Source organism: Ammospiza nelsoni, chromosome 15, assembly GCF_027579445.1.
Source record: "Ammospiza nelsoni isolate bAmmNel1 chromosome 15, bAmmNel1.pri, whole genome shotgun sequence".
NCBI classification, from domain to species: domain Eukaryota; kingdom Metazoa; phylum Chordata; class Aves; order Passeriformes; family Passerellidae; genus Ammospiza; species Ammospiza nelsoni.
In genome coordinates this window covers 17,386,238-17,458,326 of record NC_080647.1, presented here as the reverse complement: position 1 = coordinate 17,458,326, position 72,089 = coordinate 17,386,238, and the positions used below count along the sequence as shown (strand labels likewise).

The 72,089-nt window shown below is 44.7% G+C and overlaps 2 protein-coding genes across 2 annotated transcripts in view; one reads left to right on the top strand and one right to left on the bottom strand.

Annotated features, from left to right (window-relative positions):
- Positions 1–27,058: 27,058 nt before the first annotated feature.
- Positions 27,059–64,152, bottom strand: ABCB7 (ATP binding cassette subfamily B member 7). Its single transcript, XM_059482753.1, has 16 exons — positions 63,971–64,152; positions 57,866–57,943; positions 56,365–56,451; positions 51,235–51,354; positions 43,979–44,111; positions 42,477–42,745; positions 41,226–41,314; positions 40,336–40,423; positions 39,538–39,712; positions 38,000–38,157; positions 37,315–37,478; positions 37,034–37,163; positions 35,900–36,071; positions 32,254–32,357; positions 30,614–30,721; positions 27,059–28,043 (listed from the first exon to the last, which is right to left on the bottom strand). Exons 1-16 carry the CDS (start codon positions 64,142–64,144, stop codon positions 27,825–27,827), a joined length of 2,268 nt encoding a protein of 755 aa, XP_059338736.1. The 5' UTR covers positions 64,145–64,152; the 3' UTR covers positions 27,059–27,824.
- A 6,655-nt stretch (positions 64,153–70,807) lies between these two features.
- The window catches only part of UPRT (uracil phosphoribosyltransferase homolog), a 13,311-nt gene continuing 12,029 nt past the window's right edge, over positions 70,808–72,089 (top strand). Inside the window, exon 1 of the mRNA XM_059482980.1 lies at positions 70,808–71,097. Coding sequence (XP_059338963.1) covers positions 70,808–71,097 — 290 coding nt within the window. The remainder of the gene's footprint in view (positions 71,098–72,089) is intronic.

Genomic DNA, 72,089 nt, shown 5'->3' with positions numbered 1-72,089 from the left:
CTGCCCTCCAATTTACACCTGAGCCTCTGCAATTTTGCCCTCGTGCCTCCTCCAACTGTAATTTAGGATTTATTTTGCATAATTTGTTATTTCCTGTAGTAGGTAATCCAGCAAGGGGGAGGGGCAAAGGGCAGAACAAAAGCAAAATAAAAACTAACCTAAATGTCTTGCCCTAGGCAAGAAACAAGTCAAAAACACTCTCAGGTTTCATTCTGTTTGTTTTTATAACTGTTCACCTGGGTTTTTTTTCAAGTTATTTTAGAAGAATCAGTTGAATTATGTTTATTCCACAACTTCAAAAAGATGCTCCATGACAGTGGGTGTCACATCTCCCTCTTCTCTCCTCTTTCCCCATTATCAATTTATCCCAGTTATCCGCACAGGCTCAAACAAGGGCTGGGAAGCCAAGATTCTGGGGTTCCCTTCCCAACTGCATTTCTAGCAGGTCATTAATTTCCCTGTGAGCTGCTTTGCTCCTCTGTAGAGCAGGGAGAGGTGGGTTGTGCAGCTTTATCCCTGTTTATAAAACAAATACTCTGAGAATCCAGGCACACTGTGCTGATCTGAAACACCAGGCATTCTGTTATTATACATAAATAAATATAAATACAGCATCTACCAGTTTCACTCTACTTATTTGCATTTCTACTATTTTAGAACTTCTTATGTTGTTAGAAATGCCAAAAAGAGATGATTTCATGTTCTCATGCCTATTCCACCCAGAAATGGTAGGCCTGAATGCATTTTTTTTCCTTCTGCTAAAACTGTACTCCTAACTGTATTTTCTCAGTCAAAGCTTCATAAGAAAGGAACTTTAAAGGTGCTGTTTGCAGCTGCAATGAAATAAACACACATTGAGCACTGCCCATGCTGAGAGAGGCATTTCATCTCCACATCCTTTAACTCTGAGCACCTCCAGTGATTATCTCATACAACTTAATTCTGGAGAGCATTTTATTAAATACGCATTTGGATTTGGTCTCGGTTCCATAAAACATTTAATCATGTGCCTAAAGATTACATACCCCACCAAGTTTGGGTTTTAGGCTGTCTGGTAACACACACACAACAAACCCCAGAAGATAAAACACCTTCATTCTTTATCTGAAGAGCTGCACTCCACGGATCAGCCTTTCAGAGATGTGCCAGCTCCAGCCCTAACTAGCTCTTCACACTTTTTTTCAGACTAATAGGCTCCACATATTCATCTCCAAAGGGTATAAATTCCCTTCCTCTCTTTCCCTTTTAAATATGTCAGGCAACATTACAAAAAAATAACATCTGTGCCACAGTTATGCAACAAGCAGCATGATAACCATTAAACTGCACTTTGGAGAGAGTGGGCTGAATTAAAAAACAAAACAACGAAAAGGAAACGGGGGAAAGAAGTTCACCTTTAAACCCAGGGATCAGGGAGGGTTTCAGCACCACCACCCTCCCCTGCTTGCCCCACACTCCTTGTTTTGCTGCCCTCCTTCACTGATGCCTCATGGCTGTTAATGGCAGCCTGAACACACAAGCCATGAACTGCAAAACTGGATTGAATCTGGCTGGAAAGGGCTTAAACATTCAGTAAGGAGATGAAGAATCCCAAAAGTGGTTTTAGTATGCGTGTACATTTTGTCAGAGTATACCAACAGCACTATATATTCTTTTCTTGCAATGCTTAGCAAGCCTTCTCTTTTCATAAATATAGGTCAACAGAGCTAAACTCTGTTTTTGCCTCAACTCCCACTTTAAATGCATAAAAAATTAGATTTTTAGGGAGCAGAATGAAAGGAATAGTGTATTTCATGCTATTATATACCCAGCCAAGGATCCCAAAGGGTTTGTTTGGGCTTTAAAAACAAAACAAAAACCCTTGGCATTTGTCAGACTAAAACCATTTTTCTTTGGTCTTTGCACAACCATCCTTTCCAGATTTGAATAAATAACATCAAACAAACTGTTTTGACTTGCATTTACCGTGCAATGCACAGAAGTTGTTCAAGGATGGACAGAGCAGGGTGTGAAGCATTTGGGGGCTCTGAGCAGGACCTGGAAATGCTCATTCCAACCCCTCTGCTCCCCCTCTTGTCATTTATGTTTAATCAGCTTTATATTGCCCCAAAGAGAAATTATTGAAGCAGCCACAGATAACAAGTTTAGCAGGCACCACCACAGGGTATGGCTGTACCCACAAATGCAGGCAGGGGGATGAAGGTATTAACAAAATAACAAAAATTCTGACTAAACTCTGAGCTACACATCAAGACTTCAACCTGAGCCTCACAAATGTAGGTGTGATTTAACACAGCCCCTTCAGCAAACGCCCAGGCCTGAACAACAGAATATAAGACAGGATAATAACCTTAAATATAATGATGTATTATATATAGATACAATATATTATATAGAAATTATGTAGATATTGTAATACCCTTAAACTGCCTTTTGTTTTAACATCAGCCCAGGAATGCAGGATAAGAACTCATCAATGTTATTGTCAACTGCAGATTTCAGATATTTTAAGTTTCCTTCACGTTGCAATGGGGAACATAACCCCTTCACATGAGGTTTAAGGCACAGGACATTCATTAAGCATTTCTGATACAATATTTGGACTCCATCACACACAAATTCACTGATCACGATGCAGATGAAGACTGTCCCATACCACACCAGGCCAAAAAGCTTCAAAACACAGTTTAGGCAGCATGTTCCTCTTTTCCCCATCACTTTCACTGAAATCCCTTCCTAGGAGCCACCTTCCTCCACTCCTGCTCCTGGCTCCTTGCTGGCATTGAGGTTGTTTTGTTTTTATCCCCAAGCCACTCATTTTACCCAACAACCCCTCCAGAGCACCTGCAGTGGGTGAAAAACTAATCCAAGATGCTTCCAAACTCCCCCTGAACCAACCTTCAGGAAATCTTGAACTCATCCTAGTGAGGAATCCAGCACAGAGATTGTGCATGGAGAGGTGAGCACCACAAACAAGGGGGGAAGGGAGGATGCAGTTTATAGGGAAAAAACCCAGAGAGAACCTGAGACACCAGGGTTTGCTGAACACACGAATTGGAAGCTGTAACTCCACACACCAGCAGTCAGGATCAGTAATTCACAGAACAGCCAACACATCAGGCACTGAGGAGCTCCAGCTCTGCAGCACAACCAGTGCCCATCCTTCTGCAGAGCCAGAAATGCTCCCAAAGGCTGGAACCAGCACCAGACCCTGTTGATGATTAAGCAGCAGCTCAAACACCCTTTGCAGAAGAAGAGAGAACTGTAAGGAGCACGTGGCTCTCAGCTCAACACTGCACAGAAGCTATAACCTGAATGGAAATCCTGAAACACAACTTTGTGCTGCTAAAACAGCCATAAATTGTGATGCTGAGTGATCAAGCCTTTCAAAAATTCACTCTTTCAAACAAGAAGCTCCTTGGGAACCCAGTGGCCAGCCCATCCATCCATCTCCCAAAAAGCTGCAGCTTTATGGTAACTGCTGAGTGCCCAAACCCAGCAAGCAGCAGGCAAGGAACCAAAGGAACAGCCAAATTAACCAAAAAACAGCCACAATACACAAAACTCCTCTCCCTGCACTACAAACCCTCTCCACCAAACTAACCAGACAAATAAGACAATCAAGTAAGTGCAGGTTCCAGGGTCAGGACAATTATTTGTTCTGAACTCCCCTGTACCCACGGCACAATTCAGCTGGAGCCAGAGCAGCTGAATTCCTGCAGAGCTGGCACTGGATGCTCCGTGGGCTCCAGAATGAATCTCTGGCTCTCTCTCACTGCATGGACAGGTGATTTTGATATAGGAGACTTCCTCAGAGGCAGGCACAAACAAACCATGGGAAATGATTGTGTGCTGCTTCCTACAGAGGCACTGCTGGCAGGGAGATTGGGGTTTGCTTGTTGGCTTTAATGTGAGCTGAAAAATTGTGGTCAGCAGCACTTTCCCTTCTGCTCTTCCCAAAAATTCCACCCACCTTGCCACAGCTGGCAGTGAATTAACCTGTCCATGTAATGTTGGCAGTAACATTAAACAGAAAAACCCACATCCCAACTTTTTGTAGCTAAAATCACCCCACTCCCCACCAGTTTTCTCATGCAAATGAGAACAGTGACCACCCTGAAAAAGGCAATTTTCATTTTCCCCCTCGAGGTTCAGAGAGAGCCAAGATTACTAATTGCTCCATTCCCTGGAGCAACATGAAATAAGATCCAGCATCCATCTGTATTACCACTGAAATACCAGCATGACCCTTAAATTCACATTCAGATTATTAAAACATGACCTTGCAAGGCTACTAGAAAAAAATAAAATAAAAAAATGCTGCTTGCTGGCCAAACAGACACCAGATTCCCCCTGTACTGGTTTAATTCCCAGCCATCCTCATTGCCATGAAACAATTCAGTATTTCTCTGAAGTTATTCAGCAGCTGTGAAGGTCAAGTATTGTCCAGTCACAAACAAATCCACCTTTCACACCCATCTGTGCTTCAAAACCCCAGCCAGAGGGGAAAAAGGACAGGGAACAGGAGCAAAGTGTCCCCACCTTCTCTGCAGAGCACAGCTGATGCTTGCACAGGGCTTAGCTGACCCAGCCAGGGACCTGAAAATTGGGGCCAATGCAGTGGATGGGAAAGAACTAATTTTTTTTTTCCATGTGTAAAACTCATAGTTTCAGCTAAAATACAAGAAATTAAAAAAAAAAAAAAGAGCTTCAGTGGCACTTCTGAAGAATAAAAAAAAAAAAAAAAAGGCTTTGGAAGCTTTAGATTTGAAGCTTCACAAGCTTCTTATGAAAAATGCAAGCTTTGAAAAACTTCTGAAGAATTAATATTCTTACTTTGGGCTCTTCTACTGCCAACGGACTACGGATGCTGTAACTAATAAAAAATAATTAATGCCAATAAACAGGCCCTTCATAAGGCTTCAGCTTCTCTCCTCCATCAAAGACTCATCTCATTCATTGGGACATTGTGCAGGAAACAAAATTCACCCACAGAACTTGTGTTTTCCACCTTTGGTTCCCCTGTGCTGTAACTGACAATTAAAATCCTCCCAAGTGAGAGGAAAGGAATCTGATTTTTTTTTTTTTTTTTTTTTTAATAAGGACACAGCTCCAGAGCATGGCAGAGAGCTCACCTGGAATGGAACTGGGAATTTGTGCCCAAGCCCTCCCCAGGACCCAGGTCTCATGCTGGCAATGAAGCAACCAAGGGGTTCTGAGCACCTCAAACACATCCTGGCACTCCAGAGGGTCCTGCAGGATCCACAGGAGCTCATTTTCCTGATAATCTCCATCTGAGTGTCCAAACACCCTCAAAAATCTAAGAGTCTCATTGTATCACCACCTTCTCAGCAGTTTCAGGAAAAGGACAGTGACAATGTTGGGTTTTAATGTGTGAGGAGCTCCCACCCCAGGGGAGAGCAGAGGCAGAAAATGCCCTGGCTGTTTGGGGTTATTTTAAAAATCCCGACTCTCCTCTCTCCAGGGTCCTCAGTGGAGCAGAGTGGAACAGCCCCACACAGAGGAAGGGACCCTCACACCAAACCCACCACCAGGAGCCCCTTCTGCACCACACAAACCCCCAGCAGCAAGAGGAGGAAGCTGATAAATTGGCAAAAACCCCAACCTGGTGTCAAGGCCAGGCCTGTGAGCTCTGCCAGCCCAGTGACACAGAGAATGGCACTGCAACACCTCTCAAGGGACACCACAATCAGACCCCAAACTCCCTGTTAACAGAGGCACCCTGGTCTGATGCCTGAGGAAAGCAAAGCTACTGGCAGAGACAGACCACAGTCCTGACAGGGACAGATCAGAAAGGTGTTAAACTGATGGGGTACATTAATTAGCTGGGGTCCAAGCAGGAGCAATGCTGTGGGGCCACCTTCCCAGCAGGGAGAAACACCAGTAAATGAACACAAGGAGACTGACCAGGAACTTCTAGTGACACATCCACCCCGATTCTGAAGATGCAGCACAAAACGAAGATGTGTATAAAATCAGTGAAAGGCAACAATTAGCCAGCAAAATTCTCCATCATGGGAGACCATCGAGACAAGAGCTTGGATAAATTAAGCAAATCAGTTATCTCGTAGTCAAAAGCTTTTTTAAAGGCAAACAAGACTGCAAATATAAATCACCTCGTGAATGCTTAAGGGTTAGAAGAAGATTCTGCCCAGGGACAAGAGCCCCAGATCCCAGTGCAGCTCCTCCAGCTGGGCTGGCACAGACCCTGCCTGGGACTGGAGGGCACTGGGCCAGTGCCTGGATTATTCACAGGGCTGACGTAGCCCTGCAGACACAGATCCACCTCATCCGTGTCACTCTTTGGAGGCTGCATAATCATAGCTCAGCCCATGCCAGAGCAACATGAGGAACACCTTCTGTACAGAAGAAATTCTCAAGATTTAAAGTTTTAACACAAGCTAACAAACGCCAGGGATGAAAGAAATCCTGGGATGAAAGATCTCCATGACACCTGCTTTGAATAAAAAGACATTGCTACAAAAATATCACAGACCCGCTGGTCTAGAGCCTTTGCTTCATGTCATTCCCCAGACATCAATTTGCAATAGAGGCACACAAAAGCAGCATTACACAGATTACATGCTACTCCCCTGAACTGCAAACAAAATCCACCCAGCACCACCACCGCAGTCCAGAGCACCAGAGCCATTCCCCTGGCTGCTCCCAGGACCATGTGCTGAGGATGAGGGTTCAGCACTCATTTGCAGAGCTGAGGGCTCCTCCTGCAAGCTTCCCTCTGGCTCAGCTTTCCCAAACACTCCCCATTTCTCCTCGTGTCAGCAGTGCTACCAACCCTCAGCACAACAGGTTTTACACTCAGTTCCTAAATCCTTCAGGCAAACCCCCACACCTGGATGCTCAAGGCAGTCCATCATCTTCAGCATCTGTAATTTCACTGCTTTCTACACGACACAACACACAGCAATTATTTAATGTTTGGTTGTAACAGCACCCAGGAGCCCTAAAATCAAACCCCAAAAGGCTGAGATCCCTCTCACAGCACACACAGGTAGGAAATCAGGTGGATCCTTGTGCTGGAACAGCTCAGACCCCTGCACAGGTGACAGGTGACACCAGGGGTGTGAACCACCAGCTCAGAGAAAAGAGGGAAGAGCAAGGTTCCAACAAAACATGGTTTGCTCAGTTTTATGCCACATGCCTCATTTAGTCACTGCTGGCAGCATCCACAAAATCAGGCTCGTCAAGCACCTGACTGTACACACAGGTAATGATTATAAAGCCAACTCAAGCGGGGCTAAAAGTACACAAAGATCCAGCAGAAAAATAAAAAAGTGCAATCCTCTCCCAGGTGGAAAACAGGACTTTGAACATAACAGGTGGATTACATAACAATTATTTTGCTCCCAATTCTCAAAATATATTTTTTTTAAAATACCCTCACAGACCAAAAGCTGTCATTACTGAGAAGCAATAGCAATTTTACTGTGGTAAACAGCCAGGCTACCCAACCTCTCTCAGGGCCAAACACAAACTCAGCAGTGGCAGCAACAAAGAGCCCCCACACAAGGACCTGGAGCATCCATGGCTCTCCTCCCTGGATTCTGCCCAAGGAGAAGATTATTTCCTAATGCTGCTTTTTGTTTGCAACGGGGCATAAACTTCAAGGGGATGGTTCACTGCTGTGCTGGGGGAAAGCAGCACGGTTGGCTTGCTGCTACAATGGAAAAGCCTTAATATCCAAAAAATGCACCTCGCATCCCACACCCAGCATCCAACCTGAGCCAGACCCTTTGTCTGGGAACACTTTCTCCCCAAGCCTGGGGCCTTCTTGGTCCTGCAAGCACATTTGAGCCTTTTCATACGTTTCTTTGCAGAGCCACGAAAAAGATCCACACGTGACCCACCACAAAACCATCCACGAGGCCTCAGCATCTCAAAAGAGAAGGGCACCACCGAGGCACTGCCCCACACAGGCGTACTCCCTGTCCCAGTTTGGAAGTTAAAACCCACTGGCCACAACCTCTTCTCTCTATTTTTCAATCTGAAAGAGCCTCCTCAGCATTCAGAACTCAACCTTTAAGTGGGCTGCCAGAGCCTCGCCTCCAAAAGGCAACAGCAAACACACAAAAAAAAGGAAAAACAAACCCACAAAAATCCCCCCTCCCCGCCCCCAAAGCTGAGCAGAGGAGCAGAGAGGGAAAGGGGGACGAGGCACACGGGGAAGGCGGCCGGGTGCTCCCCTTTTCTGCCTCCCTTTTATTCCCGCTGAGTGTAGTAACACTTGAACTGGCTCTCTTTATTTGCAGCCGGATACGCGCTTTCAAAGATACTGTACTACTGTGTAGGCCAAGCAGGGACTCTCTTTCTTCCCTTGGTTAGGGCTTTTGGGAAAATAATTATTCACCAGAACTGCCATCGTGAACAGAGCAAGCTAAATCAATGTAGCTTTGTATGGGCCATTGCCACTGCAAAGCAAATACTCCATCAAGACATGGATCAGTGAGAATTTTATCACTAGGAATCCTTATGCACATCTTTGTGTATTTTTAATATCCACCTTATCCCTCCCCACGCTCCTGCACCCCACCCTCCCCACGGATTTGTCTTGTGTCACTGGCAGCTATGGGGCTTGGCCACGAGATTCACATCACTAAAAACGCCTTAAATACACAGGTTTATTCTCCTTAAAAAATTTATAATAAGGCATTGGTGCAGAGCAGATTTATTCACTGAACAGGTTGATTTATTTAACAGACTTGACATACATCAAAACCTACTATAGGCTTACATAATTGTTATCCATTTAGCAGGTCTGGTTCTTTTGTCAAGTATTTGTTTTTCAAAAGTGATTCACTAAAGACTGCTGCCTTCTGCACAGCTCACATACCTTAACAAATGCAGTCTTGCATGGGGTATTAGCTGAAGTGACTTTAAATCGCATCCTACCTGCTTGAGCGCTGCCGCTATTTTTTTTTAACCTATGTATTATTCCTTTACTAAACCACACGCACACCACCTAAAAAAAAAAAAAATTTCAAACAGCAAAGCGAGAGGCAGGAGCGTGTGTAGAGCACACGGAGCCCCGCTGGCAGCAGCGTGCGCCGCGGGCTCGGTGTTACCGCAGTACCACGCCGCTCCAGCGATGCCAGCAGGTACCTCCGAGTACCAGGATGTTGATGGCTGCACAGAGGTTTCGGGGCAGGGGGGACGAGCGCAGCGCCGGGCGGAAACGGGGGGAAAACCTCCGCGAGGATGGAAGGAGCGCGGAGCCGTTTTGTTTTCCCGCAAGAGGCTCATTGAGGAGGCCTCGGCTCGCACAGGCGCACCGCTCCCTCCGGCCTCACGCATCCACCCCCGGCCGCCGGCCGCGGATCCCCCGCACACGCACCCACCGTGCGCGGCTTCCCCGCGGAACGCGCCGGGGCAGCACCCACGGCACACCGACGGCCCGGCGCTCACCGCCGGAACCCCGCGGCTTGTTTGGGTTCATCCATCGCACCGCGCATCGCTCGCTCGCCTCGGGGCCGAGGAAAGATCGCGTTCCCCCCCCCCCCGGCTCCGGCATCCTCCTCGCACACGCACACCGGGCACATCCCGGGGCTCGGGCACGGCAGCGCCCGGGTGCCGACCGCAGGACCCGGCGCTCCGCCGCCCGCCAGACAGATGGTTAATTACATTCACAGCCGCATTTTGCGCTGGGATAGAGTTTCAGACAATGAGCCAGTTTTATTTGATTAGCCAGTTCTCTAGTTTAATGCGCGCGGTGACAGCTACTCCCAGGGCTGGGGCTTTTTTTTTTCCCCCTTAAATAAAAATAAAAATCCCATCCCCCCTCCTTCATTATGTTTTTGTTCTGGCCGAGGCTGAAGTAAGCGCGGCCCCCGCGGCCGCCGGGGGGCCCGGCGGGGCGGCGCCCCCGCCCCGCGCTGCACCTGCCCGTGGGGGGGACACGGCGCCAAGTTGCCGCCCCCCCCCCCCGTCACCTCAGACCACCCTCGCACACACGCACACCCCGCAACTTCCCCGCAGGCCTCCGCGCAGGCCGGCGCTGCCATCAGCATCCCCTCCTCCTCCTCCTCCTCCTCCCCGCTGCCCCCGCGGTGTGCCGGCACGGGAGGGGGGCTGCGTGTGGCTGAAGCTCCGCCGCGGCGGGACTCACCTCGGCGCGGGGCCCGCGATGGAGCGGGGGTCCCCCGCCCGCCGGGCGCTGCCGGTGCTGCGGCTCAGCGCTGCTCCATGCGCCCGGGGCCCGGCGCGCGCAGGTGGACGCGCCCGCCCCCGGCCCCCGCCTCCCGCCGCCGGCCCCCGCCCCTTCCCCCGCCGCCGCCGCCGCCGCCGCCGCCGCCGCCGCCGCCGCCCCACGGACGGGCCCCCCGGCCCCGCGCTCCCTGCGCAGGGACGGGCGGAGGGCGGGAGGGAGGATGGGGGGCGGCGGCTCCCGCCTCGCCTCGCCCCGCCGCCGCTGCCTCCTCCTCCTCGCCGCCGCCGCCGCCCCCCCAGGCCTGCGCCCATTCAGGAGGTGCCGGGCAGCGCCGCCGCTGCCATTGTTCGTTCGCTGGGAGCGGGACCCGCTGCCCGCCCCGCGCACCCGGCCCGGCACGGCCCGGCCCGGCCCGCGGGAGCGCGCACGGCGCCCGCTCCGGCCATAAAGGGCGCGCGGCCGCCGCCGGGCCCGGGCAGGTGCCGAGAGCTCGGCCCGGGCTGAGGGAACGGGAAGGGCCGGGGGGATGGAAGGACGGACGGGCCGGGCCGGCGGGGAGGGGACAATGGGCCGGGCGGGTGTCACCCCCAGCTCACGGAGCCCGGGAGTGGAACTGGCTCCCAGCGCTGTCCATCTGGCTGAATGCTCCATAGTGGATATGGGAGTCACCTTAGGGCTTGCAGCACCTTTTCTGGTTTATTTTCATGATCACGTTATTAATAACAGCGTCTAAACCCGTGGTTTACCTTCAGATGCCCATTCCCGGGAGGAGGCTGCCTCATCTCAGGCCGGCTGAGGACTCGCCGAGATGCGGGGCACGCCGAGGGAAGGAAGGCAGGGACAAACCAGGCGCTGCCTTCTGCCGAGCAGGAGGGCGACAGTCAAGGCAGGAGCCAGCATCTCCAGAGCGTGTGAGCCGATAACATCCTCCCCTTATCGCAGAAACCCCCCCGTGTCTCTGACACCCTCACATGAGCACCGTGAACATCCTCCCCTCCTCGCAGAGTGAATAAATCCCCCTCGTGTCTCTGTGACACCCTCACATGCACCGTGGCCAGAGTTTCTGCACCGGGGACTGGAGGAAAACTTCTGTTATTTCATCTCCTGAGTCAATAGAATGGTTTAGCAAATAGAAGGCAAACCAGACACACCTATTAGCCTTTAGGTTTATTTAAGTTCACTGTGATATTTAAAAGAGGTTTCTAGTCTTAAGTTATTGCTTGAGTTGCTTTTTCATGTTAAACAACACATACAATTTAAAAATTGATTAGCTAAATCTGTGGCTAAAATATTCAAGTATCAAGCACTTTAGTCCTTGTTCCCACAGCATCAGAGACCCCCATCCATGCAGTAATAAAACAAGAACATATGACAACATATGGAATGCTCTCTGAATTCAGAGTATTTTACACATGAACCTTCAGCATTGCTAACTAAGAAATAATCTCATTTTTTCTTCATTATCAGCAATACCCAGAACCAGAACATGCTATGTGTCACATGTGAATAAATTATGCATTCCCACTGTGTCAGGGCACACTCTTGAAGGGGTGCAGAAACTGAGACCAGCAGTAAATGATTTGCCCAAGGCCACAGAGTGAGGTGGTGTCACAGTTTCTGGGAAGTAGCCATTCCCAGTCCTATCCCAAGTGTTGGTTTTCCTCTCCAGCCTCACCACATTGCTGTGGGACTCACACACTTCAGTCCCTGTGCCTTTGCACGTTTGCAATGCTGCATTTTGTTTCACTACCCCGTCATTTTTTTGGCAGAAAGATTCGAGTAATATAAATAAGTAATTAATCAGGGTCAGGTGAGATGGTGACAGCACACCTGGCAGTGCTCACTAAAATAAACACACAGGTGAATGGTGGTCATGAACTGCTTTCCAAATGAGCTGGGGGCAGGTTTTGCCCTCAGCAACCTCACACAGGGGCTGTGCCCTTGAAAAGTGCCACCAAAGGCACACAAGCAAATTTGGCAGCTCTTCTGCTGAGGCACCTCCCAGGGCAGAAATAACATGGCCAGGAGCACCTGGCAGAGCCACCCAGCTGCTGCCAATGCCTTTGGGAAGGTGCCACACTGGAGCTGTGTGCTGGAGGTGATGGCAATCACCCGAGTGTAATCACCAAGATAAGATTAGAAGTTAACCTGGGGGGGCCTTGGTGGAGATGAAAAGACACATTCAATTAAGCGAGCCTTGCACCTGGATCCAGTTTAGAAAGACAACACAAGTATTTATTTAAGTGCTGTATTTTAGGGGGAACACAAACATAAGGCTCAAAGATTATCCTTGGGCTGTATAACAATACAATGCCTTCAGTTCCACTTACCCACACCACTGACTGAAGGTCCTTCAGTTACAGAACCACCACAATAGTGATTGACAGGCAGCCTGAAGTTCTGCACAGCATCTCAGGCAATCTGAAAAATTAACACTGTGATCTTGCCATGTAGTGCCACAAACAGATGTGGAGGGGGCACTGACAGGGTACCCTTGGCAGGGTATTCATTTTCCCACCTTGGCAGGGTATTCATTTTCCAGGCTGTCGCATAGAGGCTCACAGGTGTGAGAACAAGGTGCTAAGAAAGCTCCTTTTGGCAGGAGGGGATGGGCAGCCCCTGAGCCAGGGGTGGTTGTGCTGCCAGCCCAGCCCTGCCCCACAGCCCTGCTGCTCTCCTGCCCCCCTGCAGCTGCACTGCTGCAGCCAGCTCTGTGAGCATTCACTGCAACCTGCACCACAGAGCAGATCAGACATGTACATCTGTCCCAGCCTTCCAGCTGTCTTCACACAGAATCCATGTGCCCAGACATGGATATATGCCAGGATCCTCTGCCTGCTGCTCTCTCTAGGAGCCAGGAGTCAGTCTAAGAGAAAAGAACCTGGGTTATGACAAGAGGCCAATGCCACGGCGGTTTCCAGGTCCCCAAGTGCCCATTTTCTGTCATTCTTTCTTTTCTTCATCATTCCTTCTTTTCCAGATTTATGGGAGCCACTGCAGCACACCTAATACAGGTCAAATCCTTATTTTTCTGTGGCCCAAATAATTTCTGCTATACACAGCCCCTCTGCTAAACCATACCAGAGGCAGAGGTCCACCACAGGATTCTGGTTTGCCCATGGCACAAGTAGAACACAAATGGGATTTTCAGAAGATCTCAAATCCTGCATTCTTGGGTGAGCCTGGTAAAGCAGATGTTATGAACCTTACAAACTCAGAGAGAAAAGGCAGCAGGGTGGCAGGAGACATCACCCTCCAATCCCACTCTAACACAAACAGCTGGAGAGAATTTCTCCCCCACTCTCTCAGACTTCCAGGACCAACTTCTGAAGAAGAACAGTCCAACAGAGACCACTGGCAGAATGAGAAGCACTCCAGGAGGTGGGGTGGGGTTTTGACTCATGAGGGTGAAGGATTCCCCCCCTCTCCTCCTCCTCCTCTTCCCAGATCATGGCATGCCATTCAAAAGCAACAGTGTGCTGTGGGAAATAACACTGAGCCTGCAAACAGTGAGTCCTTACTGAGCCCAAAGCCATTCCTGGAGAAGAAAACTGGAATCATGAGCTGCACACACTGAATTTCTCCTTTCCTCTCTGGCACACCTGTCAAGCCTCACTGCTTTGTCAGAAAACCTTCCCTGCCCACCCAAGCCAGCAGTGCAGGCTGAGCCCCTGCTGCAGACAGACTGCCCCTGCATTCCTGCCTGTTTGCATCCCCCTGAGTTCTGTCCCAGAGCAGCTGCAGGAGCAGAGCTGATGTTCAGCCTACACCTTCTCTTTGCCCCCAGGCTCCAGACACACCCAGCAGATGCTCAAGGCTGTCACTGACCTTGAGGAAAGACAAATTCCCAACGTGCCTGGCAGAGCTGCAGAGGGACTGAAGGTGAGGAGGGTCCCTGAGGAGTTTCCAGGCTTCTCCATTCCTTGACAGGCTCCTTGCTCTACCAAACACCCCAAAGACACCCAACCCTGCCTCACAAGGCTAAAAAGCTCCTTATTCAAGTCAGGCAGTTCCAGCAGGGTCACAGCCTCTGAGGCTCCCCTGGCTGTGCTGCTCATGGGCTCTGAGCCCCCAAATCTGTCCCTGCCTATTCCTTCCTTTCTCCCACCTTCCTTCCAACATCTCAACTTTAGATTGCAAATCTTCCTTTACATTGTGCATTTCTCTTACCAGTTCCCATGGCCAAAGCCCTCCTTGGTGGTGCCCTCTGAGCAGGAGGAAAGGAAAGCAAAGCTCCCATTTGTGCCTGGGCCAAGGCGAGCGCTCTGGGCACAGAGGGCTCTGTGTGCCCTCGTTCCCTTGGCAGCAATAACAACCTCGGCCACTTCAGGGGAGGTGACTGCATTAGCAGGGCACAAAGGGGAAAAGGGCAGAAGAAAAGCAGCCAGTGACAGCCAAAAAGTCTCAAGCATGGCCTGGTGGATTTGCAGTGAGCCAGAGCACAGGCTGGAACAAAACCTGGAGAAGAGAAAGGGATCAGGGCATCACAGAGCCACAAACTGCTGGGGATTCACTGCAGGTTTGATCTTCCCACAGGCAGGAAATCCATGACCTGGGCAAGCATGAACTGCAGAGGTGCAGGGCAGTTTCTGGTACCCCAGGGTTCAAGGCCAGTTGCTGGCTGGCACCTGGAAGTGCTGGGTCAGAATGGCAGAGCCCAGAGGGCTGCTCAGGACTCTTTGGTCACAGCTGGAAACTCAAATTCTGTTCTGCAATTCCATCCTTCCCATTGCACTGCGGCTCTTCTGGAGCTGCTCCACAGACCAGCAGAGCCAAGCCCTGTTTGTTGTGGATGGAGCTGTAACTTGTAGTTTCTATAAATTATTTCCTTTCTTTAGGAAACATGCAACTCTTCATGCCCAGAGGCACCTTGTGCTTTTCTCTCCCGTTCCAAGTGCAGAGGATGCTGCAGTGGTGTGCAGAGGTCCCATAGAGCAGGACTGGTGGAAGGGGTTGATTTTAATGCCAGCAGAGCTGCCACAAAACACAGAGCTCTTGGCATCTGCAGAGCTGCTTGGCCAGCCCTCAGAAATAAACCCATCTCACAGGAATCATAAAGGTGAATTCCTGTGTTCTCTGAAGGGAACATTCAGGAAATGCCCACTGCCTTTGAACCCAAACATCCTGGATCTGTTCTCCTGAAGCACCAACACCTCAGTGAGTTCCCTGAGTTGGTTTGCAACTCACCTGGGTAATTCCATGAGCTGGTCTCACCTCTGCCTCAGCCTGCACAATCACCGAGGTTCAGCTCTCCTTAAGCCCCATCTAATTATGCAATTGAACTGCAGCAAGAACAACAGCTTTGCTGAATATGCAACAGTCCCCTCATTGTGTTTTGATGGGGGGAGACAGAAGGAAAAGGCAATTTCGTTTCAAATTCAGGCATTTCTATGGGGCTTGTCCAATGTGAAGGAGACAGAGGCCTCTCTGTGTCAGGTGAATCTGGAGTCAGAGACATTTTCCTGGTGTGTCTGGGTGCAGCCACAGCTACCTGAACACAATGGCACAAACCCTGGCGTTTTTCCTGCTCATTTTTCTTCAGGACTGTAGTTCATTAACTCCAGTAACGCAGTTTCATTAATGTGCATTAACCAATGACTTTCCCATTACTGCTGCTGTCTCCAATCAAAGACTCATTTATGGAAAACAAGGGCAGAGGGAACAACATGCTTTGGCAGCTGTAAGATCATACGCCCAGAGCTTCATACCCTCTGTCTTATATTTTTACGTTAAAGTATCACGAGCTATTACCATATTTTTCATTATTATTTGTGGCACTAAATACTGCAGCTCCCAGTGCCAGATGGCAAATATTCAGAATAAAAATAATGCAAGGCCAATCTTAGAAAGACTCAATGTGAGTGTAACAGCATGTATTCATCCTCCTTTCCTAATGCACATGGTTAAAATATTAGCAGACTTAAAATCTGGTTTTCCAATTTAGAGGAGTCACATATTACAGAATGATATGCATGCATATATACATATATTTAAATACGTACATATAAAATTTTTAATTTCTTTCCATTCTATTTGCATGTTTCAAGGGTCTTAACATAATACATGGACACATCATCTTTCACTCCTCAGGAGGTTATTTTAACCAGGAAAGAAAACCAAATAGTTTCAAAATGGAACATAAGCAAAACCCTTTTTCTAGAAATTTTTATGGGTACAAAATACTTTTTTTTTTTAATATATAAACAGCTTGAGTCCTAAACTTAACCAGATGGAAACGTGCCTACAAAGCGTTGGATCTAATTCAGAAGAGACTGACAGCCAACAGATGAGCCAATTTAGCCCATCCCATGCCAAAAATGGTCAATCATGTTATCTTATGTGTGACTCGACTCTGGCAGATGCCAACTCTATCCAAACAACTTCAAGCATCTTTTTGGAAGACTGGATTATTTTACACACACTTTTAAAAAATCATAATAATGCTCGATTTTTCTGGAAACCTTCCACTTAGCTTCAGCATTTTCACAAGAGATTTTTGATTAATTTATTTTAAGGATAAATCCTTTTATTTTATAGCCTAACAGAAGAAATGCTTTCCAACCAAACAAAGCCTGATAAAAAAAATTACTAAACTGCAGATCAGTGACAGACCCCCATTTGTTTAAATATTCATACAAGGAAAGCTTTACACCTGTGCAAATCTTCCTTAAGCCAAATGTTTGCTTTCAACAACACAAATCACAACAGGAAGCACAAGTTAAAGGTGCTTCCTAAATCCTTCATTACCTTCCCCAAAATTAAGAGTAAAGTTAAAACTAAAGGAGTTTTTTACATGCTGAGTGATTACAACCAAAGATTTAAAAAAAAATATTAATTCATGATCTCTCAGCAAATTTTCTTTTGTGGCTTATCAGAAGACCTATCAATCATCTGCTTCCACCTTCACCAGGACAGGATTTCCACCTCAGTGTCCTCTGCAACCAACATAGGATCTCTGGGCAGCACAGTGCTGGTATACTGGTTTTTCCTTGCCCCTAATTTGAATAATAAAAAAGGGAAAAAAACTCCACTTATTCAGTGATTACTCCACCACTGACAGCACAGGACCATTCAATCCCTCTCCAGTGCTAAGCCCTGTATCTGCTGTCAGCTTGGGCTCTGCTTAAACTCAGTCTGAATTTTAGCTTTCCCCTAGCACCCTGGGAGGTCTCAGGTGATGAGAGCCCTCTGTTGGACTGAGAGCTGCAGAAACCACTGCAAACACTTAGCAGCTCATCATCTTTCACTGGACACCTTGAAAGGGCACATTTTAGAAGATGGACGTTTTCAAATCCATTGTTTCCAGAGAACAGTGCCAGCTTTCCTGCCACACAGAGGGCAGAGGTTCTGCTCGTAGCCAGCACTTTGGGTTGTCTTCTTGGCAATCACACACAAGGTTGCAATTTCATTTTCCATTTGTCCAGGAAGTAATTGCAATGCCTGTGTGAAGTGACCTTCCTGCACACAGAGCCAGGTAATTATCCACAGGACTTGCAGCAGCTCTCCATTTCCAACCTTTTTATAGAGCTCTTTATGATGGCAGGCCCAAGATTTTGAGATTCACAGACACTCATCTAGGCTGAAGTCTGGACATTTTTAGGGATCTTCCAGGACTAACAGATATTCTCAGCTGTGTGTTTCCTTACACTGGTTGGCTCCTCAGAAATAAGATGGTGTCAGAGTGTGTTTGGCCAATGGACTTGGCTGCAGGTGTTCATGTTGGACTTGAGGCAACTCTTACAGAAAAGGTCACACACATTTAAAGGATTCACTTCTGCACTTCCCAAGCAAAAACCACTCTGGTTTCAGCGGATTGAAACATCAGGGTTTAGGTAACCACCCCTTTCTTGCATCAAACTTGTCCCTAAATGATCCTAGCTATAGATTTATAGATTATAAAACCATGGAATCATGGAATTGTTCAGGTGGGAGAAAACCTTCAAGATAGAGGATTTATAGATTATATTGTTCTCATACCTTCTCATCCCTAAGGCTGGTGAGAAGGTATGGAGTCCTTGGAAAGAATCACAAACCGCTGGAGAAGCCTTTGGAAAAAATGGAAAAGTTAGATTTTTTTCCTCTAGGTGGGTTTGGGTTTTTAAAATAACAATTATTTCATTTCCTCTGTTTATGGATATTTAGCCAGTGGGTAACCAAACACTTCAGTCAGCCTCTGCCAGGCTGATCCCAGTTTCTCATGGGCCCAGATAACCTGACTGAACAGCAGCTCAGCACTCAGACAGTGCCAAGGGCTTCCCTTCGTACTCATTGCCACACTCACAGCCACTGCCCACCTCTGCTGTACAGCCTGCAGTGCAAAAACTGGGCCTGGGATTCAAAAACTCTGTTGGCAACAGTTGGGTGACTCAACAAGTATAGTTTTTCTACAGCTATGGTCTTTCCTGCACCTATTTTAAAGAGCAGCACTGGCTGAATTAGTTGTTGTGTGCTGTCAAACCAATGTTTCCTTCAGTTCCTGCCACCACTCCCACAGGTCTTACAGCAGGTTCAGTAAGAACCTCAGGCCAAGTGTGCTTTAAAACAAGTAGATGGTGCCTACAAAATGTATCATAAACTTTAGCTGCACTGAAGGAGCCCTGTATTCAGTCACGGGGCACAACTGACTCATCCAGGGTATCTTTAGAAAGACACAGCTTCTCCCCTTGGCTGCTCACACTCATGCCTCGTGTGAGTTCCCCAGATACACTGGTGCACCTGTGAGTTTACAGCTCTCCTGCCACTGCCCATTTCAGTTTAAGTCAGGGCAGAGTTGCTGTGAACCATGAAGCCATTAGTGAGTGTTCACTCCCCACACAGCCAGTGCTGAGCACCCCAGAGCACTCAGCAGCCAGGGCTTCACCAGCCTCCTCCACCTCCTGCTCCTGCAGAGTTCATTGGCCACTGGTTTCACTTCATTACCTCCTGCAGTCAGGGAAGAACAATCTGTCGAGAAACTTCCTTTTAATCTGGCTCAGGTATTGGGATGTGGCCATTTGCATGAAATTCACTGGATGGTGGCGTGGGTCCTCGAGGGAACCGCTCTGGAACACAACCACTCCTTCGCCATGAAATATCACTGGATCTTGCTGCAGTCAGTGGGAATAAAAACAAGTGTGTTTAACAGATGTCACAAACCGTTCCCAGGCTGTCACAGCTTTCCAACATTTTCCAGTGGATTGTTATTACCAGATCCCTGCAAGTCAGCAGCAGCGATGCCGCCTCTGACTCCGCTCATCCGCTCCGACTGATGACGTGAGCTGTCAGACTGTAAACTCAGAGTTGTCACAGAGCTGTAATTTGCAGATTTAGTAAAAGAGCTTAACATTCCTTTGAGTAAAGTACTTAAGAGATGTATTCCATGGGATTTATGGGCTGCGAAAGTCTGTGTGGTTTTCAGCTAGAGCGGGATCTCCATAGGACGGCTCGAGTGTCAGTAAAGCAGCTTTGGCCTAAATCAGAGGCTGCCATTAGATGTGAGCTTATATCCACTGAAGGAATTTCCACAGGGACTCTGCTATCAAGTCTGAAAAGATCCCTTTGGAGGATTTGCTTTTCTAGATACCTACTGGAATCACATGGGCATTTATTTACTGGAACTTGACTGCTTCCCAGCAGGCTAAATAATAGTAAGAAAGTTTAGGACCTTCAATTATATTAAAAAAATCCCACAAAACAATCAACAAAACCCACTTTATTTTCAGCTTCCAGAGCTGATCATCCACTAAAAAGTATTTTTTATGGCTCCTTTTTGTTTTCATGAGTGTTATTTGCATTTGACCAGCTATCAATGATTCCTGGACCATTTCAGGAATCAGGAAATAATTTCAGTGCTGCAGCCCAGCTTCTGTTGTTCCCTTCTCACTGGACATAGTACATTTATACATACCAGGGGTTGATGGTGTGGCATTTCCTGTATGAACTAGGAGTTGAGAGATTACTCACCTGTGAATCACACACACACCTCCCGAGGGAAGATACAAAGAGTGTTGGAAACATCCCACACCAGCACATGCTGGACACATGGCTGTTGTGCCAATAAATTCTTCCCAGCTTCAATGCCACTGCATCATGGAAATATCCAGCTAAATCTGGCAGAATTAAAGTAATTCATGTACAAACCTAAGACAGAAGTTGCACAAAGTCTTAGGAATATTTAAGCAACTTTAGCCATTTTTTGATACAACATATTTTGATTTGAGAATTCATTAACTGGTCGAAGTTCCAGCTACCAGTTTTGCTCAGAGCATAGCTCAGGCAACAGCAACTATTAAAAATCCCACCTAATGGGCTAAATCTTGCTCATGCTGCTCTTCAGGAGGTAACATTTTAGCCATGGAGTTCTACATTTGGTGACAGAAGGTTTCTGTGGTTAGCTGGAGATTCCTAACATCAAAAATTCCAGGGATTGATAAGAAAGTAGAAGACTGAATGCAATTGCTCCACATATTGCAACAGCACAGCACCCAAACACACCTTCAGCAGCCAGGTTTGATCTCTGCAGCAGCACTAAGCAGGGTTCTTGTAAACACTGATTTTTAGTGGATGTGGCATTCAAATGGATCTTTCCATGCTGTGGGAATCGTGTGCACAGGCTGCTGTCTGCAAAGCTCCCTGAGCATTCTGGAAGCACAGCTACCTCACCCAGACATGCTGCTGAAAATGAGACACCTGGAGAACCCCAGCACCACCTGAGCCCAGCAGGCAAGAACCACCTGGAGCAGGCTGTTGGAGCAGGCTGCTGGTTCAGGTGACCTGGAGGCCAAACTGGAACATGCAGAGGCTGTGACACAGCTCCCCAAGCAGCATTTCACTGAGCAAACCTCTCCCTGCAAGGCTGTGCCCCATTCCACTGAGAGCACCTCTGGAGGCAGCACCTCTCACAGAACATGTGGGATAAAACCCCTAAGACTGAAACTGCAAATGCTCCCTCCAGTTTATAGACAGGAAGTGTTTCAGGGAGAATTAGGGAATTACAGCCCCAATAAGGGGAGAGGGAGGAAGATGAGGCACAAGGTAAGGTCATGTCTAAGGAGGATCACAAAGCCAAGACCCCTGCAGTGGTCACCATCATGCAGGGCCCAGATTAACATTCACTGTTGGGAGTGAAAGGACTGAATGGAGAAAATCTTCCTTCTCCACTAACCCAACCTCAGCACTCTGCATTTCCCTTCCTCTGACATTTAACTACTGTAAAAAAATATTGTTTTTCTTCAAAAAAAGTTTCTGTACTGTACAACATCAGGTCATTAATTTTTACCCTGTAGATTTCAGAAACATTGTGTGTGTGTGTTACCATCATAGTCCTTGTGTGGGCTCTGAAGTGAAGCAATTTCCACAAGGCAGAAGGAACAACTCCAGCCTAAAATACTTGTGCCTTGAGCTCTTCCCCCTCCCTTGTATCCTGCCAAGTATCCTACGTTCCTGCAATCGCAAGTAGCGGCATCGACACGCGCTATCACTCATCACCTTTTACAGATTCTGCAAACACTGTTTTCCCCAGAGAACATTCCCTGGTTTTAATTGTAAATAAGCTGAATCTTTTATCTGTGTTCTTCAAAAGCCAGGAAGATTTTCAATTCACTGAAGAAATAAAGATTTTTACAACTCTGTGAGCAAACACATGAAGATGCATTTCCATGTTTTAAAAGCTCGGAGCCCATTCCGTAATTCCTCCATTGCTGTTCTTGAATGGTTCCCTCCCAGCTACAGACTGACCTTCAATTCCATTTTCTCTGACAAGTGCAATATGGAAACTTTTCATCCGTTCAACCTCACTTTTCTAAATATTTGTTGGTGTGTACAAGGCCAATAAAATCTTCAGCTGACACTTGCACAAGGCACTCAAAGACACCCCACCACCTGATTTATTCTGCTCCAAGCTCTTTATTCTTCTCCATAATAGAGGGGAAGAACTTGTCTCCTTTTCCCTCTCCAGCATAAAGCTGAGAGCTTTACGAGTTTATGTTGGTGTGACTTAAAATGCTTTACGTGACAATTTTATAAAGGGCATTAGAAACTGGAAATTAATGTGGGGGAGCTGAGATGTTACATGACTCTTTCAGCTTTAGGGATGCTGTTTTAAATTCTGCCCAAAGACACCAGTAAAGCATTTTGGCTCTTTTTCTTTTAACTAATAAATCCACTGTGCCATTTAGTACAACTGACACTTCTCACCTGGAGGAGATCCCACACCCCAGCCTGCAGCCCTGCCTCTGGAGAAGTCCTCTCTCAAGGTTTCTGCTGCTTTTCCAGGCTGGGTAAGGCTATTCCCTGAACATCCGCAGAAGGGTCAAAAGTCACCTGGGAGGAATTTAAAAGATAGTTTTCAAGAACTAACCATTTAAGAATTTTCTTATAAAGACATCAGATTTATCCACTAAAGTAAAAAAGTAGATTAATCCTGTCTGTTCTATACATTATTATACATCTGTTTATGATTTGCCTCTTGTCCTTCCATCCATGATGTGGCCATTCCATTAATGTCAGTAACATTTATGGAGCATTCCTGCACTGTACCATTACAGGATTTAAAGGTAGAACAAATGAACACTTAAAAACAGCAGCTGAAAGTTCATCCAGTCAGACCTGAAACACCCCAGGCTGCTCTAGGATCTGCCATCCATCCATCCATCCATCCATCCATCCATCCATCCATCCATCCATCCATCCATCCATCCATCCATCCCCATGCCCTGTGCACAAGCTCACAGAGCTCAGTGACAGCAGGGCAGTGGCTGTTGTGGCTCAGATCAATACAGTGCAGGGCACTAATTAATAATAATATTATAATAATAAATGTTTCCTGCATTCTGCTTTGATAATGAGCTATAGCTGCAATTAGAAGTCCAGTCAGTGATTACACTGTCATGTCAAGGGTTCAAGCAGATTCTTAAATCTGCTCTACTTTAACTGAGCACATGTTAAGAGCTTACATTTATAAAAACTGAGTGTTTTAAAGCAAGATACAGTCAGGCTTTTCACCACGTTCATTCCCATCAGGGGATGCAGCCAACACCTCACCTGCTTTTGCAGCTCCACACACAAATGTAGGGGGTGTGAAAGCTGAGTGGGGGCAGAATCCAGGTGTGATCCATGAACTCACCCCTGATGGATCTCTGGAATTCAGACACTTTATGCCAATTCACACCCCAGGATTGGTTACCTGCTCCACTGGCACCACCAAGCACCACAAACAATTGCTGAATTAAGACTCACATTCCACAGCAGTGACTGCTTCCTCTGGGAATTGCTGCAAAGCTGGAAGAGCTGTTGTGACAGGGCAGCCATTTTTATTCACAAAGATAAATCCTTTATTTAGTAAGAATTATCTACACACAGATGAAGGACAGGAGTGGGGTAAGGAGTCTTCCAGCAGAAAGGTTACACAATCTCATCTCAGCTGAGCTTTGTGTTGTTCTGGAACATGTCACCTTCTTGTACAATGTAAGTTTTACATTTCCATTCTGAAAAGTTGAACAAAATCTCAGTGCTGAGAGATGTAGGTAACCACACCTCCATGGAACAGGAGAGCTGAGATACCCTGAGGGATCATCTGCAAGGAGTAAGCTTTGAACATCCACAACCTCCCTGCCAATAACTCGTTAAGTTTCCTAACTTGGAGGTTAAAATAGCCCCAATTTTGTGTCTTGTGACTTGATATCCTGAGCTTAAAAAGTTTTTACATGGAAATTAGGATTGATTTCTCTAAGTTCACAGTTAACACATCACTACACACTGCAAGCAGCAGCCCATTTTTAAAGTCCATTTTCTACAAACACATTTCCTCTAAAAACAGAAAGTGAAGAGAAAAAAAAAAGTCTTTTTCTACTCTAAAATTGCAGGCAAAGATTTTATAATGGGAGTAGATAACTTGAGTTTTGAACAACAACCAGCTACGAGTCCAGAATATGAAAAGCTGCTGTTCAGAAAAGGGATGTTTGAGTTTGCAGCAGAGCAGAATTACCAAGATCCACTGAGGCTGGGAGAGAGCCCCAAATCAATCTCTGTGAGAATTGTAAGGCTTTTCTGAGAGGTGCCAGGCAGATTGTCCTAAGGGTCACTGAGTCTCTCCAAAGCCACCACTCTCCCATTCAGTGCTTTAAGCATCTGCTTCAGTGGTGACACTTTGGAGTCACAGTACAGGAATAAAAACCTCAAAATTTAAATGAAAAACAATAAAAAGAGCACAAGTTTGACTCTGCAGCAGACAGGAGACTCAGCCAGTACTGCTGCAGCTTCTCCACAGCAATTCACCACAATACAGCCACCACCAAGCCAGGAAAGTTTACCCAGCAATTCCAGAAACTCAGTGCACTTCTATAAAATACATATTTTAGTGTATGAGCAGGTTTAGGAACTGCCTTTGTCCAGAGTTCCCTCCTGCCATTCCATGTGAAGTTGGCCAGAGCTGCAGCACATCCACTGGCACCAAAGGGATGGCAGAGACAGGTAATGGCCTCAGACCTGCAAACCCTACAGATTTAAACAATTATTGATAATTCCTGGCATTTACCACCTGAAAACCATCCTCATTCCAAACCTGTACTGCCCAAGACTCTCAGTCCTTGCTAAGTCCATCCACAGTGATAAATCCATCAGCTTTCATCTGAAATTGTCCCTCACAAACACAATCAGACTTGGCATTAAAGTGGGTTTGGACTCCAGACATTTCACAGACAATTCCTGATTCTGTGCAGCCTGTAGGGGCCTTCTGGGATGTCCAAGCCCTGGAACATGGAAACCTTTTCACTGAGAAAAGCCCTTTCCCTCCACATTTCAGACCAGAGTAATTTCTCATCTTTGTGCCAAAAGGAAAACAATCTTAGCATTGCAATATTACTATTTACAGCTTTTGCCTGTTACCTGCTGCATGAACAGCAGACAGATTAATTCCAAAAATCAGCTCTTGCAGAGCAGGGGGAGAGCCATAGTTTGGGGTTTGCCACAATGCAGGAGATTCCTCATAAATAAGATTTTCAATAAACCTTTGCTATTTCTGGCAGCTGGGAGATAACTGCACCATTACAGTCCCCTCACTGCTGTCAGCAGCTCAACCAGGAGACAATTAGGTAAAATAAAGGGAAGGTTGTGAGCTGGAATTCTGCACTGCCACTACATTAACTGGACTTCACTTTGCTTCTGCACTCCAAGGATGAAAATTAAAGTGCTTTTAGAATAATTTTTAACAGGAGATTGATGCCAGGTTGGTTTTTCATCCATCATTTTAAGAGAGTGAAAACAAGTAACTAGAAAAGGTTTCACTCCTTTTAAGTTATGTTCCTATTTTGAGTTGTAGGGGAGGGGTATAACAAAAAAATAAATGCTATTTGCAATTAAATTTCCAGAAGCACCAAATTCAGCCCTTCCCTAGTGCCCACACTGAGAAATCTTGCATCTGATTTACGAATGTAATTATATCAATGTAATTATACCGGTGTAATTCCTCAGAAATAACAAAGTTATTTTTCAGCATCCAAGAGAAAGATTTTAATTCTTAAATTTAACAAGAAGAATTACACCAGGATAGCTTGTGCTAAAGAGATGGTAAACTTCTCTGGAGAGACAAAGCCTAAAAACACAACCCTGTTATGGTGGGATGAGCCTGGCTGGATGCTGGGTGCCCACCCAGCTGGGCAGGGAGGGAACACAACAAAGGGCTTGTGGGAAAGGCAGGGACAAGGAGAGACCACTCAAATTACTGTCCTGGGCAAAACAGACTCCACTCGGGGGAAATTAACTTCATTTACTGCAAATTACAAGTGTGAGTTGGGTAATGAGAAAATGAAATAAAATCTTAAAACGCCTTCCTCCCATCCCTGCCTTCTTCCCAGGCTCAACTTCACTTCAGAATTCCCTTCCTCCTGGGGAATGGAGGCTGTGGTCAGTTCATCACGTTGTTCCTGCTGCTCCTTCCTCCTCCTCATTTTCTTCCCTTGCCCCAATGTGTTTTTCCCATGTGTCCTCTTGCCACAGGGTGCAGTCCTTCAGGGCAAGGCTGCTCCAGTGTGGGTCGCCCATGGGGTCACAGCAAACCTGCTGCACCACAGGCTCCTCCCTCCATGGCTTCTGCCAGGGGCCTGATCCAGGGTGGGCTTCCCCAGGGCCAGAGCCTCCTCTGGGAACATCCTCCTGCCTCCAGCATGGGCTCCTTCTCAGGCTGCAGGTGCATCCCTGCTCCATGCAGGCCTCCTTCCCAGGCTCCTGGTGCATCCCTGCTCCATGCAGGGCTCCTGGTGCATCCCTGCTCCATGCAGGCCTCCTTCCCAGGCTCCTGGTGCATCCCTGCTCCATGCAGGGCTCCTGGTGCATCCCTGCTCCATCCAGGGCTCCTTCCCAGGCTCCTGGTGCATCCCTGCTCCATCCAGGGCTCCTTCCCAGGCTCCTGGTGCATCCCTGCTCCATCCAGGGCTCCTGGTGCATCTCTGCTCCATCCAGCTCTCCTTCCCAGGCTGCAGGTGCATCTCTGCTCCATAGTGGACCCCCATGGGCTGCAGGGAATCTCAGCTCCAGCTCCTGGAGCTCCTCCTGCCCCTCCTTCTTCCCTACCCAGTGTCTGCAGGGCTGCTCCTCTCCCATTTCCCACTCCTCTCTCTGGCTGCAGTTGCTCTTACACTTCCCAAATCTGTGATCCCAGCAGTGCATTGCCCTGTTGGTGATGTGCTCAGCCTTGGCTCTGCTGGACACAGGGGAAGCTTCTGGAAACTTCTCCCCCTGCAGCCCCCCCAAAACCTGACACACCCCCAGTGTCCTGCAGATCCCAAAGTCTGAGGTTTCCTCCCACTGGAGAAGTTCTGGCTGTTGAAATGAGGAGATTATTATAGCAATGCTGAAAGCATTATCCAGGTCATTTTCTCATACATTAATGAGATAATAGAAATTTATGGAAGTCTTTATTGAATCTTAATTGCTCCCTAAGACCATGACTGAACTAGAAAGAGCGACTTCATTCTGCTTTGACTACTACAGCAGATGGTGAGGATACACAATCCTGAACTCAGATTTGTTCATTTTTCACCTACAAATGCTGTTAGTTTTCCTTTAGAATAATACCAATCCATTTCCTGATAGTGCAGTATGAAAGGTGCTTCTGAAAGGTGAGAGGGGTAATTCCAATATTTAGTTTGCTACTAGAAGTCTAATATTTTGTTGAGGCTGTTCTTACTCTCTACAAGGAAGATTTTTAAACCAGAACACCACTGAAGAATTTAAAAGGCATCTTCCTCACTAGCAAATGAGTTCAAATTAGCCCAATTACAATTAAAACATGACGCATTTATCAACCATCAATGATGAGAAATAATGTAAATCAGGGACAAATCTGTTTACAATTTAATAATCCACATCAGGCAACTACCAGGAGAATTTATCAATGCCTAAAAATTGCCATAAATTACACCCTTGGTTGGGAAGTTTAAAGTTTTTGAAAAAAGCTCAGCTCTTGCATATGCCACTGAATATTAGAGATTCCTAAAGATGCAAAAATAGAACTCCTTTGGTTGAAATTATGTCCCTCTGTGAAACTGTAAAATCCAAAAATTGCAAAATCCAGAAGTTTTTGAATGCTGACTTAAAAACAAGAGCTGTATTTCACTGTATTCTTGTGCATTTTTAACCTGCTATACAAGATCCAGGATCCTATTCAGCACGAACAGTTCCCACAGCCTTTCACACTGTTGATAATTTCTTCTTCTAGCTTCTTCCTTTCCTCCTCTTTGGACGTGTGGCTGGCTCTCTCCTCCCAGTCTGGCTGGTTGTGACTGTGGAGCACTTTGCTGCTCTGGGTGTGCCACATCTCATAGTAGAGATTGCTGGGGTTTGCCAGGAGCTCTGCGTGCCTGCCACGTTCTGCGACTTTACCCTGCAAAACAAGGGCAGGAAATCAGGAATCCACATTCCCAGATCTTTAGCAATAAACCAGCCTATGGACCAGAGTTTTACAGTATGGATTAGAGCAGGAATTCATGAGGAAGAGCTTGAAACAGCAAGGAAGGACTGACTGCACAGTGCACTCACTTGTGTGGGCACTGCCAGCTGAAAACAAGGAGCTGTGCCCTTCTCACACTGCACCTGCCTTTTGTCCATCTGGGCAAAATCTAAAACTCACAGCATGGAAAGCTTCCTATCTAAACTGCAGGAGTTATCTAAAGTTTCCTATCTAAACTGGAGGAGTTATCTAAAGTAAAGTTTCCTATCTAAACTGCAGAAATTATCTAAAGTAAATGTAGACCTCTATATGAGCAGCAAGGTGTTCAACTACTCCTGCAAAGGTGACATGAATGTACCAAAATAAACACAGATTTATCTTTGCTCAGTAACTAACACAGGGGAGGAAGCTAAAAGAGAGGAACAGACAGAGAGGGGTTTATATTAGACAAGCAATGCACATCTAAGGTCAAATCCTGAAAACAATTAGTGTAAACTGCTTTTATGGGTGCTCTGTAGCTTGTGTCACTGCAATCACCACCATGGAAATTGTGTGAGCAGTTCAGTTCTCTGGGCTGTTCTCAGAGCAGAGATGATTTATTGACTATCAGCATGGAAAGGAAGAGTTGGAGAGGAGAATCCCATGAGAACTCCAACCCTACAGAGAAATACCATCACTCTTCAAAAAACCAAACTAATTTTCTACTTTGAGAGACACATTCACTGACTTCAAATTAAACTGATACATTAATTCATTCTCCAGCTACTTTTCCTTCTCATTATACAGACAACTACATGGATTTGATATCAGTTCTGATCTACAATTAAATCTACCTCCTTGTGACATCTGCTGATGGACAAGCTGGGAAAGAATTTGTGTCTTGGCACTTCTATTAGTAGTTATGCCAGTAGAATCTGAACAAATATACATTTGATCAACAGAAGTGCAGAATTTACTTCAATTCTTTAAGTGATTCATTTGGAGTAGAGAGCAGGTTTTGAATTATGGCTTTTTTTAGTAACTCTTGACCAATCCTAAAAATGGAACTTCTCTGCTCAGCTCCACAGCATCAGGATCTGTATCATTACTCCAACATTTACTCACCCAGGAATGATTCTGATTTTACCTCAGCAAAGGTGCTGGAATTGTGATTCCCTGATTACCATTGCTAAGCAAAAGCAGCCACAATCACCCTGTGTCATCCCTGCTCCTGAGCCTGACTTCCCTGGCTGCTAACACCTCAATCCTGCTGGATGGCAGAGGCACAAGGCAGTGCTGCCTCCCTCATCCACAATTCCATCCTTCAGCAAAGGAAGCACCCTGGCTCCCTCACAGTTCGAGGCTGTGCTTTTATTTTTAATTTAACAGTTACACTACAACACAAAACACGCTCTCAGTAAGCTGTGAAAAATTGCATGGAAAACAAAAAGCTGCCAATTGCCTTGTGACACGTTACAAAATGTTTGTGAGATGTTTTAACGTGCACTTGTAGGAAGGATACACCTTAGGAGAGGCTTTTTCAGCAAAAGCTGAAAAAACAAAGCAGATCAAAAACAACTAAAAACTCCATGGAGCACTGCAAGTGATTTATTCCACTACTTCATCCTTTTCAGATTCATATAAAGTTGAGTTTTGTGTAGCAAATGTCACTATTTCACAAAGATATGGTTCTAATTGTCCCTGAAGTCATTGAATATAGTGTAAGAATAATTTATTTGCTTTTAGATGTGTATTTTAAGTCACTAAAGACACCTAGGAGCACAAGCTTATAAATAGCAACTGATAAAAATGCATGCAGAGATAAATTTAACATCTATTATCAGCAGATCAGAGCACTGTACTTTCAGCATTATCAGTTAAAAGAATAATTATGAAGTTATCTTAAGGACATTTGTTTATTTTAAATCTCTTGCCAGATACAGATAATAGAGAAAAAATGGACTTTGGGTGAGTATGAGGTAACAGCTGAATGCTGATATTAGGGAATCAAATGTTGAGACATGTTGGTTTTTTCTTAGGAAAAAAGCCTACAGAAAGGGAACAATCACACTTTTCTACAGGTACAACAGAGAATGGTGCTCAGATTTTAAACATAACGAGGCTGAACAATCCTGCAATAGTTCTATCTGCATGGAAACAGAACACACTGTCCTCTCTCCTTCCACTGAGAGGAAAAATGGATGTATGTGAAAAACAGACCCTGAGCAATGAGAGTGAAGCATAAATTGGGGGAACACATTAGGAAACTTCAGATGACAGAAGCATGCAAAAAATTAGATTAAAAACATGCAACAGTAAGGCATAAAAATAACAACATAGAAGGCAGTCACACATGCCAAGCTTGGGTTGGAATTTTCAAACATGCTTCATTTCGAAAGAAAAAACTTCCAGCAGCTTGGTGGGAGTGAATTACAATTCAAACACAATTCAAACTGGACACAGAGGGGCCCTAAAGCAAAGCCTGCCATGGTGTGAATATCCCACAGCACCAGGTGAGCCCTCACCTGATCCAGCACGATGATCTCATCTGCATCCACCACCGTGGACAACCTGTGCGCAATGAAAATCGACGTCCGGTGCTTCACCATGTCCCTCATGGCTTTCAGAATGTTCTGCAAGAGTGGAACAGACACAAACACTTACACACTCCTGAGTGAGATGAGGAGAGATAAAATGCTCCTGGAAATATGCAAATTGCTGTAAATAAGTTTTGAAAATCATCTCTGGTACTGCTACAGCTTCCCAATAACAAACAGCCATGCGTATGTACAGGAGAAACAGAAGAGTCCCAAACATGAAATATCTGTGGTTTTGCTAAAGCCTCAAACTGAAAAAAAAACCTTGCATTCACAGAAAAACACAGCTATCCCCAGGGACACAGGAAGAGAAGTGTCACTTCATTTCAGGAAAAAACTTCCCCATGGAGCCATGCTACACAAGCAGCAAACAGCAGTAAAAGCATCTGAAAATAAGAACTCCTCGTGGTTGTAATATTAATGCTTTCCCATGATTGTTAAAGGAAAAAATCCCTCTCAGTATTATGCTAATGTGGAACAAAGGCAGAGCAATTCTGGGAATTATCCATCCATCCATCCATCCATCCATCCATCCATCCATCCATCCATCCATCCATCCATCCATCCATCCATCCATCCATCCATCCATCCATCCATCCATCCATCGTTTCCTTTGTGAGCTCTATGGCACCTTCCAAACCACACCCTCCCTCTGCAAGGAGCACTGATGGGGAATTTGTGCCCTCACTACCATAAGTGAAGTGTCCACTTTATTTCTCTGAAAATTTTTGTCAGAAAACATTTCCATTTCCAGGCATACTCTTGTGGAAAAGCCTCATTTTCATTTGCTGTCTTCCAAGTGCATTTCTACACTGAAACTTTCTGCTTTGCTTATGACTTTTGCACAGATACACCAAAACAAGAGAGGAAAAATGTGAGAACTCAGTGTGATGTGGACATTTCTGGCCCATGAGGAAGCTGTGCTACATTTCAGAGCTGTGCTATATGGAGTTCATCCTCTGGATTCTTTGCATCTGGAAAATGAAAGTAATTTAGTGATTACAGGTCAATAAATTCACTTAATCTGCATAAGTGAACAGAGCCATAGCTTAGCTCATTTTTGATGACATCAGTTTGGGAAATTACTGCTGGTGCTGAGAGTTTTGTGCTTAAACAAAGATGATGTTATGAAGGCTGATGCAGCTCCTGTCATAGTGCCACCACATTCATGTCACAGCTCCTCCTGTGGAATGGGCACAAATGAACAGCAGCACTGCAGGTCACACCTGCATCTGTACAACGAACCAGGGGGGCTTGTCCTGCATTAGATCTCAATTATTTAGAGGGATTTTTTCATGGCTACCTGCACCAGCTTCAAGGGATAAATGTGTCAAGAGTGGAAACAGAAAATATCCCAGAGACAGCTGATATCCCTCACTCTCTCCAGACAGATGGACTGAGCTTCTCTGCTCCACATTTTAGAACAACAGCTTCAACACAGCATGTCTTAATAGTACTGAGAAAACACTTGAAAAAACCCAGAATTCTGAGAGGAAAAGAACAAGGAAAAGCATCAGAATCAAACATCATGGTATCACCTAAATTCTAGATTTTTTATCCCAATTTACCTCTTCTGTAATTGAATCTAAAGATGATGTGGCTTCATCATAGAGAAAAATAAGTGGCTCCTTTAACATTGCTCTGGCAATTGCAACTCTTTGCTTTTCTCCTCCTGAATGAGGGGGAAAGAGGAAAAAAAAGAAAAAAGATTAAGTTACAATTGTGATAGTCTAAATTCAACAGCAGACATGATTTTGAAGGGTTGGTTGTTGGGTTTTTTCTCCTTTTTTAATAGACATCAGAGTCACTGCTGACAAATGTCTGACATGTTACATAAGTAGCACACAAGTTCCTGCTCCCTGGTAAATTTAGTGATTCAAGATTGCTCATCCTTTTGGAAAAGGACAGAGAACTATTTTGTATCTGCTCCAAGGCAAGAGTCTGACACAGGTGAGTAACAATGCTGTACAGTTACTCACTCTGTACACCTGGGAGTAGGAGCCCATTCACCTGGCCTAAGATCTGCTCCATCCAGTAACTCTGCACACACAAATCCAGTTTTCTCTCAACACTGCTCTGTCCACACCTGCTGTATTGGATTTCAGGCATTTTGCTCATACATTGTGTCTTTCAGGTCTGTCCTTGACATTCATCCAACTTCCCACCCCATAATGGCAAATTTCACTCAAGAACAGTTAATATTGTACTGCAAACCACCATCAGCCTGCAATCTACAGCCTGCTGGTTTCTGCTATAACCCAATTTCAGACTAGTTTCCTTCCTAAACAATTCTTACAGCCAACATCTACTCAAGAATAACTCAGGGCAACTTTTACAGACAGGAAAACAGGTGCATTTGAGAACTTAAAATCTGCTAAACATTTGGTATGCGACGCAAACACGTCACATTTGTGCACTTGTCCTCCTTTGTTTTATGCAAGACTTCAAAACATTCCATTTAATACCATTATACTCTTGTTAATGTTCCACTCCTATCAGGAGAGAACATGCTTTCATAAACCATTTAAAAGGCTGGTGGTAATGCTGCAGTTCACATTTTAAACTGTCTTTGGCAGAATTGAGGAGCAATTAGAACTGTATGATTTACTCAGTCTGTTTTAGTGTGCTCTCCCTCCCTCCCTCCCTCCCCTCCCTCCCTCCCTTGTACAGCATCTTCAAAACTCACAGCTTGACAATATCCATGTTTGAAAGACATATTTCAGTACCCAGATCCCCCATATTTTCAGGGAATGTTGTTCCCCATTCACACCCAGGGCAGCAGCACAGAAATTGTTCCATTCACAGAGTCAGGGATTTGCAGCTCTGCCTCTTACACATCTATTAGCCAACACTGATGTGGGTTCTAATTGGAACAACCCAAACAACTTGTTTTTCACTCTTTACTCTTGATGAATCAATCCTTGAGAACAGTAAGAACTGCACAAAATGCTACATCACCACTTAAATTGGCAAATCTGTCACTGCAGCTAAAATCTTGTTTTTCCATTGTGCACATAAACCCCTGGATTTTAAAGAGAATCACTTGAATTCACACACCTTTTACTCACCCTATTCCTGCCACAAAGTAACAGAACAAAGCAGGACTTTGTGTTCTCCTTGAGGAAGCCTCACCTAACTTAAAAAAAACCCCACAAACTGATTCTGAAATGAATCAATACATATCTTTATAAGAATTTAGGGAGCCAATCTACTATTGAGAGAACTATAGATTGCAATTAGCAGTAGCATTTTACAGAGCACTGAAGGAACTCAGAGCTTTCCATTTGATATCTCCAGTCCTTTGCACAATGACACCAGTTCTGAGAGCACTGGCCTGAGACTCCTGTACCCTGGCTGCACACATTCCTGAAGCTTCTTTACCACTGGTATTTGTCAATATTCACCTAATTGTTGAAAATAAGAAACTGAAGCTGTTCTTTCAGTGGCAGATGCTTAGAGCTCAAAAGAATTCCATTTTCTTTCTCCTGGGTATTTTACATATTCTTTCTTCTTTAAATACAAACAAAGCAGTAAAAGAACACAATTCCCTTACCTTTCTCAACACCACCTTTGTGGGAGCACTGGCAGGTGGGTGCTTATGACCATCCCAGTGGCAGCACAAACTGAAGGATGGAGGAAAGGCAGAACCATTTTCTGAAAGGCTCTGTTACAGGAGTCACGAGGTCAGAAGGAAACTCCAGCACACCCCCACACAATGCTCCAGACTCAGAAAGGGACACAGAATCATGCAGGTTGGAAAGGCCCCACAAGACCATGGAGAGCCCAACTGTTCCCCCAGCCACCACTGACCCATGTCCCCAAGTGTCACATCCACACAGCTGTTTAATCCCTCCAGGCATGAGGAGTCCACCACTGCCCTGAGAACCCTGATCAAACCTTTGGGTGAAGAAATTTCTCCTAAAATCCAATCTAAACCTCAACATAAGGTTAAGGCATGGAGCAACCAGGTCTAGTGAAAGATGCCCCTGCTCACAGCAGGAGGGTTGGTTTAGATGAATTTTAGAAGATTCCCTCCAAATGAAACCATTCTATTCTTCTATCAACACCAAGACATTTCAAACCTACTGTCAGTCAAATCCTCTTTCCAGCAATTATAAGTGTGGGGAGACAGGCAGCACAAGACAAATCTTTCATTGTTAGCACGATTCTCTTCAGTTCTGCCAGTACCTATTTAGCACCTTCTATTCCCTCACCCAGATCTGTGCTTCACATACTTTATTTCTCTTTTAGGTCTCTGCATAATCCCCTTCTGCAGCATGCACACTTTCTCCTGCACTCACGTTCTGGGTACAGCCTGCACCCTCTGACCCCCTTTTTCAAAAGCACCAGGACTGACTGCAGCAGCTGCAGAGAAAGAAATCCCCCTCAGAACTGTCTCTGCAACAGGCAGCACCTCTGTCTGCACCCACTGCATCCCTCAAAACACACAGAGTTCCCAATTCTAGTCCACTACCCAAACAGATCATGAGAAAAATAATTTTTACTTAAATGCACTGCCAGCCTCACTTACAACCTCATTTAACAGTATCCCCTGAAAACACATTCCTTTGAACATCTTGCAGACTACAGCTGCCTTAAAATGTACATATTCATATTAATATTCAGCCTTACAGGTAGTTATTTTGGGCTCCTCTCTACAAGGACATGAAGGGGCTGGAGAGTGTCCAGAGAAGGGAATGGAGCTGGGGAAGGGTCTGGAACATAAGTCCTATGAGGAGCAGCTGAGGGAGCTGAGAAGGGGCTCACTCAGCCTGGAGAAAAAGAGGCTCAGGTGGGACCTTCTTGCTCTGCACAGCTCCTGACAGGAGGGGACAGCTGGAGGGGTTGGGCTGTGCTCCCAGGGAACAGGGACAGGAGGAGAGGGAACAGCCTCAGGCTGGGACAGGAGGTGTTTAGGCTAGATGATAGGAAAGATTTCTTCACTGAAGGGTCATGCATTGCATCAGGCTGCCCAGGGCAGTGGTGGAGTCACCATCCCTAGAAGTGTTCCAAAAAGGAATGGATGTGGCACTTGGGGATGCAGTTTAATGAGCATCGTAGGATTTACCCAGAGGTTGGACTTGATCTTGTAGATCCTCTCCCACCTTAATGATTCTGTGTTATAAACTAAATAAACTAAAACCAAACCTGAGGACTAAACTCTGAAGGAAACTTTGAGGCAGCAAAAGGGATACAAAGAAGCTGGGAGCCCACCTGAGAGTTTGAGTCCTCGCTCCCCAACCTGGGTGTTGTAGCCATTGGGCATCCTCAGGATGGCATCGTGGATCCCTGCCAGCTTGGCCACTGCATACACCTCCTCTGCTGTGGCCTCTGTGTTGCCATAGAGCAGGTTGTAGTAGATGGTGTTGTGGAAGAGAACAGCATCCTGCATTGGTGGGAAGAAGAAATTATGAACATCAGCTTCAGAACTGTCCCCTAAATCAGCCTTGCTGGGTTCAGGGTGTCCCCAGCAGGCTGCAGGGTCCAGATAGCACAGTCCTTTATGGGACAGACTGAGTTCCCAAGCAGCTCTCAGCCACAGGCAACCTTAGCAAGCTTCAGTGATATCAGCTCTTTGTGATTTCAGCTCTTTGTGATTTCAGCTCTTTGTGATTCCAGCCCTTCAGCCTGCTAGGTGCCCAGGCAGGCAGACACAGGGAGAGAGAGAAGGCTGTGTGGGGTTCCACAGTGATGTCTTTATTGATTCTTCTGAGAAGGGTTCCAGTGACAGCTCTTCCACTAGAACCAGGCTAAACCAGCCCTTTTTATAGGGTACAGGGGATCAGAAATGGAGAGATAAGCAGGGGTCCAAAGGTGGAACAGGGTCTTTGTAGCCCATTCACCATGGCTTGGCATTTCCTATCTTTAGAATTCTGCACACCATGGGGCCCTTGCAAAACCAGGGCATGCTACAGTCCCCAGCCCGTGAAAGAATCAACACAGAATGGTTTTTATTTTTCTTTACACAGCCTGAAGGTAAAAGTGTTTGGGGACATTTCTTTTCCCAAAAAAAGGATTATTATATTTTGTCCTAAATATGTATGTCATGCATAGTTTCACCACTTTGCTAACTCATTATGGGTGGTAATCAACTATAAAGCTAAATCACTTAAAGCTGGAGGCAGCTTCTCATGGGGAGGCTTAAACACATTTCAGAAATTGGATCTATATGATGATGCATATAAAAACATATTATTTCCTGGGGGAAAAATGTCTAGTTCCTTTGAAAGTCACCATGCAACACCACTGCATTAGGAATGGCCTTCACTGAACAGTGCCAGACACTGAGAATCACTATTAGAATTACTGTTCCAATGGAGTGTCTGGGGAGAAGGAAACATGGAATACCTGAGGCACAACTCCTATTGCCTTTCTCAGACTTTCCAAACTGACATCTTGGATGTTCTGTCCACCAATATAAATGTTTCCTTTCTGAGGTTCATAGAAACGAAATAATAACCTCACAATGGTGCTTTTCCTGGAATTGAAAAGAATTGAAGTTAATGTTACATCCTGGTTGCCATTTACAATCTCCAATGATGTACAAACAACAAAAAGCAAACACAAGCAGCACCACATTTAAGAAACTAAATTCTGCATTGATTGGCATATTTAGTCCATTTACCCACCCTGACCCACTACCTCCTACAATGGCCACTTTCTTTCCTGCAGGGACTTCAAAGGACACTCCAGCAAGGACTTTCTGCCCCTTCAGGTATTCAAAATGCACATTGTCAAAGGCAATGGAAGCAGTCTGGGGGGTGATCTGCAGGGGTGGAGCCAGCTCTTTATCCTATGAAAAGAAGAATTCCACTTTATCTGCTGCCCAGAAATTATCTCCAACACTTCAACAAGCTCGACAGTCCGTTTCCCACCTCAGAAAAAGACAAACAGACACTCCAGCTCAGATATGTGGAAAATAATCATAATTTGCTGCACAAGTGACATTGGTTTGCTCCTCCTTTTCCCCAAAGGAGGTAAAAATTCCTGCTGTAAACACTCTGCCTCATAACTTCTTTTGCAATATATTCTGCATCATTAATTACCAATAAAAATTCAAGCACGAGGCATGAATACTTAAATAAAGAAGTCTCAATACAAACACAGCTTCCATGAAGCAATTTTTGCTTCTCTGCAAGAAAAAGAAAATTAACTTATTGCAGTAACTGCACTTAAGAAGAGGCAGAACAGCAACCTCACACACAACAACTCTTTCATGAATAGAAATTAAACCTGGAAGATGAGAACATGGTAAAATGATGGCATTGCCCTGTTAAATGCCCAGATACTTCAGGGAAATAAGTTACTACTTACTTTGATTTTGGTATCTACACTGAGAAGTGTAAACAAGGTATTCATATCTATCAGTGCTTGTCTTGTCTCTCTGTACACTGTTCCCAGGAAGTTCAGGGGCAGAGAAAGCTGGAACAGCAATCCATTCACCATTACCAGATCTCCAACAGAAAGGCTGCCTTAAGACAAAAGGGGTGTGAGAGAATAAGGAGACTTGAAGGGTTTTCCTTTTAGGATGCACCAAAAGAATTGATCAAGTCCATCAAACCTAATTTCTTTTATCTCATTTCTAAACCCAGATTTTTAAATAACAAACAAAACCACAGAATCCATTCTCAGATTTTATATAGGGGTGCCTGAGAAGAATGGCAATGTTTGTGTGGATTTCACTTTAAAAAGATGTAATAGCACTAGCAAATAAGGCAAGCAGCACATACAACATCAGACTGTAAAATCCACAGAGAGGCCTAAGGAAGTTAAAAGGGAAGGAAATAATATATGGAAGCACAAATCAGGAAAGACAATCTTAAGTACAATTACAGACAAATGCAAATGATAGATTCTGTCATGATCAAGAGAGAGCTTTCTCACTGCATGTACCACAGAGCTGCTGAAACACACTGAGCAGCTCTGGGCAGCTCTTATCAAACAGGCTGATCAAGGGAAAGCTCAGGATGTCACAGCAGCTAAAGGTAAGTGGCAGGTCAGTTCAGCTGAAACAGGCCCAGAAAGATGATTTAAAGCCATATGTCTACCATCCTGCTTCAAGCTATTCTAAATCTTGCTAAGAACAGCTATAAACTGCACCTACTGACTGATCTCTTCAGTGTAACCCTTCCCTGGCCTGGCATCTTTAAAAAGGGCAAAGCAGATGCAAGGGAAAGCACATGGTATAAAGGTCTGCCCTTCAAACACTTCTGGATGCTAACAGTCTTTAAAGCATCATTATTTTTACTCTAAAACCACCTTGCTTTAGCAGAGCTTCATCCCAATTCTGTATTTGAAGCTTGCTAATCTGTCTTGCTAATCAAGCAGGCTTTATTTTATGTAGTAAATTAGACAAGTGCAGAACAGATGGAAGCAATTCTTTCCTTCTTAATGGAAGGAAAGTGAATTATTGGTAACAAAAATACTGGAGACAAAGCACAGGGGTATACATACATGGAGTCTTGCCAAAATGGGAAGGGAGAAGGGCAAAAAGAAAGGATCTTTGTACAATGTCCACAGAAATATTTTTATCTATAGAAGTGCCTTTCAAAAACCTTTAAGAGAAATTTCCTAAAGTGACATTTTCTTGGGATCTTTCTTTAACCGCTAAACTTTTATAATGCTTTTGATAAAATCATAGTATGATTGAGCCATTGAGAGAGAGATAAAATGGAATTAATAATACTCCAAGAAGCAGAAATATATAGACAAAACTTAAGCAAAAAACTCTCAACCAAAAACTCTCAAAATGAACTATCACATCAACCCTCTGTTAATGAAGACTAACACCTCTGTTGTGGATGAACTGAGGTAAAAGAGACTCATTTCAGGCTTACAGACAGGTGAGTTACCTGCAATAATGCCCTGGCTGGCGAGCACCATGATGGCTGTTAAACCCACACTAAATATGGCACTCTGGCCAAAGTTGAGGAGAGCTAAAGTGGAGGTAGTCTTCAGGGAGGCTCTCTCATAGGTCTTCAGGAACTCATCATACCGTTGGGCTTCGTATTTTTCATTATTGAAATACTACAATATAAACAAAAATGGGAAATGTGACAGTACAAACATGTTGGAGTGTTAAAGTGGCTGTAAAATCCAGCATGAACAGAGTGCAGTGACACACACACAGCTCCTCTCTAACAGCTGAAGGAAAGAATCACAGAATATCTTGAGCTGGAAGGAACCCACAAGGATCATGCAGCCCAGCTCCTGCACAGACACACCAATAATCCCACCCTGTGCCTGACAGAGCTGTCTGAACACTCCTGGAGCCCTGGCAGCCCCAGGGCCATGCCCATTCCCTGGGAGCCTGCTCAGTGCCCACCATCCTCTGGGTGAAGAACCTTCCCCCAGTACCCAACCTAAACCTCCTCTTCAAGACTAAGTTTACTCTCTGCAGAAATTGATGGTCAAGGTGATTCAGCCATGAAAGAAACTTCTCATTCTTTATTAACAAAGAGATTTTTTCCACCCCCACTAACAACCTTCCTGCTACTCTGTCAGTGCCACGCACTCCTCTTCAAATGAATACTGCTTAAAAATATGCTATTGCTCCAAATATGCAGCCCTTTAAAGATGAATCTTATGACTCACTTCCCTAAGGCTGACAGAAGCAAGACAAAGAGCCTGGTAGTAAAGACTGGCCTTACCTTCACAGTCTCATAATTCAGGAGCGAGTCAATGGCAGCGTTACCGGCATCGTTGTCAGCTTTGTTCATTTCTATCCGAAACTTTGTCCTGGGAAAGGAAAGGAAGGCTTCATCCATCACTGATGCTTTTATTTTAGCTTTTATATTTTTCAAACCCTGTACTGCATTAGTGTATAACTCTAAATTCCTTATAGAGTGTCAGTTAACTGTCTTCTCATTTTGGTCAGACTAAACAGTTCCTCTAGGCCTGAGATTCAAGGATACTCTATTGCCTCAGCCTCTAAAAGTGAATTGTGGGGGAGCAAACTGGGGGAATGTAAGGGGACACAGCATGGGTAAATGAAGGTGGTATAGAATGTAATCTTATCCCCTAAAGAGGTGCAGCTGGACCAATTACTAAAGATTAGGAGCAGGCCTGATGTTAACAGGCCACACCTGCAGCCAATAAGAACAGTGCTATAAAAGAGTGGATTGGTGGCAGCTGGAGTCAGTTGGCTGCTGTGAGGACCAGCAAGAGTCAGTGCCTAGAGGAGCTGCCTATGAGCAACACTGAGGAGGTACAAAACTCTTGAGTAAGGAGACAACAATGTGAAACCTTTGCTATATAACAACAACAGGGGAATACGACTTCACTGCCTGAAGCTGGAATTGGAGGATTAACCCCTGATATGTAAATGGACCAAACTTATAATTGTCTGAAAAACTCATGACCATCATCCATCCTGCGTGTGTCCTTGGTGGTTTCTGCACTGCCCAAGGTGAACCCATTGAAGGCCTTTAATAAATTCCCACTTTATTTTTTTAATCCTAATATCTCTTATTCTTAATTGCAGGCAGCCACTGAAGGCACCATCCCAAGCTGAGGAAGATGAGGGCAGGGCCTGCCTTACCTCCACTGTGTGATTCCTATGGTGAACGCTGCGTAGGCTCCCAGGGTCCCCAGAGTGACCAAAGCAAACTCAGCACCACATTTGTAATACTGCAAGATTTCAAATCAAATAATAATAAAAAAAGAATCATTATTGTTTTCAAAACTTCACTGATGTCTCCAGCTAGGCTATTCTAATTTTAAGACAAGAAATGATGGTCCCTCCCAACACAATCCCTGCTCTGAACAGCTTAAGGCTAAATAAAGGCTTAAACTCAAAAGGAAAGCAGCAAGAAGGATTTAGATGAAAAGATTGCAGGCAATAACCAAGAGCTAGTGTATATAATACTGCAAAGTTATTTTTCAAATTATAAAACATATAAATGCTGCTGATGCTTGTGCTGTTTTCACAAATAAGTATTTGTTTCTATGCTTTTTCAGATTTTGAAAGAAAGCTGGACTGTAGAAGAAGAAATAAATGGCCTTGCAAAACAACTTAGGAAGCATTTTCTGTACTTCAGGGCACATCAGGAGAGAAAAGCCCTAAGGAGGGTTGGCTGACAGCCAGCCTGGTCTGCAATTTCCACTGGTTAGAAAATGGAACCCAACAGGCATTTCACTGTTCCATTCAAACTTGATTAAGTCTTTCCAAAAAGGCCAATAAACAGAACAAGATTCTTGTTTTTAATTTAAACCAAGATACATAACCATGATTCAGATTTTTGCACCCAAATAACACCCAAAGATCCTGACTTCAAAGACAGAATGTGTGATTTATTTTGTAGAAGTTTAAGTTTCAGGGCATTAAGCTTAAAACCTGCCAGGAGAAGCCTGTTTTCCAAAAGCTCATTTTCACTTTTAAGTTCTGGATAAGTCCAGATCAGTATTCAGGAAAGAGCCAATAATCACTCCCTCCTCTGTTCTGAATACACTGAACCACAACATTTTTATTCTGCTTCCTCACTATTCACCTGGGTATATTTGACACTTGTGTGCACAGTTTACTTTTCTGATTTCATTTTTCCAACAATTCTGAAGAAAAACATTAAAAACTGTCCACATAAATGCAACTGGCTGAAGAGAGGCTTTAAATGTGAAAACCACTTCAAATAAGCTTACTTAAAACACCAGATATTTGAACACTATAGGTTGCTTTGCTCTCTTTTGAAGTAGCTGCTTTCACATTGTAAATTCAATTATCATTATTATAATTAGTAGAATTTGGTAAGAGCATTATTCCTAAATGAGACAATTCCAACTAAAGCACACTTACCAGAATTCCACTGACCAGAGCCACCTCAAACATTGTGGGGCCCAGGTTAAACACTAAAGCACTGAGAACAAAGCTGATGCCCCTGGTGCCCCTGTCAATGGTTTTTGACAGAGCTCCTGTTTGCCTGCTCAGATGGAAGGCCAGGTCCAGGTTGTGAAGGTGCAGGAAAACATTCTTGGCAATCCTCCTGATTGAATTTTGAGCTACCTTCCCAAACACTGCATTTCTTGCTTCATTAAATAATGCTGCCCCAGCTCTTGAGATACCATCTAAAAAGGAATGAAAAAGTTTACAAAATGAAAATAATTATATTTTCAACTTCCCTTCATGCATGAAATTACACTAGACTCATTCTTTATATATTTTCAACAATTTTAGTTCAAAGGTAATTTATACTTAATTGGCCCAAGCTTTATGCAATTTTTCATTTATAAACCATTGTGCACACATTTAAATCAGTTTCTTTTTATAGCTGGTTATAAGAAAGGGCAGGATTTATAATCAAGAATAGTTTCTATAAGCATTATTTCATTTTTTAATTGGAATACCAGAAGCAAGGTCAGAGAATATTAGGAATAGACATCAACACAGTGTAACAATGAAATTGTTACAACACTCTGAGGGCTGGAGCTCCTCTGCTCTGGGGGCTCTGGCAGAGCTGGGGGTGCTCACCTGGAGAGGAGAAGCTCCAGGGAGAGCTCAGAGCCCTTTCAGCACCTGAAGGGGCTCCAGGAGTGAGACTGGGGACAAGGATGGAGGGACAGGACACAGGGAATGGCTCCCACTGCCACAGGGCAGGGATGGATGGGAGATTGGGAATTGGGAATTGTTCCTTGGCAGGGTGGGCAGGCCCTGGCACAGGTGCCCAGAGAAGCTGGGGCAGCCCCTGGATCCCTGAAGTGTCCAAGGTTGGTTGGAGCAGCCTGGGATGGTGGGAGGTGTCCCTGCCCAAGGAATCTTAAAATCCCTTCCTACCCAAACTTGGCTTTAAACTGAAAGGGAGTAGGTTTACATTTGGTATTGGGAAAAAACTGATCCCTGGGAGGGTGGGCAGGCCCTGGCTCTGGGTGCCCAGAGCAGCTGGGGCTGCCCCTGGATCCCTGAAATGTCCAAGGTCAGGGCAGACAGGGCTCGGAGCACAGCTTGTGCCCTTGGACACATAGAACAGCTCCCACTGCCAGAGGGCAGGGATGGATGGGATATTGGGAATTAGGAAGGGTGGGCAGGCCCTGGCACAGGTGCCCAGAGCAGCTGGGGCTGCCCCTGGATCCCTGGCAGTGCCCAAGGCCAGGCTGGACACGGGCTTGGAGCACCCTGGGACAGTGGAAGGTGTCCCTGCCCACAGATGACCTTGAAGGTCCCTTCCAGCCCAAACCCCTCTGTGATTCTGTGATTCACAAGCAGCTGTGATGGCCAGCAGAGCAACGGGCAGGAGCTCTGCTGAACCCCTCCCTCCCTCCCTGCAGCCCCTGAGGTCCCAGGCAGGGTCTGGAGGCACTCACAGCCCACGAGGACAGCAGTGGCCAGGGTGGCCGCGGTGCTCGGGGCATCGCCGAGGTTGAGCATGTTCCCAGACACCTCGTTCAGGCTGTCCACTGCAAACTTGAACATGAAGGGAACCAGAATATTCATGGCCTGAAAGCAGGAGCACACCAGTTAGACCATTTGCATTAAAACATCTCTGCAGCATGACTATTATTGTCTGAAATTGCTCTGCTGTTATATTTAGTCCTTGAGCACTTAGTGCGGGTGAGTTTGCTCTTTACTTCAAGCAGGATGTTAAACCCTTGCTGCTGGCACTGCAGGGTTACTTTGTCTCTCTCACTGTCTTCTTTTAAATATGGATTTCTGTCCTCAACAAACCACACTGCAAAGGCCCTGGAAGTGAGCTGAGCTCTCAGGACAGCATGGCAAGCCCAGGAAATGAATCAAGCAGCAGCCACTGCATGGCACACACTGTGCTACTAAATTGTGCCATCATTTGGAGCTGTTTGCTCTTTGTGGTGCTGGCAGTATTCAGTGTGAAGAAGCTCAGTTCCACAGGAAACACTCACCTGCACTTTGCTAACACTGGGTCACTGGCATGGATTCAACCAAAGCTCCAAGGAAGTCAAAGAAAATAAACCAACCCCTCCTTTGTCTCTGTTAATACTCCCCTAAAATTTAAATAATGCTTCTCATTTGCAACATCACTCCAAATATTATAAACCCTGGGGTTTGGCACAGCAGCACAAAAGATTGTCTGTACAGTCCATAAGACACTACAAATTACTGTACAAATATTAGTTTTCAAACAAAAAGTCACATCCACCACCTATCACCCAGTGTGCCCCTCTAGATGTGAAACCCCAAACAGATGGATATGTAAACACATCAACTTTAGCAGTTTTCTATTTGCACAACTGCAGCACAAGAAAAAATGGAAAATCTCACAGAAAACCTAAAATTCCTTGTTAATGTACCATTGTTACATTGCTCACTTATACCAACAAGAAAGGCAATTTACAAACAAACTTCATAAAATTAATACAATTTCTTAATTCAAACTGCTCCTAACTGTTGAGATTTGAAAATAAGGACACAACTTTTTTAGCAGTTGAACAAGTAAGTTATGACCTACAATCTTACAATCACAGCAGATGTTAAAATACTTTACAGCAAGTTGAGTTAGCTTAAGGTTGGGCTTTTTTTTAGTATTTGGAAAAAACTTGTGAGGAGATGACAAATAATTTTACATGAGAAGAAACAAGAAACAGAAACCAGATTGATACAGATATTTCAGCTCTCTCCACCAAATGTTTTGGATACCCACTTAGATCTCAATTGTATTTAGGGACATCTGTCAGAGCTGAAAGCCCAGGGAAAAAAACTGTAGATAAATTGGATAAAACCAGATTTTGAGACAAAAGAGTGATAAAGTCATTCTTAAGTTCAGTCCAAATTCAAGGGGGAAGACAGAGTTCCAGAAGTTCTAATGACTGTCCCAGGATCCAATATTTCCAGTTTTACAAGTTATGGCAAATAGTGGAAGGTATAAACTTCACCAAGCAGAGTAACTGGGTTTTGAAAATATTTTTGTAAACTACAGATTTAAAGAATATAATGTAAATTAATTTTTTGAATCTGTGCTGTTAGTTTTTTCAGACAGTGTTTTAGGCTAAAGATTTAAATGCAAATGAGGAAGGAATTAATTTTCTCCTCTTCCCCCATGTGTTCCCTATGAAATACATTATAAAAAAACACATCAAAATTCTCAACACAGCGTGATTTAGGTAACTCTGAGAGGAGATACATGAGATCTGAGGGCACCTGGGTGAGGTTAGTGCTGGTTTGTTAGTAACTGAAAAGAGAAAGCAGCTGAAAGATCAGGTGTTACACCAAGCATTTCTCTGAAACTTGTCCAGAGCAGCCTGAGAGTCCTCCAGCCACAGCTCCCCTCTAACAGATGGGAATTGTGGAAATCTCAAATCCCTTCCCCAGTACAACCAAACAACTCCACTTTGCCTTCAGAGATACTGAAACTCCATTCTGGGGTGGCATTTTGTTCTTGATAAAGATGAATCTACTGCCATGTTTGTTCCAGTGACAACCAACATGACAAAGTGCAGGTTTTCCTGGGAGACACCTCTCAGGAGAAAATAAGAATATTGCCATGCAGATGGTCCTCATTTGCTGCAGATTCTCACAAATCTCTCTGCAGAGATTTTATTCCTCACTAGACTGTGCTACACTACAGGTAGTTTTGAAATAGAACCACAGATATATTTAAAGTCCATTTAAAGAAAAGAGATGAATTCTTTAAACTGCTGTTCTCCACTCACAATTAATTTAACTGGTAACAGCCTACAATTTTGTAGAAATGTCTTCTTTTACATCAATATAATTCTTCCCAATAGAGTTTTAAATGAAATTTAAAGCCTGGTCTCAGGTTATAGTTGTTCTGACTCCTGGAGGGTAAAGCTTGAATAAGAACAAGGCAGCACAGTATTGCATTTCATTAGCAATCAAGACAGTCTGCTTTCCAGTAATTTAAAAAGAAAAAAGTTAATCTTACAAAGTTTATAGCAAGAGATGAGAGGCCATTATTAGAAACAGGCCTTTCCTACTCAATTTGTTAAGTCAATGAGATCACGTTCACAGTAATGGAAACAAAATTTCATCCTTCTGCAAAAATTCACATTCTCTCTTTGTATTTGCTGGCACAGAACAAAAAGCTTTAAGCACACCTTGGTAGACCATGAAAATCTACCATGAAAAACAATTGTCTTACACAATATATCTGCACAGGCTTCCCTCCTCTGCCTAATGCCTGAAAGCTTGATAACAATTCCCATTAAAAAGACTCTTTCAATATGAATTTGTGCATTTTCTATTTCTGGGTTTGAATTAATAGCTTATCCTTGCTTGAATTTATTGGAAAGCAAATACAGCATCCCATGAAATCATCCCAACTCAATTGCCCACATTTAACAGCAGGTTGCCCTGGAATGAATCATGAGTAAATGAGTTTAAACATTTTTTTAATGACTGCACTGTTTTAAGCTGACAGTGCAGTATCATCTTTATTCCCCCATGGGACTACACTACATTTAAGGCAAACAGCCTTATCTTTCATTTTGCTCTTCCCAGCATTTTTTGTTTAATAAAGATGATGAATTAATGACAGCCTGAGCCCCAACAAGATAAAACTGGTCCACAGTGAACTGTTCTTTGCCAATAATTCAGTGAGAAATGTTGGCATGAGGATGACTGAATTTATCTCTGGACCAATATAAACATACACATTTGTGGAGATCACACAGAAATCTCCATCCCTTGTGGAGGCAAGACTGCTAAAGAAGCTCCAAAATGTTCTCCAGATGAGGGAAGAAGCACCTGCCTTCGTGGCTTCTTCAAATTTAATGATCACCTGAACTACACTTTTTCCAGTAGGGAAAAAAAACTCAAACCAATTTAAACACTTTTCACCTGAAACTCCTCAAAAAGCCACCAATTTCTAAAGGTTTATTGCAATTATCTAACTCCATCTGAGCCCCTAGAAAGAGCTCAAACACCAAGATCACAGGAACATGCTTCACTGATCAGCTGGATATCGTTATCTTCGTGTGCAGGCAGAATTTGCAATTCAACCCTTGTGTCCTGCCTCCTCAGCCAGCCATTCCTGCTCTGAAACTGATGGAATTAGCAGTCAGTAGAAATGCAGAGAGTCTGAAAGAATTCTTTGGCTCATGAATAACACATGCCTGCTCTGTGACCAGGAGGCCAAAACCCATTGCAGGCTGACAGAGGTGACAAGTGATTTTGTCATATTCATGTGTTTAATCCAGCTCCTCAGAAGCCTCAGCACTTTTCTCCTTGTGCCACAGAAGAAAAAGGAAAAAAAAACAGAAAAGTAAGGAAGCATTTGCTATACAATCACCAGTAGAGAAGCCAAAAAAAGGTGGGAAAACATGGAAAAAGAAAATGCAGACATGCAGAAGCTGAGCAATGTCTGAAAACACAGATTTTCCCTGTGTACTCCTGTACTCCTCTCACCTGCCTTCCTCTTGCATCCTTCAGATCATGTACACACATCTAGATAGGCTATAAATATTTAAGGTAAAAATTTCAAGTGTGTCATAATAATACAACACATCTTGCAAGGAAGAAAAGACCTCACTAGCCCTGGAGCAGACTCCATCCTGTCATAAAGAGCCATCCTAACAGCTTGCTTTGAAGGCTCACAATACCACGGGCAGTTATGTGGAGACAAAAAGGAACCAAAAATCACAATAATTTGTTCAATGACAGGCAACTGGGCCCCACAAAAGTAGTCAAGACAGATTGTAACTGCAGGCTCTTCAGTAACTGCACACAAACTGGCTTTTGTTTTGAAAGTGAATTTTACTGAACTGCAAGATTTAAAGAGACAAATTATTTCTCAAGCAGCAGCACAAGGAGAAATGAACTGCAGCTGTTTTGTGAGTAAGTAACCAAATTAAACTGGGGGTATATTCCTTACATTTTTCCCCCACAGCTGAGAATTTCATAACCTACCTGTCCTCTGTGATTCCTTGGAGTTCTCACAGAATAAAACTGAAGCCACCTTACAACCACAGTATTTTAACTGGAAATCTATTGCTGTAAATTCATAAAATCTGAAAATCTTTTGTCAAACTCAGAAGGAATTGGGCACAGGGTTGACAGAAGTGTTTCTTTTGGGGGAAGGTGACTTGCAGCAGCCATCATGAACATCCAGTTCTCTATGCAAACCCCCTCAGAACGAGGGGCCTTTAGACAAAATCCACACTAAGGATGCAAATCCTTCAGACACAGAATTCACTTTGTTCCATAGTGAACAAAGAAATTAGGACTGCAGTGAGGAGAAAAACAGGCTGGTGTTCCTGTGCTGACACAATGATATAGCAGAAAAACTTTACCAAACAGCTTGTGTGGTCTGTGGAGTGCATTGTAATTAACCTCACAGGCAGGCAGAACAAAGGGCTCCCAAATGGGATAATGAGGAAAGCACACACAATTACACATGGTGCAGGAACGACACAGGTAAACCACTTTGTACTGCATTTTCTCCAGGACAAAGTGACCTTTTGTGTGCTCTGCAAGGGCAGCAGATGTTCAGGGCTCAAAGATGTGACAGACTCACCACAGCTCTGGAATAAACTATTGCACATCACTTGTGTCACACTGACACACACACACAGAACGTGTAAAGCATGAAGCAATTCAAGAAAAGTTCTTCCCACAAAGGAAGAGTGAGCACAGCTCCTAAGATGAGGGGTAACTCCTTAATTTGCAATTACCCAACACAGCTTTGCAATGACAGAACAAAACAAAGAACAGCTAGGAGACATCCATAAAATTTTCCACCCCTGCCAGTTATGATATTTATTTTCCATAGAGAGTTTGCTGTGTGTTTTCCCAATGAAATCCTTGTTTGCCCAAACAAACATTCTCACAAAACACTTCTGCTCTAACAAGCATCTCCTAAAACCTGGGCAGAGCTCACCAGGTTTTCTGCTTTTCTTCTGAGACTCTGCTCTGGACATCAGGGCTTCTGGGCTGCCTTGTACAAATATAGAGTGGGAAACTTAAGAGAACACTTAAGATCCAAACATCAATTACTTCCCCAAAGAGTTAAATGATTTTCTGATGGGGAAACATCTCTCTCTCCCAGTAGAAATATAATGGCTCTTTTTTACACCAAATACAGAGCTATTTGCACAAGTCAAGGTATCCTGGTCATCAATTTTGTTTTCTTAACATCCCAAAAAGCTGCTTGAAACATTAATAAGACTTCTTAAAGGCAAGGTACAGTGCTGCCATATGCAGGATTAGAGGCTGGATACACATTCTCCATCATATCCATATAACACTACAAATTAGAGAACAGGGAATGGGGGGAGAAGAACAGGAAAAAATCCTTCAAACATTTAAAAAATTGCCTTCAGATTATTATTAACATTACTAATAAAAGTCTTTTAAAAGGAAGTGAGTGAGAATGATTTTTATTTCCACCTGGTAGATCCACATCACAAAACCTCAAGGCATCTGCATTTTGAGGAGTTTTAAAATGCAGTGGAAAGCAATGCTGTGTGTTTTGCCCAAAGGGGGAGGCTCACTTGCACAGTCCAGCCATATTCTGCATGTCATCACCTGCATTATCAGCAACATCCTGAGCTGCAGCACAACCCAAGTATCTGCTGGAGACAGTACCCACAAATACCTGAGAGATAAAAACCCCTTGAGAAAGCACTGTAGATCAGCTCCAGCTCACAGAAATGAGCACATTTCTCTCCCAAGCACTCCTCTTTTAACACCTACAGAGCTGAAATTTGTCTCTTCTCTCTTTTCATAACATGGCAATGGTGCTGAGTGCTAATATTAGCTTTATGTTTGGTTAAAATTGCTGTACTTAAAAGCAACCCAGCTGAGCTGTATGTCTCAATGGAATTCACAAAACTTCCTCCCAGTGTTTTGCAATCAAATATTTCTTTTTTTTTTATTTAAAGCAAAAGGAAGGTAACATTTGCTCTTCTGAACTATTTCTGCAAGGTTTGCATAGAATTTGAATTATACCCCCTTTTAATCTGCAGAACAGTTTTGCATTCCAAATTCTTTGAAAGAACAAACACTAATGTTGTTGCAGGTAAGAATATAGATCCTTTCACATAATGAAATAAAAGTAAGAGCAATCTTCCATTTCATAATCAAAGACTACATGAAAATCATTTGAATGAAAGCAGGGTTGTTAAATACAAAAGGTTATACAGCTTCTCTCATATGAGGACACCAGAGGAGTCCCCAAAATAATTAATTCTCTGTTATCTCATAGAGAAATATCAACAGAGTGGAGCTCAAATCCCTTTCCACAGCACAGCAAGACCTGTGAATAGGCACCACCACATTGATCACATTCAGGGTTCAGAATGGGCACTGTCTGACAGCACCACACAAGGAGAGAAGAACAGCCTTTAACTCCCATTTCCTCTAATTTCTGGGGTAAAAAATTAACCAGAAATGGAAAATCCTGGGCTAAACTAATGAAATCAAGGGAAACAAAAGTTCTAGTTGTCATCATCACCTCCCTAAACATGCACATGGGTATTCCCTGCAGATACACCCTGTTCCAAAATCCAATCTATAATTTCTCATATATGTTCCTGTGAAAAATCTTAGTAGCATAAAAGCCTTTAAAAACCAGAAAAGCAAATGATTCCTTGCACAGATGAACAGCAGCTGTGGGAGTTTCTGCTCTTACCTTGGCACTGGCCAGGAAGCCCAGGGAAAGGGCGACCCTGGCGCGCAGGTCGGGCCGGTCCCTGGGCCACACGTAGGACAGCATGGCCCTGATGATCTTCTTGGCATCAATCTCCTTCAGCTGGGGGGGCACAAACAGAGCACTGCTTACACACAGACTTGGCAAGTAAAACAACTGTAAATAATGAATTTCATACACTTGGATCACTTCTGTATTTTATTTGGTAAGAAACAGACATTTGACAATGCCCGACACCACGACTGCCTATGAACATTTCAAGGTGGAAGTTTTTGGGTTTATGTCCATGACACGCCATTAAAATGTTCCATGTTCTCCAGAGCATGGAACCTGGCTGGCTGCAACTGGAACATAGAGAAAACCACAATTCCCCATCTTTAAACACTTCACTGACCCTTTTCTTTTATCTCCTCAAGACTGCTGTACAAAAGTCAAGGGCTTGCTACTTCTTTTTTTGGAAGATGTTTTAAAATAGCAGGAGAGAAATGCAAAAAAATTAACAAAATAAGGTAAGAAGGAAGCCTGAAAGGTCCACAATAAACATAAATAGTTTGGAGAACATTCCCTGCCATGGCTAATCAGGCTTCACAAGGCAGAAGATGTACATGGCCACGTGCTGGCATTTTGTCACCAAATGTCACTGCAGATGTACTGGAACATTACCCAGGATAAGCACAATGCTCAATATCACTGAGCAGTGTTTAAGGTTTGTTTTTTGTGAGGGGATTCAGCAATATCTGCTACAGGTAGCCCTAGCTTGAACTCCTAGAGTTACATTAAGAAGTTGGAGAATCTGCACACATTTCATGCTCAGGTTTTTGCACTCTAACAAAGTGTGACAAAAACAATGTGAGAAAAACTTGTATTTGCAATAAACAGAACAAGATCTAGACACAACCTCAAGTTTTCACCTTTAAATGATGCTGTCAATTTTAACTGAATTCTTAAAATAGCTTCTCCTCCAAATCTCAAATTTTGCTCTAAGTAAGAGCACAATCCATTTAACAAGACAGCTTGAAAAACATTACTTTTTCTTTTTGTGTTTAAGTTTTCCTTTGGGATTATTTTTCTGTTGTTGGGTTTGGTTGCTGTATTTTTTTATTTTGTTGGGGGTTTTTTTGCTGTATTATTTTCCAGATGAAAAGATGTTTATCACTGACACTTCTGATAATAACACTGAACTCCCAAGCTAAATTATCTGCAGCCTAAACCATGTTTCCTAATCGACAACAAGTACCAACAACTCATTTTTCTGGGCTGGCTACACTGGGGTTAACTTGAAAGACACAAGGGTTATCTAAGGGAGAAAGGAGGGCAGCAAGGGCAGCTAATCTCCCCATTTCAGGCAATATTTTGTAGTGGGGAGGAGGGAGAGAAACAAAAAGTTAGTGCACACCTTTCAAAGATGACTCTTGTGACAGAAGTCAGTAGGAAGGGGGAGTGTTATAATAAATCTTCCTGTTTGAGGATAAACCAAATTAGAAAAGAAATTCTCTGTTAAGGTCTGGGATGAATAAGTAAGAAAGGAGAGGTCTGTTAAAAGGTAAAATTGCTGAGGCAACCAGGGAAGCCAATCCTATAAAGGTAAGCTTTTAAAAGCACCAGGAAATTCATCTCAGTTTTTCTAGTCACAGCTTCAAGCAAAACCAAGGCATTTTGTCATCAAATGTCACTGCAAATGTATTGGAACATTACACAGGATAAGCACATTTCAAAGGACTTTTAAAAAATGGGTATATGGAAGATTTGTCAGTGGAGAGAGGATGCAAAAGTGCCTCTGTTGTGTCCTACCCTCTTAAAAATGGAGATACCTGCTGCAGCATATACATGAATCTTTCCATTTGAGTCAAGGATATGCATAAAAAGCAGTTCAAACATGTGGAAAATATCTTTGATCACCACTTACAGGTTAAAAGGAAGTTAAAAAAAATTGGTACCACATTAACACAAAAGATACAAAAGTGCAATCAGAGCAGTTCTAATTATATGTTGCTACTGGCTAGGCAGACTTTGCACAGAAAACCTATTAAAAGGAACAAAATATATTGGCTGCAAACAAGGAATCTATTTCCTTTTTTCATGGCTCTGAAGGGTGACAGAAGCAAATCCATTTAGAAAAAAGTCAGGAGGCAGCCCCTCACTTGCCAAAGGCCTTGCAAAGGAACAAGAAGAAATATCAAAGGGTGCAAAATGCACACATATTACATCAAAGTTTACCATGAAATAAATGTTACTGTTGTACAGAAACATGAGTTAAAAATTTGTTTAAATATGCAAGTGGCAACATTAAGAATTCAAATGAGCAATCTGTTCAATGGACTCAGGCCCTTTTTTGATTCTCTGAGGTACATAAAGGTTAAGAGATGAAATTATTTCACCTCCTTTTAAATGGTAGTAATGTTTAGCATTTTCTTTACAGGTCTATTTCTACAGGAATGGAAGGAAAAATATTATACAGCAAGGAGCAAAGAAGGAAAGCCTCTTCCTCTTCTTGAATGCAGCATGGTTCTAAAACACTCTGTGCAATACTGAAGGTTATTTGCAAAAGAATGACCATGGACCAACTTCCTGCCCCTTCTACCCATCCCATCCAGGTTCTGGACCTTTTAAAATACCTAAAGAGGGGGAAAAAAAAAAGAAAGCCATAATTCTTCTTCACCATCTCCATGGTTATTGAGCACTGCAAGGCACTCACTGGGCTGACCCTGTCACTTGGTGGATAAAGGCTGTGCCAGGGTGATGAGCTGTCACAAGTGGGATACAAGAAAGGGGTAGTTTGACTGGAATTTAAGCTGTCAGTGCTGATGAAGAGAGAAAGACACAATTCTGGCTCCCTGTGTGCTCCCTCAGGCAGCTCTATCATCCCTTCCATTGTACCAGCACAACTTTCTCCCCTTGCATGAGGTTATTCTCCCAACCAGCACCAAAAAATCCCCCAAAGCTGGTAAAGATCAGTTCTGATCTCAGCACTCAGCACAGCAGCCACTGCTGTAAGCAGATTTTGGAATTTTAAAAAGTGTAAGTTTCTTTAGTAGTGAAGGTAATGTGCCCTGCACTCTGTGCTCATCCTTAGGGCTCAGTGCTGTAAAAGGGGCAATTTAAAATGTCACTTCCAAAGTCAGAATAAACAGCCTGGTGTGTCAGAAAATATCTGCAACAGGGAAAGGTGTAATAGAGCTGACAGATATCTCACCTGCAGTTCTCCTAAAAGTATAATCCTAGGAGAAAAAATGCAGTGAATGGGTTGCCAGTATTTGTACCCACTGAATACAAGTGCAAGCACACATGAGATACAGGAGCTGCACTTGGAGCAGCAGAGCACTTCCTTCCCTTCAGTTTTGCTGAGAAACTCCTGGCAAACCCAACATTGCCTGTTATTTTCCACTCCTCACACATTTCACCTTTTCCACAGCTGGTCCTTGCTCCTTTCCCCTGGACAGCTGGTATTTGTTTGGTTAGACAACAGCCTTAACTGACCATGGCCTGTATTAAACAGTTTCAGCTGCATTTATTGCAATAAAGAAGTTAAGAGATTGATTTCCACAGGAATAGCTGCAAGTGGAGGCTGAAGGGAGAATGCCAATGGAATTTTACACTGCCAGCAAATTTAAAAAATATCATCTGGCATCAAAATTTTTGGATAACATATTGCTAGTGAGTTTTAGCATTAAGGAACATCCCACATCCCTTAAGGTTATTTGTGTTGTGGTAAACAGAACCCTCAATTTCCTTTCTGACCAGAGAAAACCCTGGAATTTAAATATGTCAAACAGAGAAGGAGACTCGGGTTTGAAGTCTGCTTTGCTCAGGAAATCTCTGAAAATCTCTTACACCTGTTGCAAGGAGGGTTTAAAAGTGAGTCTGAAGTTAATGTTACATGCACAGCCCTGGTACCTATGACTGGAGACAGGAAATTATTTTGTTTCCCCTGTGCCTCATGCAGAAAAGATCAGAGATGTTTACTAAAACAAGCTGGCTACACCTCAGGTTAGGAAATTCCCTCTCACTATAAAACACACACATCTCCTGACTTCTGCCTGTAGCACAAACAGGTCTGGATTCAATGAAGGGCAACTCTCAGATAACAACTTGAAAGAAAATCCTAAATTGAAATCTTCAATTTCTTTACAACTGAAGAATTGTAGGAGAGACATCATCAGAACAGTTAAACCAGCAGAGCAGCCCTGGAAGACCTGGATTCTGAAATTGAAAATTGTTTGTCATCAATGAGATCTCCATTAATTTTAGAGAAGATTCCACCCAGGTCTGAACAAGTTGGAAGACCTGGATTCTGAAACTGAAAATTGTTTGTCATCAATGTGGTCTTCATGAATTTTAGAGTGGATTCCACCCAGGTTTGAACAAGTTATAACCATTGACACAGAATGATTCTGCAAATACACAAAGCATCAGAAATAAGTATGCCCAGGAAATGAGAGGATGGAAGTTCTGTACACTCAGGAGCTTTGATTTGGCAATTTTAATCACACAGTTGATACTGTCCTGTTTTAACCAAAAGTTTCCCTCATTTTCTGATTGTAATCATCTGGTCTAATAAAAGATCCTGCTTCTCCTCATATACCATCATCATTACTTTAATGTGCTTCCTGAATAGAAACACAGGCAAAATATACCAGAGGTATTACCATTAATTCCAAGTAAAAATGAACACAGTTTAATTGCTTCTCTCCCCTCCTATTTCAAGTGTGATTTTACCAAGTGATGCAACAACTCAGGAGCTGATTTCCACCATCCTGTCTGCCAAGTCACAGGCAAATATCAGTCACAAACCAGATCAACACATCAGTGAATGACAAGGAAACATTTTCCATCCAAAGAATCCAATCCAGGGCAATTTCAAGGGTGTAACAGTAAAATGGTATTTTTAAAAAATAAATAAAACCCTTCAACACCATTATCACACATTTGGTGATTTAAGAGCTAGCAAGTCTACACTGACAATTTAACAGTATCTACTACAATATTTATGTATCTGCTGAGAGAATTTTGGACAAATTGCTGCTTGAGGTCTTCAGTTTTTAGGTTCAGGTTTTTTGGGGAAGCTGATAGCATTTTTTATTTAAAAAGCAATAATAATTGAGCAAGTTTTACCCCTTCCTTTGGATCTGTGTGAAGCCCTCCACCAGCATGGCCATGCCAACACATCCTCTTCTCCATCAGCTGCCACCTGGGCAGGATCTGTGTGAAAATGAAAAGTCAATTTGCAAGAACCTCAGGAAACAGGCACATAAAAGGCAGCAGAAAGAACTACTGGCTTGTTTTACCTCCCTCAACATCAAACAGTTTAAACTTGTTTTAATAAAAGATCTCACCTCCCTCTAAAAACCTTGCTTAAGAAAACAGTAATAAAAAAGGGATATAATAATCCCAGCAGCCAGGAGGGAAAGATAACAGATCCTTAAATATTGAAAATGAACTGAACACAGGAAAACCTTGAGGTTTTGGAGGATAACCATACTCAGGCACATTAATGTAAAGTGGAACACATTTAAGCAATAATACTCCCTCCATGTATGTAAGGGTAGCTTTACTTGAGGGCAAAAAATGAGATAAATCTGCTTCCCACTTGTCTTTGCTCCCAGGATGGGAATGGGAATGTTATCCCATTGTTTGGAAAAGAACCTGCTTGTTAAAAACAAATGTCACTTCTCTTAGCATGTGGCCAAGATGCCCTGGGGAAAATTTCTGAATTTATTTATGCATGTAGATGTACTAAAAAATAACAATCACTACCACCAGGCATTTTTCCAAGTTCAAAGTGCCTGCCACAAACAATGGACCTGTTAAAGCTTTTCAAAAAAGAATCTGCTTTTTGTTTAAAAGATTTGCTACATGTTGGCAATTTCTAAGTTTAAGTTATTTAAAAGCTCATTAGCAATCTTATTTTATGTATGTTGGTTGATAGCAGACCCCAGGGTTTCCCAAATCAAAATGTCACTTTTCACATTTTAAAGTAAAGCATCAAAAAACCAAATCTAAGTAGATTTCATGCTCTGAAGTCACAACGACCCTCAAAAGATTTTAGCTACTTAAGTCAGCTGTGAGTGGTTATTTTATAATTAAAAACAAACAAACAAAAAAAAAGGCAAGACAAACACATTTCTCAGCTTCATTCAAACAAGTGTGTTACTCAGAAATGTGTCAATTCTTCCACAAACAGGAAAAATTGCAGCTGCCCTGTGTTTGCAGTGGTTTTAAGGCAAGCAGACCTCACAGGAGTAAGAGCCTGACATCCTGGCACTCAGTGATGAGAATATTCTACAATCTAAGCAGAATTTTGATAGAATAAAGCCCTACATATTGAAGGAAAACTCAGTTTCTTAACTGGGTATTTTCTGTGCTTAATAAATGAATCTAAGCATCACCACAAACCCCACACTTTTAAGATCTCTTTTTTGAAGTTACTGTGTTACCATTAGTTTGCAGAGATTCAAAAAGATTTCTAGGGGCAGAAACATAAGTTGCCATTTAACTGCAGAACTGTAAATAGTGAAATTAAAAAAAATAAAAGCAACAAGAGTCTAAACTGAAAGATGCTGCAAAGGCTTAAGTTTCTCATGACCTGCAAGTTGGAAGAACAATTTATACCCACCTCTGAATGCTCCAATAATGGTCTTGAATAATTCCCTCCCAGGCTGTGCCATGATCCTTGCCTGCAGACTGGTGGAATCTACAGAATAAAACAGGAAGAAAAAAGAAAAAAAAAAGAAATGAAAACAGAGTCATGCAGAACATGCACTTCATATTCAGAGAATATTCATCTAGTTTATGTAAACAAGCATAACATGAAAAGAAGGCAGATGGCTTTGTTTTTTAACAACTGACCACAGAAAAAGAGAATTGGTGGGGAGCAGCTGTAAAATAAATTACATTCACACATCAGAACTGCTCAGTGACAATGAACTGCATTTCCCTTCCCTGAATCCCCACTCTCATCAGACTTTGTTTCTTCTGTACAACAAAAGCCCAGCTTTCCCTTTCCTCTCATTTTCATTTTCTCCCAGGTTGTCTCCTGAATTCTTTCAAACAGTCTTTTGTCCTGTTTTTCATTAAGAAATGTTCTTTTTATGCTTATAGCTTCTGCCATTCCCAATTCCTCTCAGCTCAGCTCATGCCATGCTTGTCTCCAGAAGGCAAATCCAAGCTCCAGCTTTGCCTGGCAACCCTGGGACCATGAGAGAAGTGGAGCAGGGCTGGCAGCAAGTTCTGGGTTAGCAGGACACAATAAATGCAATATTCACAGACCCTGCAATGCACTTAACCTGTAATACACAGCTGGCAGAACTGCACCATGCTCCACATGTTACCTTGCCAAGCAATCCATATTTTTATGTTTTAAAGGGCTAAAATAGTTCAAAAGGAGCATTTGTTTTCCTCAGAGGGAGTGGATAGGAGTTCCTTCTCCATGGCAAAGCACAGGGACCTCTCCTGGTCAGCACTGAGGGTGCACATCAGCCCTGACACTCAGGATTCCATTTTCACTGCTCTGGGACAGAATTAACCTCACTCCGTATAACACTCACACCAAGAGATGTTTGTCCAGCCCATGGCAAAGGACAAACAGAAAAAAAAGAAAATAAAAAAAGAGGCACTTGATCATAAAAAAGGTAATTTTAACCTTATCAAAGAGCAGCACCATCATATATTTTATACTTTGCCTTAAACATCCTTTTCTTCCTCAGACATATCTCAGTTAATAATTTCATGAGTCATTTCAAAGAAAATTAAAACCATTTCTCCACAACTTATCACATGCACCTGCTATTCCAAGTATTTCTATTATATGACATTATATAGAGAAAGTGAACATTATAATTATACATTCTGCATTTAGCAGAGCTAACTGGCCTGGGTGAACCATCCTGATCCTTCCAAGACCTGGGTTAAACAAAGGAGTTGCATTTCTAAAGCATTTCCCTGTAGATGCATTCCAGCTTTGTGTCAGCACTGAGGATTCCATCTACAGCAAGACATTTTCCACAGGAATGTTGACAGCGCCATAAACAGAAAATATAATGGAAAAAACATGCTTCAGCAGTTTTGGAAAGTAGTTAAATACTGTTTTCTGGGATGTATACACAGGACAGCAGAGAAATGTTTCACTAAAGTTCTCAGAGTTCACTTCTGACTGAAACATGAAGCAAACATCACAGAAACAACTTCTACTGAAACAGCAGCAGATTCGGCCTCAATTACTGCATGAGATAAATAGTTTGATTTCTTATGAAGAAGCTATGAACTGTCATGGGGTTAAGTCAGCAAAAACATGAAAGGTTTTGCACAAGATACACAAAAAACCTGTTCTTATTTTCAGTCTTGAGCCTGGAAGAGTGGAGGTTTCGATCCTCTCTCAAGCTCCTGCTAAAAACAAATCTGAGCAGAGAAACAAAGAGTTAAACAAGGTGAACACTTTCCTTTATGGTAATTCCTGACCATCACAGCACAGAGAGCCCAAATGAGAGGGGCTGCAGCTTCCCTTGCCTCTCCACACTTACTGAGCACTCCACCTTCCCTCACCAGGGCTCCCAAGAGCCTTAAGACTACAAAGCAAAGCCATCCTTTAATCTAATCACAACACATAAAAGAAGCAGGTTATTGCTTTAAAGAACCAGGAGCAAGTCCTGCTTATTGCAGAATTTAACAAATAATGCAGGCAACTGAAATTCTGGCATTTCCTACCTCCTGAATGCCTGACTCTGCACCATTATGTTCTTTTCATGTATTTTTGGATATGATTCTCTAAACTCTAAAGGATGAAACAGATGTCTAGTACTGATTGCACATAAAAGTCATGTTGTTAGAGTGTCATGACTGTGGGTAGTAGTTTAAATGCTACAAATGCAAACAAACAACAGGGATTAAACACATTTGTGCAAGGTCAAACCCACACTTAGAAGCTTCTCTCTGGAATATGTTGTGTTCCAGACATGCTGCACTCATCTCATGGGGACTTTTTTTAACTAACTGTAAAGATAACTGAAGGTGGGATTCAGGTTCCTCTGCAGCATTTAAGTCCCACAGTTAATCCTGCTGAGTTTACAGGGCAAGAAAAGAAATGATGCATAGGAAAGAAAATGGAGGAAAACTGTTACTGTGACCTGTGTGGGTCGCAGTTGGTGAGAGAGAGACGGTGAATCTTGTATCTTGATCAGAAGGCTTATTTATTAATATATGATATAATACATTATAGTTATACTAAATAGAATATAGAGAGAGGTTTTGCAGAGCAGCTAGTTAAGCTAAGAATAGATAGAAAAGAACTCACAACAAAGTTGTGGCTAAGGACTCAGTCCCCTGGCTTGAACTGATGATTGGCTCTTAATTATAAACATAGAAAATGAGCCAATCAAGGTGAATCTTATTGCATTCTACAGCAGCTGATAACAATTGTTTACTTTGTTTTCAGAGGCCTCTGGCCTCCCAAAGACGCAGAAATGTGAAAGAAAGGATTTCTGTGGAGAAATGTCTGCGACAGAAAACGAGAGAAAAAGGTGAAAATATTCTGGTATGAAGATAGGCTAAAGTGTCACCAGAACGAACAATGCAAACTTAACTGGAGCTGCATTTACCAGTGGCCAATGTGCAATTGCTCTGGGCACCTGGATGGATAAAGGAAGGGACCTTAAAGCTCACCCAGTGTCACCCTCTCCATGGGCAGGGACACCTCCCAGGACACCAGGCTGCTCCAAGCCCGTCCAGCCTGGCCTGGAACCCTTCCAGGATGGAGCATCCTTCCTCACAGCAATTTCAGGGGTCCATTTTTATAGGCAGACATGGGATTGCTGCCCTGCTCAGCAGCAACTCCTCTCTAAAGGGGTTTTACAATTCAGGGCATTTCCAGCAGCCCCACACAAGCAGGAATGCCAGGGACTGCCCAACTGCACCTTCAGAGGCCAGAGAAGAGAATTCAGTGATGCACACAAACACACGGAATGTCAGCACAACAAACATCAGTGCCATTTTACAGAACAGACCGAGCTCCAAGTGAAAATAAATAAATAACTGAAGAAAAATAGAAATAAATGTAACAAAAATACCTGAAAGTTCTCTTGCAAGCCCTGCCAGAGCCAGGGATATTATTAAATTATGCAGAAGGACAAGCTCTTTATCACTAGCAGCTGGAAGGGCAAGATAATGGAAGGGAAAAGCCTCTATTCTGTTCTGTTACAGTTACAATCATTTACACAGCCCTGCTTCCTACAACTGCCAAAGCTCTCCCTGAAACAAACTTCTCAATGTATTTCTCTGCTTATAAAGATTCCTAGCAAAATAATTATCCTTACTTAAAGGCTGTTTGACCCTTCCAGTCAAAAGCTGTTTTCTTTCCATTTGGCTAATTTAACTAATTTTTAGATTCATTTAATTTCCATATTTACACTGAACAGAATTTGTCATGGCTTTTATTTTGAGTATAGGGCGAAGTTCTACAAAAACCAAACAAACACACAACAAAAAAAACCCAGAAGTTTCCTAGAAAAAAACCCAACAGCAATTATTCAGTTACTCATAAAGTTATCAAGCCAATGTTCCAGTTCTGTACTGAGCAGAGATCCCAAATTCCAAACACAAGTTTTGACATGATGAGGCCCTGCCTGCTCCAGCCACAGGAGGGTGAACTGAAGGAACTGTGGTTATGGAAATTCAAGCTGATCTCAATAGTAAAAAATGAGGCCTGATCCCAGCTCCTGAAACCTGTTTTTCCCCTCCCTAAATTTAGATTTTCTTCCTCTCCAGCATACAAATGTTATGTGGCTTAGTATTCAGAATCTAATCAAAACTACTGAAAAATATAAGTGTGAGGGGGAAAAAATACTGGAATCTGTATTGTAATAACACCCAAACAACTCTATTGTATTTGACTCTCATGGTACAAAGTCCCATAGAAAATATATATTTTGTATACAATTACGCTTACAATTAACTGTAAGCTTAAAAAAATCTACAATGGACATGAAACTATGAGGACAGGAGACCAAGTACCACATGAATGCAAAGCAGAGCAGAAGGATGAGAGCCAAGTCTTTGAAATTAACTTTTTCAAAAAGAATGGTTACAACTTTGCTCTTACAGTCATTTCACAGAGCTCCTTCCTGTCTTTAATCCCATTTTTCCTCAGGAGTTCAGCTATGGCTGTGCTGGTCACCAGCTTGAGCTGAAACAGGCACAGCTCTTGACTGACCTGGCTCTGGTGCTGCAAACCTCTGTTATTTAATTTTTAAAAATATATAATTTATATATAAAATTAAAGCAGAACTGTGGCTGTGGAGTTCACTCCCAATGGGGTTTTACCCCAGCACTGAGGAGCTCTGCTGTAACCACAGCAGGGAAAGTCCTTCCTGTCAGGAAAACACATCTTCCTCTGTCAGCAAATTTATCTAAATGCTTGAAAAACCATGTCCCAGAATTCTGAAAGGCATTATAACCAAAAAGCCCAGGACACTTAAGTTTGAGCCTCCTGTTAGAGTTTTTGTTTAATAAAATAAATGCTCTTGCATTTCATGAAATCTAATATTCAGCCAAATAGAGCTTGATGCAAAAGTGAAAATTCATTACCAGATCATCAAAAAATGCATTCATTGAGCACTTTCTAACACAAAAATGCCTATAAATTGAAAAGCCAAAGAGAGGAACACACACACACACACACATATATATATATATATCCCACAGATGTAGTATTTACTTTATAGTTCAGCAAATCCACATTTAGTGACACGTGGCAATTAAAACTGCTCAGCAGGGACTGGCATTTCTCACATGAAAATAAAGTCATTCAAAAGGAAAGCAGGAATATAATTAATACTTCTATTCATCACCATGATAACATTGCTGTTTGTTCCCTAACAGCTGAAATTCATCTCCAGGAACACCAGACAATACCGAGTGTTCAGGTGTATTTAAATGCATGCAAATACATGGGGAAAATATTTGATCTGCATCCACTTTAGCTCCCAGCCTCTTACACAAGTTTCAAAATTAAAAACTCCAAAATTTGCCCTTTCAGTCCTGCTCATCTCATTTAGTACCATAAAGTTAACCATAGTCCCTGACAAAATTCTGCCTGTCGGGAAAAACTAATCAAGGCGGGTGACAAAGGAAAGTTACTCATAAACAGCAGCAATCTGAGAGGATAAAGAAGTTTATTATCAAACAGAGTTACAAGCTGAGAGTTTATGAAAGTTCATTACCTCAGTCTTTGGGATACCAAAGATAAGTCACTTTGAAAAATGCACGTGAATTACCAAAAGCTGGATTTAGTTTGAGATAAAGTACTCAATACTTTACTTGGAATAAAAAACATTTCGCTAGGCCATATTACAGCGTTCCAAAAGGGATTCTAAGTCCACCTGCCGGTCCGCACGTAGCGGCGGAATCACGAGTCGGGCCCGGCACAGCGTTCAGCATCCGCTCAGAGACACTGAGGGCTTTAATGCTGGTCACAGAGAGAGCCCCCGGCACCCCCGGCAGCTCCGCACGAGTGTCCCCGGGAGCCCCGGTCCCCGCGCGGCGGGACCGATACCGGCCCGGCGGGCGCCGGTACCGGCCAGGCAAGGACGAACCGGGCGGTGCTCGCAGAGCGGGCGGAACAGCGCTGCGGGCACCGGGGCCCCTCAGCCCCTCAGCGCCCGCCCCTCATCCTTCTCAGCCCACAGCGTCCCCTCAGCCCCTCACCGCCCGCCCCGGCGCCCCCGCCCACCTGTACTCCTCCCGGGGCGGCTCGAGGGCCTCGCCGTCCGCTCCCCACGGCTCCTCCGGCGAAGCAAGCGAGGGTGGCGGCGGGCGGCGGGCGCAGCAGGGCCAGGGCGAGCAGCAGCCGCCGCTTGCGGGAGGCTGCGGCCGCCAGGCCCCGCGGTGCCCCCAGCACCGCCATCTTGCGAGGGCCGGGGCGCAGGGGATTGTGGGACGGCGGCGGACCCGCGGGAGGGGCGGGCCGGGGCGGGGCGGAGCGGGGCGGGTCTGGCCGCCCTGAGGGGAGGGTGGCTCGCGGTGCTATGGCTGGAGCCGGGTTCGGCTGCCCTCAGAGCCACCACGGCGGGCAGAGAGGGGTGCCCTGGGCCTCCTCCTGGTATTCTGTGAGAGGAGCTGCCCCATGGTGGCCCAAGATGGGCAGCTTTGAGCACCACCATAGCACTCTGACAGGGGCTACCCTCATCTCCACTATGGCACCCTGAGAAGGGCAGCCCTCAGCCCCGCCATGGTACCCTGAGAGCAGCTGCCCTCATTCCCCATGGTGCCACGAAAGGAGATATCCCGAGCCACGGTGCCCTGAGGGGACAGCCCAGAGTACCACCATGGCACCCAGAGCAGGGCAGCCCTCAGCCCCACGACTGGACTCAGACAGGAGCAGCCCCGAGTCCTGCCACTGCACTCTCAGAGGGGCTGCCTACTGCCCCATCATGGAGCCCAGAGATGAGCAGCCCTTGGCCCCGCTATGGTGTCTCAAGTGTCCCTGAGTGCCACCACAGCACCTCCCAGAGGAGCAGCCCACAGCCCTAGCAAAGCACACGGTGAGAGGGGCTGCCCTCAGTCCCACAACATCCCCAGAAAGGGGCTGCTCTCAGTCTTGCCATGGCACCCTGAGGGGGACAGGCACACCCCTGCCGAGCTGGGAATTAACCAGGCCCTTCTAAGCCGGAATGAACAAGGGAATGAATGAAGGGCTTTCAGAAACCTTTCTGTTCTGACTGTGCAGATAAAAGCCTGCTCTTTGAGGCACTGCACTGTTGGAATGTGGGTGTCCTCAGCACAAACTGCACAGTTGCAAGCATGGCTCATGTTGGTCAGCAGCTCTGTCAGTACTTCATGCAGGCTGCTCATTCCAAGCTGCTGCTAGCACTCCCACACTTTGTCCTGGTGCAGCTGGACACTGTCATCACTGCGCACAGAAAGAGATGCTCATGTTGGCACACATTCTCTCTGGATTTTGGGTCCCCCACAGTGCAGCTGCCCAGGCAGTTTCCTTGCCTGGGGCACAGAAAAGCCCTGGCTCCAGCACCATGAGGGAGCTCAGGCTGGAGGGGAAGGCGTGGATGGCACGTGAGATGATGCACCTCCATACACACGTAATCCTGTATTGCACACCCTTCCTAGGGTTAAATTCTGAGCTACCTCAGAGGCCTCTTCCTGCTCACACAGCTTAGTTTTAGTTCCTTTGAGCCAGAATAATGCAGCAATAGTACAGTTCCTAATTAAACACCCACTTAGGAAGACAGAGCTGTGCCATGGATTACATTTCCAGTGGCCTATATACTCCCATGTGATCGGCATGCAGAGCTGTCAGAAGGCTGGAGCTCTGTGTGGCACTTCTAATCACACAAAGATTTCTTCAAAGCTACCAGAGCTTGACTGCTGATGCTCTTGCCTTGAGGGAGAGTTGTAAGCTCATTTGCAGGGGAGAAAGACAGACAGACAGACAGAAAGGAAGAGGACAATTGGCTTAAAGTCGATTTTTAATGAGGCAGGATTTCTCTAGTCTGTACTTTGATACACAACTTTGCTCCTGACCAGGATCCACTTCAAATGACAAAGGCGACATTTCTCTGGCACTAATCTGATTCCTCATCATAATTGCATTTGGCAGAGCTGGCTCTGAACAGTGCCCCGTGGCAGGGATAAACAGGATAGGGATATGGATAGGGATAGGGATTCAGAGGGATAAACAGGAATTCTGGGCCTCTGGCTTCCATGCATCCCCTTCCTTCCTTTTGCTCTGCTCTGCAGGGAAGTTTGACCTGGCAAAACGGGATAATCACAGCTCTGACTGGGATGGCCTGGACAGACAGGCTGGCCAGCATGGCAGCATCTCTGGAGTGATTTCAAATGTTTCTGCAATTTCCCCACGTGCACTGCTGCAATGGTTTCATGCAGTGTTTGTGTGCACAGGCAGTGCTTTTTGGGTCAATCCAACATGCAGCACAGGCTCTCAGCCCTGTGAAATGTGACCAGTGTTTTGACCATGCCAGGCTCTTTGGACACTGCTGCATGGAACATCATGCACAGGGATAACAGCAGCTGCACTGTGGTGTCACAGGATCTCACAGCTCCAATGCCTCTAAGGGAGACTTACAAATCCCTCAGCAAACATTTATTGTCAAACCACACAACCCCTGCATCATCTCAACCTTGCCATTGTTAGATAATGTACCATTTTATTTTTTCCAAATGTAATATATTTGATATTACTGCTATACATCTCCCTGCAAATTTTACTTTAGCTGTTCCTTCTTCTTTAATAACTCCCCCATGCTACTGGCTCTATTTCCTCCTGCTAATATTTCAGTCTTGTTTCCACTTCTGATCTTCTCTTTCTCCTTTTGGTACCACTTTATTTATGTGACCTCAGATTACTGATACCTGCACAAGGCACTGCTCAAAGCCTGAGAGACACCCAGGGTGAAAAGAGCCCAAATTCCTGTAGAAGTAACAAGCTCTATCCCAGAGAGATAGAGCTTGTGACTGAACCAGGGGAACAGAGCTCATGATAGAGACACAGAAAGCCAACAGAGGAGTTTTATGAACTTACACTGTTTAAAGTAGCTCACCACAAAATAAATATCTATTTCTCTGCAGATTTAGCTGTGGAAGCAGAGGATCTCCTTGGAGACAGACAAATCAATGCCTGCTCCAGAGCTGGCACTCTGGAAAGATGACAGAAGCAGCTCAGTTGAAGAAATAGAAGCTCCAGTAATGGAAATAACTCACCACAAAGGAGATTTGTGAATAGAATCCTAAAAGATATCTAATCTGGCCTTTTTCCAGGAGCTGTGTAGATGACAAACCAGGGCTTGAGACCAAGGTCAGTGTACTAAATGAGAACATGTTAGTTTTTTGGCTAGAAAAGTTTATAGAAGCAGCTCAGCAACACAAATATAACACCAATCTTGTGGAGATGAAATAACATTTTATTTAGAGTTTCTTGAAGTTCTTCTTTCTCATTAAAGGTGCTTAATATGATTCTAGCACTGTAATGAATTTCACTTCTAGCAATAAGAACTTATATCTTCTAGAAGTAAGATTTATAATTAATAACATTCCTATAAAATGGAAAGAATCAACACTGAATTCCAGATAATCAGTATTCCAAAGGGAGACTGAACCCTCTGTTCTGTATGGTAACATTGACAGTTCCAGCTGTGGCAGGCATCAGCCTAAAAGAAAATCCCCCAGGGCTGTGGGAATCCAAATCAATTCAGGAGTCAGGCTAGAGGAAAAAGGAAAGCACCAATGTTCAAACATCTTTTAGAATCAATGGTATTGGAAGGGTATGATCACAAGGAAGAAGTATCTGAAGCAAGACTGAAAATTAATGAGAACAAAGTAATGCAAAGAAAATAAAAATATAAAAAGAGGACAAGGTTAAGGGCAGATGGAAGCCCTTTTTCTGAGGTGAAAAATGATTTTGGCAAATAGAATGCATGCTGAAAGGCACAGCACTCTTTTGGATGTAGCAACTAATGCCCTTATTTCTAGAAAAATATGAACTATTAATCCTTAGACCCTGCATTTAAGAACCGAGCAGCTGCACACACTTTGGAAATGCAGTGTGAGTTTTATCTCACAGCCAGTTAAATAAGTAGCATAAAAGAGCTGTATTTTAAAATGTGCTTGATTGTGTTACAAAAGTGACATGTCCAGTTGTTTTCACTGAAAATGTGGTTAGGAATTGGAAGGAGTCCCCTAGGGCAGTGGTGGAGTTACCATCCCTTGAAGTGCTCAAGAAACAACTGAAGGGGCACATCAGCCCAGCACAGAGCAGAGGCATCCAGCCTTGCCCAGGTCATGGATTTCCTGCCTGTGGGAAGATCAAACCTGCAGTGAATCCCCAGCAGTTTGTGGCTCTGTGATGCCCTGATCCCTTTCTCTTCTCCAGGTTTTGTTCCAGCCTGTGCTCTGGCTCACTGCAAATCCACCAGGCCATGCTTGAGACTTTTTGGCTGTTACTGGCTGCTTTTCTTCTGCCCTTTTTCCCTTTGTGCCCTGCTAATGCAGTCACCTCCCCTGAAGTGGCCGAGGTTGTTATTGCTGCCAAGGGAACGAGGGCACACAGAGCCCTCTGTGCCCAGAGCGCTCGCCTTGGCCCAGGCACAAATGGGAGCTTTGCTTTCCTTTCCTCCTGCTCAGAGGGCACCACCAAGGAGGGCTTTGGCCATGGGAACTGGTAAGAGAAATGCACAATGTAAAGGAAGATTTGCAATCTAAAGTTGAGATGTTGGAAGGAAGGTGGGAGAAAGGAAGGAATAGGCAGGGACAGATTTGGGGGCTCAGAGCCCATGAGCAGCACAGCCAGGGGAGCCTCAGAGGCTGTGACCCTGCTGGAACTGCCTGACTTGAATAAGGAGCTTTTTAGCCTTGTGAGGCAGGGTTGGGTGTCTTTGGGGTGTTTGGTAGAGCAAGGAGCCTGTCAAGGAATGGAGAAGCCTGGAAACTCCTCAGGGACCCTCCTCACCTTCAGTCCCTCTGCAGCTCTGTCAGGCACGTTGGGAATTTGTCTTTCCCTCAAGGTCAGTGACAGCCTTGAGCATCTGCTGGGTGTGTCTGGAGCCTGGGGGCAAAGAGAAGGTGTAGGCTGAACATCAGCTCTGCTCCTGCAGCTGCTCTGGGACAGAGCTCAGGGGGATGCAAACAGGCAGGAATGCAGGGGCAGTCTGTCTGCAGCAGGGGCTCAGCCTGCACTGCTGGCTTGGGTGGGCAGGGAAGGTTTTCTGACAAAGCAGTGAGGCTTGACAGGTGTGCCAGAGAGGAAAGGAGAAATTCAGTGTGTGCAGCTCATGATACCAGTTTTCTTCTCCAGGAATGGCTTTGGGCTCAGTAAGGACTCACTGTTTGCAGGCTCAGTGTTATTTCCCACAGCACACTGTTGCTTTTGAATGGCATGCCATGATCTGGGAAGGAAGGAGGAGGAGAGAGGGTGAGTCCCTGCCTTCCTTTTCTCAATCAGTTTCTCTTTTTTAAAGGCACTTTTTGGAAAAGAAAGCCTTCTTTACATGTATTACTGCTATACATCTATATGTCTGTCTGTGCAGAAAGCTGCATGGAATAATTGAGCTTTACACCTTCCAGAATTGCTGCCACTAAATTTCTTAAATTCCCCCTTTTATTTCTTAAAAAAACCCAGGAAGATTTAAGAATTCAGAAACAACCCAAACATTTCCCTACCTGAACCTTCCTGGTGATCAAAATTGTAGGAGATTTTCCAAACCTGAGTTCTGACACAAACACCCACTGGGGTTTTTTGTACATCCCCGTGTTCCTTTCTAGAGCTCTCCTGTGCATGGACAATTCTAACCAGGGTGGAGTGAATTGGGCTGTGTGTAACAAACAGGCAGGGCTGAGGTGGCTCCTGAGCTTTGCAAAGGAATAAAGCAGCACAGAACTCCCGGCTCTGATTTCCTTGGCAGACAAGAGGCAGACAGGAGGAACGAGCTGCTGCCTCTGTGACCCATTTCCCTGTGGTACCAACCTCAAAACAATTCCAAAAATCGGAACTGTGCTTCTCCTGGGCCCAGGGAAGGGTTGGAGGGAAAAGCAGAGCCACCGGTCCTGTTCCCTTGCGGCCACTAAGGGGAGCTGCTCGTTGGCAAATTGGGCTGTGTGACCCAGGGGTTCCAAACCCCCAAAACTGGTTCGTGCTCTTTGTGTTACACCCACTGTGTGCTGCACCAATCCTGATTTCAACTTTGCTTTTGTCCTCCAGGGTGAATAACTGCATTGGATTTTCTAACTACAAATTCTTTCTACTGTTCTTAGCCTATTCTTTGTTGTATTGCTTGTATATTGCTGCAACAGTCTTCAAGTATTTCATTAAGTATTGGACAGTAAGTCATGAAATCCGGTTACTTTTTCATCTGCTCTCAGTCTCGTGGGCTTTGGTGACTCTCGGTGCTCTGTTGCTCTCAGGCAGTGGAGGGGCTGCATTTTCCTGGGAGGTGTTTCCTGGGCCCTTTGGGACTCCACCTCCTGTTACATGTTCATCATGCACAGAGCAAGAAGCCAGGAATTTCAGACTGTAGATTATTTTCTGGCGGAGAGGTGCTGTCCCTTCCCTGTCCTTGTGTTTGCATGGGTGTACATTGGAATGTTTGGCACTGATGTGTAAGATCCTGGCAATGATTTGTACATATTTACTTAAGAGAAAAAGATGGGTAAAAACCCATGTTCATTTTCTAACCCCCACAGGCCTCCTTTCTCGATTTAAAAACAGCGACTTAAAGGAGGCTTTTATTCAGCTCCAGGGGGCTGTACCGGAGCGCGCAGTGCGGGCAGGGCCGGGGCAGGGCCGGGGCTGGGACTGGACCGGGGCAGGGCCGGGGCTGGACGTGTCCGGCCGGGGCAGGGCCGGAGTGGGACTGGACCGGGGCAGGGTCGGGGCTGGGCCGGGCCGGGGCGGGGCAGGAGGTGCCCGCCCGGTGCCGGTCCCGCCCCGCTCTGCGCTCCCGCCGCGGGGCTGAGCGGCGGCTCCGGCCGCCAATGGAGCGCGGGCGGCGGGCGCGCTTCCCCCGCCCCGGCGGCGCGCACGGGGGCGCGGCCCCGGCGCATGGAGGCGATGCCCTGCCAGAACCAGCGCCTCGGCCCGCGGCCGCAGGATGAGCCGCCGGCGGCCGCCACGGCCACGGCGAGCGGCGGCACCCGGCTGATCCGCTTCGCCGAGCCCAGCGAGGACAGCGGCTGCCCCAGCCCGGACAGCAGCAGCAGCAGCAGTAACGGGGTGGTGGCGGTGGCGCCGGTCCCCGCCGGGGAGGGCGGCGCGCCGGCCATCGGGCCGCAGCTGAAGCTGCTGCCCATGAACGACCAACTGCGGGAGCTGCAGACCATCATCAGGGACAAGTGAGCGCGCCGGGCCGGGCCGGGGCGTGTGGGCTGGGGAGGAGCCGCGGCGGGCCGGGGAGACAGAGGGGGATCCTCGCCTGTCCCTCGCTCCATCCTTCGCTCTTCAGGGAGCCGCAGCCCCGCCGAGCCGCTCTCAGGCGGGCCCTGGTGCCGGCTGCCCGGCTCGGCGCTGCCTGCGGTGTCCCGGCGGGCCCGAGGGCCCAGCCCCAGGCCGGCGGGACGCGCTGCCGTGCCGCGTGTGCCGGCTGGAGCGCCCGGGCCGGCGGCGCGGCCATGTCTGCTGGTGAGGCGGGCCCCGGGGCAGGGCAGGCAGAGCTCCCGGGGCCCCTTGCCCACCCCGCCGCGGGGCTGCCGGGCACCGAGCGGCTCGGCCGGGCTTTAAACCCCTCACACACTCGGACGGTCTCTGATGGCGGTGTTTGCTCGCCTCCGCCCCGCGGGCGGCTCGGAGCCTGCGTGCCACATCATCGGCACAAGGAGCGCGCAGTACGATGTGTGTAAGCCCTGGGGAAAGCAGGCTCTACCTTAGGGACAAGCGGCGGGCCCGGCAGCAGCTGGGGCTCATTACCGCTCTCTGAGATCGCATCCTGCGGGCAGCATGGGGCACGGAGCCCTTCCCAGGCTCTACCTGGAGATACCTGTGAGCACCATGTTCCACAACACAGCTCAGGTGTTGAACACGTCCCTCCCTCCCACTGATCACTGTAGCTGTGATTGTTCAGCACTGGGAAGGTGATAGTGGAAGGTATTAGATATAGCGTACAACATAAGACAAACTTCAGTAGCATCCATCTATTAAAAACTACTGGTTTGCAGGAACCACCAGCAAAGAGGTGTGAAATCAAGTCTATTAATAGAATGATCAGGTTCGGAATAAAACCTTCTCTTCCTGTGACACAGTGGCTTTCTGACATCTGCAGTAAGTCATTGCAGAGACACTGTTCCTTGCTGTGTTTCACTATCTGCACAGTCCATGTTTTGCTATTTTC

Bases quoted from the DNA above. Each gene is read 5' to 3' on its own strand.
- ABCB7 (XM_059482753.1), bottom strand. From the start codon at position 64,144: ATGGCGGTGCTGGGGGCACCGCGGGGCCTGGCGGCCGCAGCCTCCCGC. The intron at 40,424-41,225 runs GTAAGGCAGGCC...TTCCTTTCCCAG, and splicing joins ATAGGAATCACACAGTGGAG to GACAAAGTTTCGGATAGAAA. The intron at 39,713-40,335 runs GTAAGGCCAGTC...TTTATATTGTAG, and splicing joins TGAATTATGAGACTGTGAAG to TATTTCAATAATGAAAAATA.